General features: G+C 45.7%; 2 protein-coding genes and 2 long non-coding RNA genes across 4 annotated transcripts; all 4 read right to left on the bottom strand.

The window, feature by feature from the left end:
* Window positions 1–2642: 2642 nt before the first annotated feature.
* Window positions 2643–3251, bottom strand: LOC146759216 (uncharacterized). The gene is made up of 3 exons (XR_014932279.1): window positions 3183–3251; window positions 2939–3016; window positions 2643–2733 (listed from the first exon to the last, which is right to left on the bottom strand). It is a non-coding gene; the product is annotated as an uncharacterized LOC146759216 (long non-coding RNA).
* Window positions 3252–32143: 28892 nt separating this feature from the next.
* Window positions 32144–33093, bottom strand: LOC146759215 (uncharacterized). The gene is made up of 3 exons (XR_014932278.1): window positions 32955–33093; window positions 32710–32777; window positions 32144–32231 (listed from the first exon to the last, which is right to left on the bottom strand). It is a non-coding gene; the product is annotated as an uncharacterized LOC146759215 (long non-coding RNA).
* An 18036-nt stretch (window positions 33094–51129) lies between these two features.
* On the bottom strand, window positions 51130–55164 carry LOC146759214 (kinesin-like protein KIF20B). Its single transcript, XM_085510170.1, has 2 exons — window positions 54975–55164; window positions 51130–52531 (listed from the first exon to the last, which is right to left on the bottom strand). The coding sequence occupies exon 2, from the start codon at window positions 52473–52475 to the stop codon at window positions 51777–51779; it is 699 nt and encodes a 232-aa protein (XP_085366296.1). The 5' UTR covers window positions 52476–52531; window positions 54975–55164; the 3' UTR covers window positions 51130–51776.
* A 4928-nt stretch (window positions 55165–60092) lies between these two features.
* Window positions 60093–61784, bottom strand: LOC146759213 (obscurin-like protein 1). Its single transcript, XM_085510169.1, has 2 exons — window positions 61485–61784; window positions 60093–60841 (listed from the first exon to the last, which is right to left on the bottom strand). The coding sequence occupies exons 1-2, from the start codon at window positions 61732–61734 to the stop codon at window positions 60696–60698; spliced, it is 396 nt and encodes a 131-aa protein (XP_085366295.1). The 5' UTR covers window positions 61735–61784; the 3' UTR covers window positions 60093–60695.
* Window positions 61785–71227: the final 9443 nt, after the last annotated feature.

Raw genomic sequence — 71227 nt, 5'->3', positions numbered from 1 at the left:
TCAATTAAGTGTGACCTCTGAACTCATTGCCACCATCAGAAATAGGCACTGAAATTGCTCACTTCACTGCAGCTGGTTACCTCCTGATTTTGGGTAAATGCGGACACTGTCTTGAGGGCTACCAGAAAAACGACATCAACTTCATTGTAGGTGGTTAAGCTTGGAAGCTGGACTTGAGCAAGAAAAGTTTCTCAGCTCAGAATCACAGAATTATCAAGGTTGGAGAAGACCTACAAAATCATCTGGTCCAACCATTACCAATACTTCCCGGATAAATCATACCTCTCAACACAACATCCAAACGTTTCTTGAGCACTCCCATGGTCGGTGACTCCACCACCTCCCTGGGCAGTGCTATCCAATGCCTGAATACCCTTTAGGGGAAGTAATATTTCCTAATGTCCAGCCTGAATCTTTCCTGGCACAGCTTAAAACCATTCCCTCTAGATCTATAACTGATCACACGAGAGAAGAGGCCAAACCCCAGCTCACTACAACCTCCCTTCAGGACGTTATAGAGAGTTATAAGGTCTCCCCTGAGCCTGCTCTTTTCCAAGCTGAACAATCCTAGTTCCCTCAGCAGCTCCTTGTAAGGTTTGTGCTCCAGACCCCTCACTACCTTCGTAGCTGAAGACGTTCCAGAACCGCAAGGTTTTCTTGCAGGGAGGGGCCCAAAACTGAATAGGTCAAACATCCTTCTCTCCATCATTGCTGTCACGTGGAAGGCTGTCCTTGGAACTGCAGTGACTCATGCATCCTAACTGCACTCCATTGATGGAAGCACAACGTGCATCATTGCAACTTGCTGGTGGGTTCCTGTATTGGCAAGGGATCGATTCACCTGGAAAGAGTAGATACACAGCATTTAGCGTCAAACTTTCACTGTCCGAGGAGGCAAAGGCTTGGTGCTGCCTGTCAAGCAGGTTTCAAGCAGCTTGTGAGACTCATCTGGGAAAGACAGGAGTCAACCAAAGATGTCAGGCACGGGCTTGAATGCCAGAAGGAGGTACAAGCCCACTGAAAGCATGAATTCTACCTGTGTTGCTGACAAGCAGTGTTTTGAAAGCTGGATTTGCACCCTTACCTGCCAGGACCACGACTTCTGCTTCAGAGGGCTCCCTGGCACTGCTCTGCAGTTGGTGTTTGGCCACAGGGGATGGTTTGCCCAGGCAGAAGCAGGAACGCCAACTGCCAGCTGCTGACTCTGCCCTCTTACTGGGAGAACTCAGTCTGCAGAGAAAACAGAGCATGCTGTCAGTCGTGGTGCAGGGTGAGGGAAGAGCTGCACCGAGCCCTTGCCAATAGTTGCCTGTTCCCGCCACTGCCTGCTTTCTGCTGAAACACAGCCTAGAAACACCCTCTGTTTCAAACAGCAGAGGACGCTTCCATTCCTACAGCTCAGCCCTCAAGTCCTGCTGGCTACATTCCTCTCAATGATTTCAAGCAAGATTCGGAGCATGTGAGCAAAGGCTCCACAGCCGGACAGGAAAGGAGCTGGCAGGCGTAACTGCTTTCTGAGGAACCGTACAGTTATAAGGGAAGTTCAAAAGCATCCCTGACTCTTACATTAACACCTCCTCGGCCTCAGCTCACTGCCACCTTTAATTTCTAGTGCCAGCAAGTCTGACCAACAGCTCTGCTTACAGGAGAAGCACAATTGGTTTCAGGCACATGGCCCTGAAATCTGGAAAACCCCAACATTTCCATGTACAGCCAGCACAGAACAGGATAGACGCCAGCGTGGCTTTCTGCATCTTGTGACTGCCTGCCCAACCAGGAAGGAAAGGCACCTTGTGTGGCTCCACTGAGGCCATAGGGCAACTGTGTGTTAGTTGAATCCTCAAAGATATAATGGACAAAAAATAAACCAATAAAAATCATCCGAACAATGATGGTAGGGGCTGGAAAGGGAATTCCTCTTTCTTTATCTTTCAGATGGAAAATCAATGATTGCGTTGAAGTTCCTCAGTACAGCTGCAGGCCCTTCCTCCACTTGTATCTTGCTGCTCCGTGTTGCAACAGGAGAGCTGCTCTGGCCTCTCCTCTCAGCCTGTGCCGCCTGCACGGTGAGCAGCTTTGTGGATGGAGAGACCCACACAGACTTGGGCCCAGGCAGAGAACTGTGCCCTGCAAGGGAAAACCACAGCTAAGACAGAAAAGGAAGCAGCAGCACAGCCATCCCAGTTCTGCATATCTCTCAGAATTGCTCATCCGAGCCACTGGAAGAAGAGGAGCTCAAAATAACTGTGTGCTCAGAGGTATGCTCGTGGCAAAGGACACAGCCACAATTAAGAGCAGCTCACTGTATCTTAAGAGGCAAACAAAAAGCCTAGAAAAACTAGGGGCCAGAGATCTCAGAAAGCATCACTGCCACACTTCAATCAAGTTTCACCTGCTTGCAAAACATCTTAAGAGCAGTGATGGTTTTCTCCATGTAAGGCTTGGACACTCTCAGGACCCATCAACAGGGCACCATATTCTAACCTAGGCCCAGAAGCCTGCTGTCTCCTCAACAGTAACAGAATTTTCAAAGGTCTTGGAGAAGCCCTGGATTGGATGAAGCTGTCAGATTTAGATCAAGCTAATGGAGGAAGATGCTCACCTACTCCCTCTCCCATGGCTGGTGTGGATTTGGAGCAGAAAAGGACGTCTGTGTAAATAGTACTGTTGAAATATCAACTGGTAGAGCAGTGTTGCACATTGTACAAATCACAGTTGGACATCCATGGACAGCTGATGATAAAAGTAATTGTAGGGGAAGAGCTGGATGAAATATTGTTAAAAACAAATAATCATTTTAGCTGCACGTTTGTAAGCATTTCTTTTCATCCTTCTCAAAACAGTTTCATGGCAGAATAAAGAGGACACGTACACACAGACATTTCCACAGCCAGACCAGGGAATAATCAAAGAATATCAACGAAAATGTGTTTCCTACCAGTTACATGAATCTTGAAGGTGAGTTTCTAGCCAGCAGCCTCGCAGCTGTACTCCCCTTTGTTGCAGTAATTCATTCCTGGATGTAAATCACATGTAGAAAAGTGTTGCTATGATACTAGATGACAGAGAAAGTCCTAGAGCCAAAATGTTTTGCACCAGAGAGGCTGTCAGTTGATCCTCCAAATGCAAGACACACAAAATGAAGCGTTCCTTTATCTCTGGGATTCCAAGCATTTTCTCACCTCTGACTTTCACTTGGAATGTTGCTTTGTCATCTTTTGTTTCACAGCTGTAGCTCCCTTGGTCTTTCAGGCTCACATTTTGACCACGAGGTTGCGGTGCGTCCCCTGGGAGATGATGGTTGTCTTCTGGTCCTGCTTCACCTCTGTTTGATCTTTCTTCCATACAACAGCTCCGCTTGCAGCTGACACCTCACACACCAGCTCCAGGTCTTCAGAAGGACTGACTGATATTTCTGGAGTCATTTTGGGCTTGTTGACAACATTAATGGCTTCATCTGAAGAAAAAAAGAGAAAGTGGTTTACATCCTGACTCAGGCTTATTCAGCACAGCATGAAGATACAGTTAGAACTGATTGTAATGTCTCTGCTCATTACATTTGGGTGATCGAGTTTCACCTCCGGAGGTACTCACATACAAACGTGTGCTTGATTCTCCTGTGTAAGGAAAGAGTAAGTTCTATGCAGACAGTTCTTATTTCTTTTAATCAATTCTGTATTCTGCACACGTTCTTCTGAAGCTAAAATGAAGGCAGATAAGTAACGTGTTTGCAATGCATGAACAAACCTATTCAACACCTTGTCTCTAAGCTAACAAGCAGCGTTTGATGAGCACATCAGTATTTCATGCCCTTCATTCCATCCAGACAGAACCTGCCTGAGGACCAAGCTGATGGCTGTCAGCTACAGGCAGACCAAGCTTAGTATTGCATTTCTTACAGCAACAACTGTTGCTTTCAGTCACTGAATATACCAAGGCCAATTGCTATGCCAGGCACATTTATGGCATCAGTGAACAAATAATGCGTTAAAAATTGTAATAGACAGGAGTCATCTATTCTTGTAAAACTAGGTGACCAAAGAAGAACAGTCCCTCTAGAGTCAAGCTGTTTAGAACTAATAGCATCAATCAATGTCACGTAGATAGATTACTTCCCTGCCCTAAGACCATCTTGTGACCATTTGGTGCTATTAATTAAGCCCTCTTGATGGCTTTTTTGTCTGAGCCATGTGACATTTTGTGATAGGAGTTACTGCTAGTGTTCCCTTCACCCTACACCAAAGTAGGAGGTATCCATTCTCAGGGAATCATGCAGGCTTCCTCTGGATTTGATGCTCAGAGACAGCCCCAGAACTTTTTAAATCTTAGCTTAACTCTCATCCAATAATGTTCATCAAACAGTGCAACTTGTCCTTTGGGGATGCCTTTGTTCTGCATCAACCAGTTCCAACGGAGTCTTCTTGGCTTGTTTTAGATCAGTTTTTCAACAGATAAAGAAAGGGGCTTTGAATTACAAAGTGAAATTGCAGAATGCATGATTCTCAACCAAACAGAACGGGAGGTAGGATGCAGGGTGAATACCTGAGCCAATACCACCTGCAAGCAACCCTTCAATATCTTAGGAATCTCTAGCCATCCCAAATCCAGTGTTGTGCTTGATCTATCATCTCTGCTGAGTTTTTAGCCTGCTGATGGTGAGCATCATGGTGGTGACGGGTGAGCAGTTGGACTAGAGGGTATTAATCAACCTTAAGGAGCCTGTGATCAGAGGAATGTGAATGTGCTGTTAAAGGTCACAAGCGCTGCACTGCAGCATGAGCATACACAGCAAAAGGCTTTCAGTAGAGCTTCAGTTCATAAATGAGGACTGGGTTATGGAAAAGAGGTTCAAGATAGAAACCAGAAACCAGATCTTAACGCCAGGTTCTGTGAATGCAGCCAGCTGAATTTCACAGATATTGAATTTCAATGACAATTTCTTGTGTTATATTACCCTCCAGCTCCACCCTGACATGTCAGTGACAAGCATTACTCCTCCAGGCTTGACCTGACAGTGCTTTACTTGTACTATGAGCTAATGCCAGGAAGAGCAGGAAAAGAGTTTCATCCACGTGCCTTCTCCTTCCTTAGTAAAACCAGTGTGAAACTGCAGCCACGTCAGGCTGAAGGAGACGTCTCAGATGTCCTGCCTGGATGCAGGAGCTCACGTGTCAGAGGATGTCTGGTACGTCAAGTCTCATGGCAGTGCAGTGCATGACAAACTGCAACAACACTTTCCTGTGGGCTCCTTTGGGCACGAGGCCCAGCGGGTGACACACCTCTGGCTGCAGCTCTTCAGAGCCTCCCAGCAGCCACGTGATGCCCATGGGAGAGACACAGCTGACCCGCACAGCAGATGATTTACCAGATCGCTCTGATTTACAGCAAGAGAAGATACAAGTGGTGATGCTGAATGGTGAAATACTGCGAGTGTGTGGCATAGGTATAAGATTTGTGAGCCTGAGGATGTTCAAAGTCAGGATGGACAGGGCTCAGAGCACCTGATGGAGCTGCGGTGCCCCTGTTCATTGCGGGGGGAGTCCAACTAGCTGACCCTTAAGGGTCTCTTCCCTATCTATGAGATACACAAAAGCTGATTCTGCAGTAACCAAGCTACCAACAGCAGTTGTTTGTCTTACAGCTTGCCAACACAGATTTTAAAATAACAGCATTGATTACTCATTTGATAGTCACATTACAGTGCAAAGCACATGGAAACGTCCATCAGCTAATTCATTTAATTCTTTGGGCAGACCTGCCAGTATGAAATATTATGCTAACATGACAGAGAGAAGAAAAGCAAAATTAAGACTAGCTGACAAGCCGTGGCAGGAAGTTCTGCTCTCCATCAATTTAGTCCCATTATTCAATTCTGTTTGGAGATGTCTCCATGACTCTCTGGAGTTTGTTCTTTGAGAAGAAGCAATTAAGTAAGCTCTCCAATGCCAAAGTGCATACACTGCTCTAGGCCTTTCTTGTTTCTCCATGGATCAACAAGGGTGACAAGCCAGCAGAAGATGATGAAGAGCCTCATCATGCAAACTCATGCATTTTATCCCCCTCACAGATGCACTGACAACTTACAGCATCATCCATTGAGACGTTGTGAATTTTCAGGGTGTGTTTCTTCCCCACAATGTGCAGTTCATATTTTTCACTGGCCTTGAGCTCCTTCCCATCCTTCATCCACTCCACAGTAGCGCCTGTGTCTGAAAGCTCAGCCTGCAGTTTGGCTTCCTCACGCAGCCGAGCGGAGATCTTTTCTACATCTTTGCTCTTCTTGGTAAATCTCACTGCAGCACCTGTCAGGAGCAAAGGCCTCGTTATTTCAATTGATATCAGGCTAACGTGGTCAATGTTTGCTGCAACATCTCTGAAAAAGTATCACCTTCTGTTCCTGCACTCATCATTGTGTCAGTGCTGAGCAATTCAAGATATTTCATTTGGTCTTCTTGCAGGATTTACTAAGTAAAAATCAACCAAACATCTCCTTCCACTGATTAAGAATGCTCTAAACATGCTTCTGCAGAGGTTTCCACCCAAACAGGTCCTCCCATCATGAATGTTTATTTGTTCTATTTGGTCATGCAAAGCTGATTGATAGAGATATTATTGGAATGATTGCTCCCCTACTTCTAAACTATTCCAGTGCAATCAGAAAGGCTGTCTGAACCTGGAGCTGAAAGTACTGCTCTATGGTGATGCAGTGGTAAACCTGGTGACTGAATGCACTGGCCAGTAGCTGTGAACTGCAGACATTCATCAGCTGGCATGAAGCAATCTGGTTCAGATACCAAGCAGCTGGGTAGACTGGCTTACCCTACACTCAGTGCTATCATGTTTAGGTCATTACCAGGACTCACATCAGTCCATGAGATGCAATTTCAGGTATTTGGTACAGGCAGTGAATGCCTGCAGCCCCAGTTCTAATCATCAGATCACAGCAACTATGCCTTGACTGTAAGAGGAAAGGAGAAGGATCAAAGCAAATACCTCTCACTCTCATCTTGGTGCTGACATCAACATTTTCGGCAACAAATTTCACTTCTGCTCCATCATCGTTCTTGGTGACGTTCTTTATGATTAGGCTGTGAGTAGTTTGGGTTCTCTTGATGATGCAGGTCTCGCTTTCCTGTAAGACTTTACCACTGAGGTACCAAGTGCTGCAACACATTGTTGTAAGATCAGTAGTAAACATGGCATCCCCTCCAGGTACAGCTTCACCAGCTGTTAGGGGGGATTTCACAGCCAGGACTGGGTCTGAGGAAGAACAACATGTATGTCTTAATGCTCTTTAGATGCAAGTCTGGTATCTCATTTAGAGATGGAAGATTAAATCATAGGGACATTTCTACTTCTCCCTTTGCATGAGTGCTGGAAGAAGCACTTCTATGCTTAAGATCTGTTACAGAAAGTTCTGCCTCTTGCACATGTGAGATATCAAAAGATAAGGATATTCATGTCTCTCTCACAGAAACAGAACTTGTATCACTTCAGTGGTAGCTGGAGGTTGATATGAGATAGGAGAACTAGGAATAAAGGAAAGCCTTTGGTGTGTTAATGCACTACTATCCTTAAAGTCAAAGGAAGCATCTTGAGGGAACCAACACAGCTGCTCATGGGGTTTTTGTGCTTACCAAGGTGCACGCTCCCTGGGAATTCCAGAGACGGGCTCTGTCCATGCGCATTGACTGCAGACACTTGGAACTGATCATCAGCCTCTGCAGACAGATTTACAGCCCCTGCACAGCTCTATATAACAGTCTTATAGAACTGCCTCTAGTTGAAGAATCTCCACACAGAGATCCTTTCCCAGCACACTCCAACACGGGGGGGGGCAAAACGGGGAGGGGGCCACATACACACACAGCACCGGGGGGGGCCCGTAACTGACCCTCACCCATTCTTTAAAGGGGTGGGGGGTCCGTTTTAATGGGGGGGGGGGCCGAGACCACCTTCACTCCCCCCCCATCCCTTAAAAGGGGGGTGTCCATTTTGGTGGGGGGGGGGCAGTGACAATCCCCCCCCCCCCCATCGTTTAAAGGAGGGGGGGTCCGAGACCACCCCCCCCCACCCCATCTTTTAAGGAGGGGGTCGGGGGCTCATGGGGGGCAGCACAACGTGCACAACTTTGGGGGGGGGGGGCTTTAAAAGGCGGGGGTTACAAAAAGCATAGCTCTCAACTATAGATGGGATTGGGGGGGGCTGTATCGATGGGGGGGGCCCTTCATGCAGGGGGGGCACAGCGTAAGGCAGCGGCTTTGAGGGGGGTGTTGGGGCTGTTTGGCCTTTGGGGGGGTTATTGTGTGCCCCACCCCCACCACCTCCACACACAATGGGGTGTTAATGTGTGGGGGGGGGGGCTTAGATTAGTTGCGTTGCGTTCCCTATAGCTGCCCCCCCCCCCCGTCATTAACCCCCCCGCTTTATCCTTATGGCTGAGCCCCCCCCCGACAGTTCCCCATTCATCTTGATGGGGGGGGGGGGTTGTCACACGACCCCGGCGCGGCTTACGGCACATCGTCGACCCCACCCCCACCCCCCATAACCCCACCCGGGGGGGGAGGGGGCGATGTGGTGAGTGGGGGGGGGTTTCCGGAGGTGGGGGTGAGCAAAGCGCAATATGGGGGGGGGGGTCCTATAACTGGAGGGCAGCGGCTGCACAAAGAGCCCGCGGGGGTCGGAGAGCAGCACTTTGGCTGGGGGGGGGGGGGTCCATGGGGTCCGGGGGTAATGCTGCCCCACCCCCTCCCCCACCCCCCACTGCCGACCCCCCCCCCGCGTTGCCCCCCCGCCCCAACGTCAGCTCCTGCGGCAGCTCCTCGTCGCTCTCCTCCTCCTCTTCCTCGTCTGGGGGGTCAATATGTGGGGGGGGGGGTCCCATCGGGCAGCGGCAGCTCCGCCGGCTCCGATTGGCTGAGCCGCAGTGCGCGGGAGCGGCTGTTGTGTGCCGGTCGGTGGAGGGGCGGCTCTTCATGGAGCTGCCCCGCAGCCAACAACAGCCTGAATGAGATCCTGGAGTCCCAGACGCTGGAGGATGAGCTGGGAAAGAGCAGAGGCTCCCCACAGAAGGGCAAATCACGTCTGATAACGTGAGTGTGGAGCACAGCCAGCCCCTTCCTCACATGTGTGGGGCTTCCATGTTCCTCTGTGCCCATTGCAGTGTGCCACCCCAATCCTGCTGCCCAGCCAGGAGTGGATGGGATGAGCAGGTTGGGATGCACAGAGCAGTGCTCAGACATTGCTGGGACATTTGTGCACTGCTGTTGAGCTTCCCTTTGTGCAGCAGGGGAGAGGATGGAGGTTTACAGGTGGATGGTTGTTCTTTCTATGGCATTGCACAGGTGGTAGAACCTTGTCCATTCCCAAACTTATTCCAGGGCATGCGGGAATTTGTGCAGTTGTAGTTCCTGAATTGTGCTATTTAAAACCCTCCTGTAAATGGGGATGTTTTGTAATGCCTGCTGGGGCTGCAGGCAGCATTGCCTTCCTCCTTAGGGGGCAGGTTTAATCACAAACCTCCCTATTTCCTATCACAAACGTCCTACAAACCATGTCTGGGCATTGCTGTCTCGGCCTGGATCTCAGCTCCTGAGACTGTCAGATGTGAAGCAGCAGCAGCTGGGACAGGGCTGGCTCTGTGTGCCCTCTGTGGGTCTGTGGGCACAGAGTGGGGCAGAGAGATGACTGTGAGAGGGAGGAATTGCCCAGCCACTAGAAAGAGGAAATCAGCTGAAAAGGGGAGATTTGAGAAGCACTGAGGCTGTGGCTGCTTTGACAGTAAGAAGAAACCAAGCTGTCACTGTGCAGATGGGAACTCCAGTAGGAGAGCTGTGGTGGCTTTACAGATGGCAGACAGCAGCTGGAGTGTAGAGCCAAGGGTAGGGGGGGGATCTTCCTCTTAGCAATGCCATGCAAAGAATGATGCAGACTCCTGCAGGGTCGGCTTTGCTGTGTGACCCTGGGTGGAAGCAGCTGGAAGGTCTCAGCCCTTCTGCATTATCCCAGGAGCTGGGGCAGTGCTCGGTCTCATCCCACCTCTGCTAATAGCAAATGCAGAATCCCTTATCTGAGTGCCCTTTTCTCTCATGTAGAGTCACCGACCCTGGGAAGTTCACAAAAAGTTTGGGTGTTGTGTTGAGGGATGTGATTTAACTGGGAAGTATTGGTGATGGTTGGACTGGATGATCATAAGATCATCCAGATCATAAGATCTGAGATCATAAGATCATAAGATCATCCAGGTCTTTTCCAACCTTGAAAATTCTATGGAGTTGTAGCAGATTGTGGGGGTGTAGGTGTGGTATATATATGTACACAGATGGGAATATCCGTATGGAAAAGATAGATCCATGTGTGTTCTGGGCTGCACTGAAAAAGGGGTGGCCAGCAGGAGAGGGAGGTGATTGTCCCCTCCTGCTCAGCTCTTGTGAGGCCATATTTGCAGCACTGTGTCCAGGCCTGGGAAGGATGTGGAGCTGTTGGGGTGGGTCCAGAGGAGGGCCACTGTGATGATCAGAGGGCTGGAGCAGCTCTCCTATGAGGAAAGGTGGAGGGATCTGGGCTTGTTTAGCCTGGAGAATGGAAGGCTGTGGGGAGACCTCATTGTGGCCTTTGAGTACTTGATTGGAGCGTATAAACAGGAGGGGGAATGGCTGTTTATGAGGGTGGACAGTGATAGAACAAGGGGGAATGGTTTTAAACTGAGACAGGGGAGGTTTAGGTTGGATCTTAGGAAGATGTTTTTCGCTCAGAGGGTGGTGACGCACTGGAACAGGTTGCCCAAGGAGGTTGTGGATGCCCAATCCCTGCAGGCATTCAAGGCCAGGCTGGATGTGGCTCTGGGCAGCCTGGTCTGGTGGATGGCGTCCCTGCACATAGCAGGGGGTTGGAACTGGATGATCTTTGGGATCCTTTTCAACCCAGGCCATTCTATGACTGTACAGTTCCATAGTGGAACAAATATAAAATGCTAACTATGTAAAACATGGAGTCAGACCTGTGTGATTTGTCCACACCAGGAGGTGATTAGAAAACAATTTGTAAGCTACAAAGCTGCTTGCTGGAAAGGAAAAGAAAATAAAACTACAAGAATAAGGGAAAACATTTCTTCCTGAAAATAGGAAGAATAATGGACCTGACATGAAATTTGGGTGAAGCTGCCTGATTTTATGAAGCTATTCCCATTGTTTTCTTGGTTCTGTGTTTCCCAGATGAGTGGTTTCTGGCTGTGCTGCAGCACCAGTCTGCATGTGAACATCAACTCTGTTCACCATCTGGGAAGATTAGGACTTCCCTTCTCCCACCAGCACCACTGAATTACAGTTACTCAGTGGTTAAACAAAGGAATCCTTAAAGAAGGGTTTACAGCTGTCCTGTTGTCTGAAGTGCTTGGGGCATTCTGATGCTATTAAGCTCTATGTATTAAAAAGTTCAAAAAGAAAAGGTAGGCATCTGATTGTTGTGCCAGTTTCTAAGTTATTTGGAAAGCTGTACCACCCAACCACTCCTTCTATTTGATGGAGGTGACAAAGCTCAGTTTAATTTCTGACTGCTGTTTAAATTCTGAAGCTGGAGCTGGTTCCTGGAGCAGAAAAAGCTCGGAAGCTGTCCCTCCTACAAGCAGGCACCTCTGAGCAAAATATGACATCTCGATTTCTGATGGTAAGGTCAGGAGATCTGATTCCAGCGTCTAGCTTTCGGCTTCATGCTATGTTAGTGGGACCTTTGGCATCTAGCACTGACCAACAGCAACTGACAGGCTGGTAACAGTGCACCCCAAAGCAGTTATGTGTCTGTTTATGTTATGAGGGAAAATGGTATCGCATTGAGATTTCATGTTTTTACACTTTGCAGATCTAACTAGCTGCTGGAAGAATCCTGTACGCCATGTTCACACCATTTTCAATGAGCTGGATGAGTCTGTTGTTGGCATTTTAATGCCATTTACCAGGCAGGCACTATGTATGGAGTATTTGGCTCTCTCTACAGTCATGAATATTTGAGTATCTTCAACATGTGGCTCATTGCTTCCATTTCAGGCTGCCCAGAGAAGCTGTGGGTGCCTGTCCTTGGTGTTGAAGGCGAGGTTGGATGGGTGATGGGCAGCCTGAGCTGGTTAGTGGGCAGCCAGCCCATGGCAGGGTGTTTAGAACTGAATGATCTTGATGTTTTCTTCCAACCCAAGCCCTCCTGTGATCCTATGATTCTATGATTTCATTCAGGTTTATTGAGATGAGTTCTCCTAAATGCGCTGTTCTCCATATGATTATAATTGGAGTCTAGATGAATGACTTAAACCAGACACCAAACTTTCTGATGGCCAAAATGAAATGAAATCAATCCTTGACTGTGTCAGTAGTCTGTAACTAGAGCCCATCAGGTAATTCCCAGCCTCCTGCCTGTATCAGTGGCTGCACACAGTGAAAAAGTCTGATGGGATTTTAACCTATAAAATATTCCAAAGCAACCAGAGGGTGAATATATTCACTATGCAAATACCTGCAGGAATAAGCTTGTCATGTATGTCCTCAGGTAGCACAGTAGTTAATGGTGGGACTCAGTAGGTCATGCTGCAAGTTGAGTCTGCTGATCTTGAAGGTCTTTTCCAGCCTAAATGACCTTATGCTAATATTTCTGTATTTATTTCTGTTCAGCTCCCAGAAAACCTCCCACCCAGCCCCCAACTGACCCCGTGATGAAAAATAAAACAGAAAGCTCAGTGACGCTGGCATGGTCCCCTCCGAAGATGCACCTCCCCATTCCAATCCATGGCTACATTGTGGAATGCAAGAAACTAACTGGCTTCACCTGGGTGAGGTGCCACAAGTCTCATGTCCCCGTCCCAGAGTTCACGGTGAGCAATCTGTCTGAAGAGGCTGATGATCAGTTCCGAGTGTCTGCAGTCAATGCGCATGGACAGAGCCCGTCTCTGGAATTCCCAGGGAGCGTGCACCTTGGTAAGCACAAAAACCCCAATGGAAATGGGTCAGTGTGTGCTGAGCAGCTGTGTTGGTTCCCTAAAGATGCTTCCTTTGACTTTAAGGACAGTAGTGCATTAACACACCAAAGGATTTCCTTTATTCCCAGTTCTCCTATCTCTTATCAACCTCCAGCTACCACTAAAGTGATACGAGTTATGTTTCTGTGACAGAGAGATGAATATCCTTATCTTTTGATATGTCACATGTGCAAGAGGCAGAACTTTCTGTAGCAGATCTTAAGCATAGAAGTGCTTCTTCCAGCACTCATGCAAAGGGAGAAGTAGAAATGTACCTATGATTTAATCTTCCATCTCTAAATGAGATACCAGACTTGCATCTAAAGAGCATTAAGACAAACGTTGTTCTTCCTCAGAACCAGTCCTGGCTGTGAAATCCCCCCTAACAACTGGTGAAGCTGTACCTGGAGGGGATGCCATGTTTACTATTGACCTTACAACAACGTGTTGCGGCACTTGATGCCTCAATGGTAAAGTCTTACAGGAAAGCGAGACCTGCATCATCAAGAGAACCCAAACTACTCACAGCCTAATCATAAAGAACGTCACCAAGAACGATGATGGAGCAGAAGTGAAATTTGTTGCCAAAAATGTTGATGTCAGCACCAAGATGAGAGTGAGAGGTATTTGCTTTGATCCTTCTCCTTTCCTCTTACAGTCAAGGCATAGTTGCTGTGATCTGATGATTAGAACTGGGGCTGCAGGCATTCACTGACTGTACCAAATACCTGAAATTGCATCCCATGGACTGACGTGAGTCCTGGTAATGACCTAAACATGATAGCACTGAGTGTAGGGTAAGCCAATCTACCCAGCTGCTTGGTATCTGAACCAGATTGCTTCATGCCAGCTGATGAATGTCTGCAGTTCACAGCTACTGGCCAGTGCATTCAGTCACCATGTTTACCACTGCATCACCATAGAGCAGTATTTTCAGCTCCAGGTTCAGACAGCCTTTCTGATTGCACTGGAATAGTTTAGAAGTAGGGGAGCAATCATTCCAATAATATCTTTATCAATCAGCTTTGCATGACAAAGTAGAACAAATAAACATTCATTATGGGAGGACTTGTTTGTCATTGCGTGGAAACCTCTGCAGAAGCATGTTTAGAGCATTCTTAATCAGTAGAAGGAGATGTTTGGTTGATCTTTACTTAGTAAATCCTGCAAGAAGACCAAATGAAATATCTTGAATTGCTCAGCAGTGACACAATGATGAGTGCAGGAACAGAAGGTGATACTTTTTCAGAGATGTTGCAGCAAACATTGACCACGTTAGCCTGATATCAATTGAAATAACGCGGCCTTTGCTCCTGACAGGTGCTGCAGTGAGATTTACCAAGAAGAGCAAAGATGTAGAAAAGATCTGCGCTCGGCTGCGTGAGGAAGCCAAACTGCAGGCTGAGCTTTCAGACACAGGTGCTACTGTGGAGTGGATGAAGGATGGGAAGGAGCTCAAGGCCAGTGAAAAATATGAGCTGCACATTGTGGGGAAGAAACACACCCTGAAAATTCACAGCGTCTCAATGGATGCTGCTGGAAGTTGTCAGTGCATCTGTGAGGGGGATAAAATGCTCTATCAGCTTTCACTGAAAGGTATGTGACAGTCTGGGCTGTGCTCTTCCGGCCCAGGGCCAGCAGACTGCATTCACCTGACTCCCCGACAGTCCAGCTGTTGTCAGACAGCATCTGGGGTGTTTTCAGTGGCTGTTTTGACTTGAACTGGCCAATCTGCTTTGTAGAGCCATTTGATTTCTGTGTTCTGTCCTGTGATTCGTCCCTAAGATATAGAGGAAGTCAAGGGAAAGATAGGAAAAAGAGCATCCCAGCCTTCCTGCTCTTCTCTCAGGGTGGCCACGAGAGATGATGTCAACAGCTCTTTTTGTAGCAGTGATCCCAAATGTAGAAGAGACCTGTGAAGTGTATACACTTTGGCATTGGAGAGCTTACTTAATTGCCTCTTCTCAAAGAACAAACTCCAGAGAGGCATGGAGACAGCTCCCAACAGAATTGAATAATGGGACTAAATTGATGGAGAGCAGAACTTCCTGCCAAGGCTTCTCAGCTAGTCTTAATTTTGCTTTTCTTCTCTCTCTTTGTCATGTTAGCATAATATTTCATACTGGCTGGTCTGCCCACAGAATTAACTGGCACAGGCTGCCCAGGGAGGTGGTGGGATCCCTGGAGGTGTTCAGGAGCTGTCGAGATGTGGCCCTGATGGATGTTATCAGGGGACATGGTGGGGTGGGTTGGGGTTGGAATCAAAGGAGGACCCCCATGTATTTCATCAGGAAGCACTACTGGTAATAAGACCTTTGGATCAAATCCTGGTAGGGCCACGCTCAGCTGGTCCAGTCCGGAGGCTGTTCCTCCTTACTGCAGTATCTGCAGTGAAAACCAGCAGCTGCTTTTGTGTGGCTGGGCTCACATCCAGCAGTGGTGAGGGGACTACAATGATAAGAGACAATTCCTGAAAAAATGAATGAAATTTGACTGTATGATAGGATGGAGTTAAATGTATTGACAGGATCTCAGTCATCCCAGTGTCCATCAGCTGGCTCTCGAGCTCCTAAATACAGGCATTCTGTAGAGCGTTGTTGAATTTGTATTATACATGCGTGTTCTTGGAACTGCAGAACAAATGCATGCATAATCCAGACTTTGATTTTAGCAGTTCTGACTGCGCTGTTTCAACAGAACCAACTCAGTTGTGTGCGCTGTTTTGAAATGATATGTTAACAAGAAGTTGGAAAACAAGCTCAATTACCCTCAGTAAAATAGGACCGTGGCCTTAGGCTTAAACTTTTGGCTAAGACAGTGGTGAGATTTTGAATCTTTGAAGTCAATTATTCCACTGTGTGTTAATAGGGGCCAGTTTTATCATCTAACTTTTGCACTCCAATTAATTTCCATAAAGGAATTCTGTTTTTCTTTTCAGTCCTAAGTGATATCTCCATCTTTTAGGCTCGATTTGTTTGCCAGGGGGTTACAGTGCAGTAATAGATACCCCCTCCATTGATTTCCTTCTAGTTTGCTTGTTCCAATTCTTTCCTCAGTTTTCCTATTTTAGACATTTTCTTGAAGCCTTGGGCTTCTTCCTTTGGCTCTGTCCCCTGTACAGTGTACGTCCTTCAACTTGTGGAGATAAGGTAATCTGGTACGTGGTTTATAAAAGCTGCCAATTTGCCAGCTTCTGAATTAGAGTCTAGCAATTAGAACTAGGAATAAACGTGTATCTTTGGTCTTATGATAAATGAATGCCTCATGGTCACCAATGTCCCTGCAGTTCTTTACCATCATACATATTTTGTGTGTCCATATTTTGTTTCAGCACTGGCAAACTTTGTAATCAAAGAGACAACTGGAGGAGTAATCAGGGCCGTTGCTGGAAAACAAGCTGAATTTGTTTCTGAGACCTCTGAAGCCAATATCATGGTGAAGTGGTACAAAAATGGCAAAGAAATAACGACCAGTAAGAAATTCACAATGGAAGATAAAGGGAAACTGCATAAGCTTGTGGCTTCAGCTGTAACGAAAGAAGACGAGGGAACATACATCTGCAAAATTGGAGATGACACTCTGATTTTTGATTGGAAAGTCTCAGGTAAGTTTGTGAGGCAAACATAGGATCACAATCCATGTAAAGCACTTCAGACTTAATTCATTTGATTTGTCCAACCCTGTGGGTTTCCACTATTTAGGACAAAGATTGCATATCTCTATTGAAGTAATTCTGACCTTACTGTTGTCCCTGTGCAAATCCACAGTACGAGCAAATAATGTAACTGTGTTGTGATGAATTCAGGACAGCCTTAGCTCTAGCTGGGGCTGGAGTCATGGCTTGAGCCCTGACATCTGGGCTTCATTCTTCTAGTTCATGAATTGCCTCAGCACTTACATCATCTTTAAACCTATGACTGAAATGTTCCTAAGTTCTTAGCATGGGAATCCTGTCTCCTCTTTTGACAAATTTAACTCCACATTTGGAGAGCTGAGTGTCTCCTGCTGTACGCGAAGGACGTTGTGATCTCTGAGGTGTCTCCCTGAGGTGCTGTAAGCACAGCCATTAGCTCATAGTACAAGTAAAACACTGTCAGGTCAAGCCTGGAGGAGTAATGCTTGTCACTGACATGTTCCTGTTCAGGGTGGAGCTGGAGGGTAAAATAACACAAGAAATTGTCATTGAAATTCAATATCTGTGAAATTCAGCTGGCTGCATTCACAGAACCTGGTGTTAAGATCTGTTTTCTGGTTTCTATCTTGAGCATATTTTCCATAACCCAGTTTTCATTTATGAACTGAAGCTCTACTGAAAGCCTTTCGCTGTAATCTATCTATGTGATATTGATTGATGCTATTAGTTCTTAACAGCTTGACTCTAGAGGGACTGTTCTTCTTTGGTCACCTAGTTTTAAAAGAGTAGATGGCTCCTGTCTATTACAATTTTTAACGCATTATTTGTTCACTGATGCCATAAATGTGCCTGGCATAGTAATTGGCCTTGGTATATTCAGTGACTGAAAGCAACAGTTGTTGCTCTAAGAAATGCAATGCTAAGCTAGGTCTGCCTGTAGCTGGCAGCCTTGAGCTTGCTCCTCAGGCAGGTTCTGTGTGGATGGAATGAAGGGCATGAAATACTGATGTGCTCATCAAACGCTGCTTGTTAGCTTAGAGACAAGGTGTTGAATGGGTTTGTTCATGTATTGAAAACACGTTACTTAGCTGCCTTCATTTTAGCTTCAGAAGAACATGTGCAGAATACAGAATTGATTAAAAGAAATAAGAACTGTCTGCATAGAACTTACTCTTTCCTTACACAGGAGAATCAAGCACACATTTGTATGTGAGTACCTCCAGAGGTGAAACTCGATCCCCCAAATGTAATGAGCAGAGACATTACAATCAGCTCTAACTGTATCTTAATGCTATGCTCAGTAAGCCTGAGTCAGGATGTAAACCACTTTCTCTTTTTTTCTTCAGATGAAGCCATTAATTCTGTCAACAAGCCCAAAACGACTCCAGAAATATCAGTCAGTCCTTCTGAAGACCTGGAGCTGGTGTGTGAGGTGTCAGCTGCAAGCGGAGCTGTCGTATGGAAGAAAGATCAAACAGAGGTGAAGCAGGACCAGAGGACAACCATCATCTCCCAGGGGACGCACCGCAAGCTCATGGTCAAAAATGTGACCCTGAAAGACCAAGGGAGCTACAGCTGTGAAACAAAAGATGACAAAGCAACATTCCAAGTGAAAGTCAGAGGTGAGAAAATACTTGAAATCCCGGAGATAAAGGAATGCTTCATTTTGTGTGTCTTGCATTTGGAGGATCAACTTACAGCCTCTCTGGTGCAAAACATTTTGGCTATAGGACTTTCTTTGTCATCTAGTGTCATAGCAACACTTTTCTACATGTGCTTTTCCATCCAGGAATGAATTACTGCAACAAACAATAGGCAAGGAGGGTAACTTGTGCAGCTCTTGTAGTCATCTGGTGTCTGCAGGGTTACAGTGCAAGAGCACACGAAGCATGCAAGGAGTGAGAAAAGGGGAGGTGTTTGAAGAGATCTGGTTACAAAATTTGAATGACACAATTAGGTGGAAAATGCCACTAATCAGACTCATAAATGGCCTGGGTTGCAAAGCCCCACAGTGCTCATCCAGTTCCAACCCCCTTCTTCCTATGTGCAGGGTTGCCAAGCAGCAGCCCAGGCTGCCCAGAAACCACATCCAGCCTGGCCTTGAATGCCTGCAGGGATGGAGCATCCACAGTCTCCTTGGGCAACCTGTTCTAGAGGGCCATTCCCTTCTGATTTACTGGAAATGTAGAGAGACATGAGAAGAAAAAAAGATAAGGGAGGAGGTTCAGTTGTGCATGCAGGTGTTCTAAATCACATGTCCAAATCTGCTATCAGACTGCAAAATGTTTAGCTTTGTGATATGATGTGATATGATGTGATATGATGTGATATGATAAGATATGATATGATATGCCTATCATTTCCCAAGGCAAAATAGAGGGGAAAGTGTTTTCCTGTCTTAATGAGGCATCACGATGCTCCCTGTGAAGGGCAAGTATAGTGAAAACGGGGAACTGGAGTAAGGTCTGCAGCAGACTACAGCAAAACGGTGTGACTGTTGTGATGTCCCTGCAGAGAAAGAAGACCTGTTTACAAACAAGGACAAGGTACAAAAGGAGGTGAAGGCTGTACTGACTCAAAATGCCACGCTGAGCTGCGAGGTGGCCCAGGAGAAGACGGAGGTGAAGTGGTACAAGGAGGGGAAACTGATCACCTGGAGCAAGAAGTTCAAGGTGGAGTCAGAGGGCAAACAGCGTCGGCTGGTGGTGAGCCAGGTGGAGAAGAAAGATGCAGGGGAGTACAGCTGCGAGGCTGCTGGCCAGAAACTCACCTTCATGATTCATGTCACAGGTGAGAGAAATTGTTTTGACTGTATTGAACCCCCCAACAAAGAAGGAGGGGAAATTTAAGTGGTTTGACACATTCAACCCCAGCATTCAGTGATGTAGACGGTGCTTAAATTCTGTTTTATTCGTGTGCTTTTCTGTTTGCCTTCTGAAGCTATGAACACAGAGGACTTGGGTAGCCTCAGCTTAAGACAGGCTGGAAATAATTTGGGAATTTCCCTGGGGATCTCATGTAGATGCAATGATAGCAAAATGAGAAGTCAATAATTTCAGGGGAAATTAAAGAATATTAAAGATATCTTCAGGGCACAAGCACACCCCTGCAAATGCTTCTTCCTAAATAGTCTCAGAGACAGCATTTGGTCACAATGCTGGACGGCAGCATTGGTGGTTTCTATTAAATTAAAGAAACCTGCAACTAAAAAGGTTTTCCCATATTGTCTTTTGTTTTCTTCTCTATAGCAGGTACAAAAGAAATGCTTTAAAATAGAAAGCCTTCAAGCTGGTGCTTTTCATTCCAAAATGGAGGAAGACAGGTGTTCTATTTATGAAGAGAGTCTGATAAGAAAGTGGAAAAAGGCTTTTTACCAGGGTCTATAGCAACATAAGAAGGGGCAATGGTTTCAAAAGTGAAGAGGGTAGACTCAGTTTGGACATGAGAAAAGTTCTTTATGATGAGGGTGGTGATACACTGGAACAGATTGTCCAGTGAGGGTTGTGGGTGACTCATCATTGGAGTGTCCAAGGCCAGGCTGGATGGGGACCCTGGGCAGCCTCATTTAGTGAATGATGTCCCTGACCACGGCAAGAGGTTGGACTGGATGATCTTTAAAGCTTCCTTCTATACCCAAACCATTCTATGATTCCATTGGGGTAACCATTTTATTACTGCAGCAAACAGCATGGGCTGTTGGTGAGCCAGGTGGAGAAGAAAGATGCAGGGGAGTACAGCTGCGAGGCTGCTGGCCAGAAACTCACCTTCAAGATTCATGTCACAGGTAAGACAGGTGTTGTATGAAATACAGCAGAGAACAGTAAAGTAAAATCTAGTTTCTATTATACTGCTCCTGGATCACTGTAGTCTGTGCTGAGGTTTTTTCCTTAGACTTGATTGCCTGGGTTTGTAGAAAGTATTTGGTTTTAGTATGACACAAAGACCTGTTTCAGTCTGTCTGTAGAATAATAATTACTGATATATGTACAGTGGAAGCAATATTTAAGATATTATTCAAATCTCTCCTGTGCCTGAGATCCCAAACTGTAATTCTTGTTCACCGAAACATTTGACTAAGATAAGTATGTGCAGTGAGGCTGGAGTGCATGTTGTACGTGCAGCCTTTCATGGCAGGAGAAGCAGGAACTTCTAGTAGTACACTGACTTTTTACTATGCCTTTATGTTGGAGGCTGCATCTGGATAGGTGAGTCTGCTACTCACAGTAAGAGACCTGGTAGAGCTGACTATTCCCAGAGCTCAAAGTAAGATAGATATCTGCAAATCACACACAAAGAACAAAGGACTGCGTTGGTGAGCATATTTCCTTTGTGCCTTTGACAGTCACAGTTGTGGCAATGGTAGAGGCCATGAGGAGTCTGTTCAGGAAGCCAGGAGTATTGTTCTGGGTCATGAAAAGGCAGCCAGTGGTTTGACTATCACACGTTTATGTGTTTTGGTATTTCACAGTGGGTCTTAAGTAAAAGAAACTCAGGTTTTGGTTGCCTGCAGGACAGATGTTCTTTTAGGTTAAATATGTTTGCATAGTGACTTGCAACCATGGGACTGGTGTTCAAGGACCCTCTTGGTTCCTTCAGTTCCTAGGTTCTTTCTTGCCTAGATTTGACACTTTGTTTCAACAGAAGAGCTGATATTCTCTAGTGAAGGCTATTAGTTTGGGCACAAGTGGTAACCTAAACCTGTTCCAATTTGTACATACAAACCAGCAAGATGGTCTCATTTCAGTCCCTCAGTCAATACTTTTTCTTTTCTTCCCTCAGAGCCAAAACCTGTGTTTATAAACCAGGAGAAGGTGCAGAAAGAGGTGAGTGATTTTGTTCATCTTCGCACGCCTAATCACCTGATCTGTTTCAGTGACCAGTAGCTGAAAGCAGGCATGGGACGTTCTAAAGAGCAGAGAAAGAGATAGGGAGGAAGGTGATTAAGACAATCCCCTCTGCTGCTGTGTGTCCCAGAACTGCCCAGTTCTGTGGCAAAGCGTTGTACAAGATGAGGAGACCAAGAGAACGGGATTAGAATGAATAGAAAATATGCCTTAGTTAGGCCATGCTCAGCATATTAATACATCTTATCTCTTCCTAAAGCATTTGGTAGGATGTGTTCAGAGCCTCAGCTCTTCCTGGCTCTGCTAAGACATTGGAAGGTAGTCTTTCAGCCTCTTTAAGGCACTGTTCTTACATTGCAGAAATATGATAATATAATTCCATGCTGATAATATCTCCAGATTTCTGTCTTTTGGGTTTCTTTCAGCCTGCCCTGATCCCTGAGTCTGTCTGTTCATGGGGTTTTTTATTTGGTTTTGTAGAACATGTTTCTTAGCTTCTGCATTCTCATAGTTCCTTTCTTTTTTCTGCGTCTTTAGAAATCGCAGTAAAGTTCACTAAGAAGCTCGAAGCTGTTAATGCTGAGATTGGAGGCACAGTCACTTTAACCTGTTAAGTGAGCCATGCCAAAGGGAAGGTGGTGTGGAGCAAGAATGCAGTTGAGGGGGGTTGGACTTGATGATCTCTAGATGTCCCTTCCAACCCCTACAATTCTGTGATTCTGTGAGATCAAACCAATCAAAGGTTTCCAGGTTGATGAGGAAGGGCTCAGAAGAACCCTGACAATAACAGGGATCCGGGCTGAGGATGAGGGAGAGTACTTGTGTGAGTCCAGAGATGACAAGTGCAGCATTACCATCACCCCCAAAGGTATGTCTCTGGAAATGAAGGCTGACAGTGTGGAAGGATCCTTGGCTTCCCTCATCAGCCATTACAACACTGCAAAGCTGAGTTCATTTGTGTGTTTATGCTGTTCTTTGTGTTAACAACCAAGTACAAAACTTGTCTTTCTCTCTAAATAACTGTGGAACAACTGCTTCTGAAGAGCACAGCTGTTAAGTGGGCAAATCAGCCTTCAAGGCTGGAATTAAGCATCCCAAATGTAAGATGGGATTTATTTTACCCCTTCTTTGCCTCTTTTCTTCTTGCATCTTTGTAGATGCAAGGAGGATCTCCTCTACACGCAGGAGATGTGAGTGTGAGTTATGGTGATCACTTCCTGCGAGTCATAAAATCTGATGCTTCCAATGAAATCATTGACTCTGTTGGCTCTTTGAAGGTGCTCATATATATAATATGATAGCAGGCTTTGAGTATATAAAAGGCTCTTAGAAAGTGGAAGCAAACAATCTGTTCTCTGTGCAGAAATAAGGGACTTCAATTGCAATGACAAAGATGCAAGTTCTACAACAGAAAAGCTTTTTAATGGCTGGATGACTGGATAAGTCATTTGGAGGGGCTTTGAAGCCTTCACTGTGGGTTTCAGAAAAGGTTAGTGAAATATCTGGGGCACAAAGAGCTGAGCATGTCCTGGAGCAATGGAGAAGGGCTGGATGATTTTTGCGGGTATTTTCAGCCATAGAATTTTGTGTTCTGGTGGTGTCAGTACATTCTTTTGTACAACATGGACGGGTTGGTTTGTTGCATTGGTTCAGACTTTTGTACTAGGAGCTCAGCAGTGGTTAAAGCTCACACTTCTGCAAAGTAAACAAGCTCCTGCAATTCGTCTCTACTCTGTTTTAGCTGTGGATTAGCTTGACAGTTCCCTTCCATAAGCTTTATGGTTCCCTTCTGTAAGTCTACTTACATAGAGTGAGTTGCTTAACTTTAAGTCTTGCTCCAGAACTTTAAGCATATTATTAGCAAAAAATATCACAAATAATTTCACCAACAATTCTCCCCACCCATCTGTAGCTTTCTTTTTTTTCACTGGAAGGTTTTACACTGGCAGATAGGGTGGGCATGTAGAAACAACCCCATTAATTCTGACGAAGCTCTGATTTCTCTGACTGGCCTTTGTTTTGTGATTCTGCATGCATGCCCTGTAGCTAAAGCCTGGATGTCTTCCCCAACACCTTCAGTCTCCCATCCTTACTTAAGTTACTCCATTGTAAATCTCTCTGCTAGTCCAAGGGAGTTTTTATTTTACCCCTTCTGTGAGGCAGCAGCTGGATGGGAAGGATGAGATGAGGACTAGGTTGTTTGGGTGGCTTTTTTTTTTTTGCCTAAGAGCCAACTGGGAATCAAAGATACCAAAAATTGAAGACAAACTGTCATACCGAGCAGGGTTTGTCAAATCACTGGCATGCACTGTTAGGACAACTTCATCATCAACATATTCTGGGCTGACAGTTGTCACAAAATTCTGGTTCTGTGTCCCAAAATGTGCACTTATCACTTCTATTGGCAGTTGCTCATCTTTTCTCCAAACTGAATGGTTGTAGGAAATAAAACAGACAAGCAAACAAACCAAACAACCCGCAGATATTAACTTGCATCTGATTGTCAGTGCTGATCGTTGGGCCATGTCCATCACTTCACATACTTCTGCGGCCAACAGAGATTGGAAAATACATAGACCTTCAGAGACTACTTTAATTTCTAGATGCACTGAATTACCCTCTAGAGTGTATTTCTGAATATATAAGGAACCACGGGTGACTATGATCCTGATTTATATCTAGGTTCAGGCTTACTGTTTCAGTTAGGTTAGATGAATAATAGTTCCAGAGAAGATAGGGAAATACAGCACTTCATTGATACCACATGTCGGAAGAATGCAGCTCAGTGCTGGGCAGTTTGCTGCTTCATTCCCTCTTACAAGTTGCACCCAAGGCTGGAAAAGACCACTGAGATAGCTGAGCCCAACCCAGCCCACCCTCACTGGACTTACTAACCACGTCCCCAGTGCCACATACCCGTGGCTCTTGAGCACCTCCAGTGACTGCGGTATATCAGTGTGGTTGCTTCAGCTGTGTGAGTTTTCACCACTGGATGTTGTTCTAGTGAGGCAAAAAACCCAAACTGATGGAAAAGTGTCTATACAGGAAGCAACTGGCTGTCCTGATGGCTGCCAACAGTTTTGCACAAGGTGTGTCATGCAAGCTTGCATGAGTCTGGTTTAAAAACTTGCTGTTCTGATGGAAGGAGAGGATGTTGGTGCACGATTACTGCGGGATTTGTGCTCTCCCGACATCCAGTTGCAATCACAGCTTATTGTTGCTATAGAAAACAGCTTCTCTGTAGACAAACTGAGTTAGTACCATTAAGTGGCTGAATCCCTAAGTGATCCAAGGTGAAGCATGATCCAAACTGGAATTTAGCTAATTGTAGTAGGGAATCCAAGCCTTAATGAGCTGAGTTATTTAAAGTATGAGTCTTCCATCTAAAACAGCATTGAACTGTTACCCTGGTTGATGATAGAAGTGAGAGTTGAACAGCAGAAGTCTGAAGTTATGCTCCATATTTCTCATCACTCAAGAGAATATTTGAATATGTGAATTCCTTTGGCTATGTTAGAGCTCGTAATGAGGTCAGCTGATGTTCTTTAAATGCTCGGAGTCTAGCAATGTGGGGAAGTGGACTGCTATTTGCTGTTGAGCTTTAGGCCAAGAAGCCTGATTTTAGAGGACAGTGGAATTCCCCTTTCCCTTCCCCTCTCCTCCCCTTCTCCCTGGACTGATCCCGCATGGTTTGTGAATGATTTCAGAGCAAGGTAAATGAGGAATAGCCATGTGAAAACCTGTTGTTTTACTGCACTGTAAAAGACACTTAGTCAAAAGACAAGTGTGTGTTCCAAGCTTGAGATTGCAGGAGATCCTAGAAACAACCCAGCTGCTCAAACCTGTAGTCTGGCTGAATATTTTATTGTCAGTTTTGGTCAGGAGGAGATGCTTGAGTAAGACAAATAAAAGGTCATGGGTAAGTTGGTCCTTCTTGTGATATACTTCTAGGCTTTCATCAGGGAAAAGCTTAATTAGTCCAAATAATTATAGCAGAAACATCACACCAAGAACATGTGAGTGATATTTCAAATTTCTTGACGTGACGGTAAATTTTACCCCATTCTGCCATTCCCCAAATGTTTGTTTCCTTATGACAAGAAGAACTTTGCAAAAGTAATTTCTTTTCAGTCTTGTGTGCAACACAAAAAGGGGTAAAATCTAGGAGGCCACCTGAAATGTTTTTTCCATCTGGAAGAATCCATTTAAGAGCACCCATGGACCTGGTTATGAACAAGTTTTCTTCTTTGCAAAGGCTGTTGCTTAATTAGCAGATACTGTACCTGGGAGAGGAAGAGGGAAGTAACTTGTTTTGGAAGTCCTGATGCTATTCAAGCATTCAAGGCCGGGCTGGATGGGGCTTTGTGCAATCTGGTGTAGAGGGAAGCATCCCTGCCTACAGCAGGGGGGGGTTGGATCTGGATGATCTCAAAGGTCCCTTCCAACCTACACCTTTCTCTGATTCCTTTGATGATTCTATTTCTCAGCTGCTGGTGTGAGATCTCCAACCTGTCCCCATTGTCTTTCAGTGTGGCAGATGAAGCTGGTGAAAGGTCTGCAGCCCCTGGAATTCCCTGAGAAGGGAACTGTCACCTTTTCGGTGGAGGTGTCCCATGAGGATGTGGAAGGGACTTGGCAGAAGGACGGCGTGCGGCTGAAGCCTGCACCAAATATCACGATGGGTGTCCAGGGGAAGAAACATTCCTTGACACTTTCTTCTGTGACCCTTGAAGATGCAGGACTCATTTCCTTTAAAGCAGAAGGCATTAATTCATCGGGGAGGCTCACTGTGACTGGTATTGGTTGGTGCAAGGTGTCATTATCTGCTCCTGTCCCAGATTACTTGAACAGCAGAACCAGCTTTCCTTCCAGGTGCAAAGAATGTTATGCACTGGGCCATTGCCACCAGAATATCCCTCCAATATGAAGAGGATTGTTGTAACATGATTGTCCCTAGCACAAGTAATGATAATGGGCTCAAAACTGCAGGTTTTATTGTTGTTAATTTCAAGCTCTAATAAGCATGGAGAGTAGGCCCCTCCTTTCATTATTCTTTATGCCAGATGCTCCTAGAGACCTCATTCCCAACTAAATACACATCCTTCTTTCTACTTCTCAGAATTGCCTTTGTAAATCAGCAAACCATTGGCAGACATTAGCATCACTCAGAAGGACAAGGTCACATTTGAGTGTGAGCTGTCCAGGCCTAAGGTGGACATCAAGTGGTTCAAGGTATGGCATGTAATGGAATTTTCCTTTCTGACTTCTCTGGAAATGAATGAGAGCCTTTAATTTCACTTCCAAGGGATGCGAGTCTGAGCTTTTGCCTGATAGCTTTTGCACTGCTCTCTTTTCTCTATGGTCTTTTACTTGCCCAGATCAGCACTCTTTGTTATTATGTCCTGAGTTCATTTATCAAGTTTAAATTGAAGTTTGTTTTTGGTTTCTTGTGAACTCCCGAGGTCTTGCTGTACAAAATATTGTTGGTTGGAGTAGAGTCTTGAGCTTCAACTCTAACACAGAAATTGTCAGCCAGGATTTTGTAGCCTTGTTGTGAACTGGGTTTTAGGGTGAAATCTCAGTTTTCTTTGCACCTGACAGTGTGAGAATTTGCTCTGGCACTTTGTGTACCTCCCTGGTGCTCAGTTGTTCCTTCCCTTACTTGGGGATAACGTCATTTATTCAAGATGATGTCCAAACAAGTTTGTTAACAGTCCTCCGCAGTGCTTTAAGCTGTCATAGGTCAGCCAGAATTTCTGAATTTTCTATAGCCATTCCTACATGTTGAAAACACTGCACTGTGCTTAAGCTTCAGCATATGTGCCAGTAAGCACAGTTCCATTAATTCTAGGGGAGTGGGTGAATTAAGCATAGATCTGAAGGCTGCCTTTGCTCAGTGCAGAGATGGAAGGACTCATGGAGATTTGACTTGATATTTTTCCTTCTAGGATTGGAAGGAGCTCCGTCAAAGTAAAAGAAGTGGGCATTACTTCCCAGGGAAATAAGAGAAGTCTCATTATTCACAAGTGGTGAACTCTCATTTTCTCTCTCAGTCTGTAACCAGGTTGGGTTGCTGTTTCAGTACTGGCTGTTTTATGCAGGAACTCTTCTCCTGAGGTTAATCCAAGTTGTATCCGAGCCCTTCAGAATGAAAGGGAAATAGCAGTACAGAAATATGGTCTGATTCTGACATAAATAAGTGCAGACCTGGAGATTTAAAATGGATTGTGTGATGTTCAAGGGATTTTGAAGCAAAGATGTCTCCTAGGTAAGATTTGTGGCTGACATTCCCCATACATTGTGGGCACACAAGCTAAGGAGAGACTAATGATGAGCATGCAGAGAAGCCAATGGTTCAGACAGGTTTGTAGTGACACAACACTGTAGAGTTCTGTCTAGTTCTCCTTGGCATAGTTTGGAAAATAAAGATGAGGTAATTGGTGGTAGCCAATATGGCTTCATCGAGGTCAAGCCATGCCTGACAAACTTGGTGGCCTTTCATGATGGAGTAACAGCATCAGTGGATAATGGGAGAGCAACTGACATCATCTACTTGGACTTGTGCAGAGCATTTGATCCCGTCCTGCATGACATCCTGGTCACCAAAGTGGAGAAAAATGGTTTTGATGGATGGACCAGTTGCAGGATAGGGAACTGTCTGGATGGTCACACTCAGAGAGCAGCAGTCAATAGCTCAGTGTCCAGGTGGAGGGTGGTGTTGGGACCAGTGTTATTTAACATTTTTGTAGGCAACATGGAGAGTGGAATCAAATGCAGCCTCAGCAAGTTTGCAGATGACACCAAGCTGAGCGGTGCTGTTGATGTGCTAGAGGGAAGGGATGCTACCCAGAGGGACCTGGACAGGCTGGAGAGGTGGGCCCTTGGCAGCCTCATGAACTTGAGTGTGGCCAAGTACAAGGCCCTGCACCTGGGTCAGGGCAATCCCAAGCACAGGCACAGGCTTAGAGGAGAATGATTTGAGAGAAGCCTTGACCCTGAGGAGAAGAGTTGGTCTGGAGGGAGGTGTCCCTGCCTATAGCAGGGGCATTGGAACTAAATGACCTTAAAGATTCATTCCATCCTATTGTTTTTCTACCCTTAATTTTGCTTGAAGAGTTTTAGAATAAATGAGATTCTGGTTTCCGTGAAAAGTGTTTGCAGGGAGCTCCATTGTAGCTAGTAAGTCTATCTTTAAGTTCAAAGGCAATAATGCATTTACCGTGTTGAAGAGAGAAATGAATCAGGAATGGATGATGGTTTAGAATAAAACATAATCCTACTTATTTTCCAAGCAAATATGTGTAAGGAAAAGATGCTGCACTCAGTTCTGGAAATACCCTGACAAATATATCTCTAGTGTTTCACAGCTGGAGATATCAAGATTGTTAAACCACTGGAAGATGTGGAAGTGAATGAATATGGGAGTGAATCTTTTGTCTGTGAGATTTCACACGATGAGGTTCAGAGCCAGTGGTACAAAGATGACGACAAGCTGAAGGCTGATGACAACATTAGAATGCGGCAAGATGGTAGGGTGTAAGAGGGAGATCTTTCTCCTGAGCGGGTTGTGGGTTGGAGATCAAGCAGAAAGGACATCTGAAATGAAGTGAAGAAAGTTCAGAAGGGAGTTCCCCTTCTTTTGTTTTGGGACTGAGGTTATGGTGGAACAAGTGACATGGTGGGAAGCTTAGTGTGGGAAGTGTGATGCTATCCCACCATCCCACACTGCCAGGAGCAGGTAGGAAATGAGTGCAGTTCTTTCCAAAGTGGGGGTGACCAGGGCAGTCAGTTCACCTCTCCAAAGAGGTTTTGTCTGACAGTGAGTGTGATCCTTCTGTCTCAGGTACTTTAATGGTGACGATGGCCGCATTCGGTCAGTCCTTGTAGAAGCCATGTTTAGATTCCACTTTGGTGGGGATGTGGATGTGGGGGAATGGGTAACTCTCATTCCAACATGAGAGACCAACAATGGTCTCTCATTGACATGAGAGAACAGGCAGTGATGCTGTGAAACCAGATGGGTGATGCTCAGCCTGGCCATGTGCCTCAGAGCTCTTTGCTCAAGGAAGCCAAGTATAGTTGTGGGTTTGCTCTCAAGAGCACAGTTTGGTAGGGATGAGTTGGAGGTTGGACTAGATGACCTTAGTGGTCTTTTCCAGCCTTAGTGACTCTGTGGTTCTCTGCTTCAGTAAAGACCTACTTGCTGACTTACACACGTGTCCAAGTCAATGATGCAGCAGAAATCGAATTTGTAGCATAAAGGGCAGAATCTCGTGCCCATCTTACATTTAAAGGTAACTATGCTTCTGATGATGATTTCGCTTAAATTATGTTATAAACCAGCTAACATCCTTTGCTTTAATGTCAAGGAAGTTAAACACCACCAGGACCTTTCACAGAAATAAAAACTCCTACCTACCTAACTTTGTGCCCACAAAATCTCCAGCTTGTCTTTTGGGATTTACTTTTGCTAAGTAAAACAGATTATTTTCTTAGGAGGTTGATTTTCTACGTTTAGACTTCAGATTTGTGTTTGAATGTTGAGGGATAAAAAACATAGCTTGACTTTTTCTTCATTTTCTCTGTCTGTTTCAGAAGAGCACAGGTTTTGGGTTTTTTTTAATATATACAATGTTAGGGTATATATATGATGTTAAGTGTGATAAAGAAAATGGAGACATTTGAGTTAGCACACTACTCAAGAGTTCAGTCCCCAGCTTTGCCACTGTTAGAATGATAAGGGCAAGAACATCCTGGAAAAGGAATTTCTCCTAAGTTGAGTCATTACATTTGAGCTACAGAGACCTTTACTAGGAGAAAACTTGTTGTTCAGAGCTAAGTTGCTGTATTTAACCAAAGTAATTATCAATGTCCGTGTTTCAATGAACCTCTTTTCCATTTTGTAATGCGAGGAGTTTGATATCGGGATGGGAAGGTCATGGTTTGATTTGGATGTTGAACTGGGAATCAGAAGATCTGGGCTCTCTTCAGGTTGTCAGTCTTATTGTCTGACTTCTTAACAACATTCCTTTCTTTCTATTATTTTTTAATGATTTTTTAAGGCATTTTGAGGTGATAGGTGTAGTGTTCATGTGCAGTAATGCTGATGTGAGTAAGTAGGGTGATAATGTAAGAGTTTTTTACATTCTTTCTAAATATCTGCTTTCTCTTGTTCCATCCTTCTTAAAGAGCAATCCATTAATCTAGTAAAGGAGCTGTGTGATGAGGATGTGACTGAGCCTGAAGAAGCCAAATTTGAATGCGAGATATCCATTCCTTCTGTGAAACCTCCCAAGTGGTATCTACGTGGGGAAGTCTTACAGGCTGGCAGAAACTTGATTATGCAGCAAGAAGGACAGCCCTCCCGCCCACGTGACCGCTACTATCCAATCACCGTCTCCGCCGCCCCCGCCCCTCGTGGTGCCGTGCTGTCCCGTGGTGCATTGCGCGGTGTCAGTAAGATGGCGGCCGTGAGTCTGAGGCTCGGAGACCTGGTGTGGTGAGTTCAGTGCGCTGCGCTGCGGGCGGAGCGCGGTCCGGTCCGATCCGATCCGATGGAGTAGAAGGACGCTAAAGCCAAACATGGGGCAAAGCAATGGCAATGGCACCTGCAGCACGGACACCCCGCAGCCCTGCCCGGCCCCGCACCTTCATAGATGATCCCGCATCCTCCCCGCTGGGTGGGCGGGGAGGAACGAAAAGGGACGGGATGGGGATGGGATGGGATGGGATGGGATGGGATGGGATGGGATGGGATGGGATGGGATGGGATGGGATGGGATGGATGGGGTGGGATGGGATGGGATGGATGGGGTGGGATGGGATGGGGATGGGATGGGATGGGATAGAGATGGGATGGGGATGGGATGGGGTGGGATGGGATGGGATGGGATGGGGAACGGGAGGGAATGGAAAGGAACGTAAGGGCTGTGCCAGCAATGCCGCCGCCAGAGGCCGCCCAGGCCCCGACCACCGGGGTACCACGAAGCCACGGCGGCTGCTGGGGCCGCTCCCTGCACAGCGGCTTTGCCCCCAGCTCCTGAATCCCCCGTCGTTGTGTTCCCCCATGAGCCCCTGCCCTGAGTGCTGTGCTTCAGCCTCAGTTATTGAGCCCACTGTTACTGCCTTCTCAAAGGGTTGCCCAAGGAATCAGAACAGCAGAGCTCCCATTGGGCCCAAGGCAGAGTTTTGCTGAGGGTGAAGGAAGGAGGAAGTTTCAGCCCTGGATGGACGCCGTTCTGTGCCCACAGAGGAGCTTTGTGCCCTCGATGCTGAAGCAGCACCCAGAGCTGGCGGCGGGTGCAGGACCTGAACTCAGAGCCACAAGGAAATCAGAACAGGATGCAGTCAGTGCTGATTGTCACTGCTTTGACTCGGCTTTAAGACTCTGTGCAGAGTCTCAGAAATACCCACAGAGTAACAACAAAAAGGAGCAGGGCTGGAAAGGAACAGGGCTGGTTTTAATTGTTGTTGTTTTAAACTGTCCAATCAGGCGATGGTGTTAAGCCGTCATGTCGGACAGGTCCAGAAGGAGCTCATCCACATCCTCAACGTCACATCAGTTTCTCCTTCCAGTTCTTCTGTGAGCTCCATCAGAAGCTCCTCAAGGTTGTTGTCTTCAGTGATGGCTGCTTCCCCCGCCCCTGTGCAGCTCAGCTGCTAATTTTCTGCCCCTTGTGAGGAACATGATGTAGTGTTGGATTCCTCTGGCTGTGCCATGGGGTCTGCGTGGCTTCCTGGGAGCAGCTCCAGACTTGTGGGAAGGAAAAGAACAATCTACGTGACATTTCTGAGATGTGCTTTCAGCTCTGAGGTCTGTAGTTGACCCTCCCGCCCCTCACACCCACATAGGGATGGTGATTCGATTAACCTGCGGCTGCCTTTGGAGTTAAGGAAACCAGCAGGTGCCTTTTTCATCTGTTCAAGTAGAGCAGTTTGAGTCTGGCAATCAGGGGCTGGGCTTTGTAGCAGAAACACATTGCCACCCTCAATGCTTTGTCTGTAAACATGTCAAGAAATCTTCCTCTGCAAAATCCTGCTTGCTGGCTGAGGTACTTTTCCCCATGAACTCAGCAGAGGTTTTGACAAAGCAGTTTCAATGATCTCAGATGACCTCTTCCTTTGTTGCATTATGCCATGACACATCTCAAACACCCCATTTTCCCCCAGTGTGAAAGAACTTCTGTCTGATGGGAAAAGGGCATTAAGGAAGAACAAGTTGTGGTCATCACCTGCTTGGAAGCTTTATGACTTCGGTGCTGAGCACGGTGTATTCGGGCGGGACTGAAGCAAGAGTCTCCTAGGAAGAAACAAGACAGAGTATGAAGCACAGGTCAGAGTTTCCACAAGTACCTTGTGAGACATCTGCTGCCTTCAAGAGAAACAGAAGAGCTGTAGAACACTTGGAATTTCTTCCTTTTCTTCAAGGGCAATGTAAACCTTTCATATCCACTACTGCTTTTGCCACTGCTCTTACCATTGGTAGTTTTTTAGCTGGGGGCTCATCCGCGTCCTCAGCAGCAGATGGATGAATTTCTGCTGCTTTTCGTTTCTGTCTCCGCGTTGGGGGGAAGGTGTTTTTCCAATCAATGGGCCTCACAGAGACCCTGCGCCCATCTAAAGTAAAAGGAAGAGAGAGCTGGTACTGTCTTGCTGCGCCTCAAGAGAGATCAAGTTCTCTTATCAGTCCCACCACCCTTCCACAAAGTTAAATATATTTGGCCAGTGGAATTGCATTGCCCTGTCCGGGATTCTCAGCCATGTTTTGCACACGGTCATCTCTGTGTACCAGCAACGCATACAAAGGAACAAAGAAACCCAATAGCTGCACTCAGTAATAATCCAGGGCAAGGAAAAGTCTGACAGAGAGCAATGCAAAATGACAGCACTGCTTTTCTGAGGCACCGTAACGAGCTCCTCGTGCTCACCTTTAACTCTTTTCTTGCAGGGTGATTCCCCTGCTTTTCCCTTCTCCTCCTCCGACCGTTTGCGTTTTAGTCCAGCTGGGCCATGGGAGGAAACTGGGATGTCAACTGCAAAGAGTCCCGGGAAAGAACAGTCAGATCTCAGTAGAAAAACAGTGCATCAAACCCAGGAGCCTGTTGAGTATCTGTACCTCTCTCTGGTGCCTTGTCAACCTCTGTCTGGTTCCCCAGACTTTTTGCAAGGCCGCTCTTTGGAGGAAGGCCACTGGTGTCAACTTCTGGCAGAAAAGAAACAAGGAATGATTGATGAGCGTCTCTTTGGGGGCAGGTTTGAGCACAGTCAACCACAAGCTTCACATTTTCAAGCACTGTTTGTTACATTTGCCTTCCGCTGCCCAAATGCTGTGCAGTCAGCACAGACCTGCAGTGCATCTTCCTCACTCCAGAAAAAGCCCAGCGCTGCTCTGACAGCCAAAGCACAGACGGATATTTCACTATCACGACTCTCCCCTGCCTCCCCAATGAATGGTGACATGCATCCTGCACCCGCTCAGAACTGACATTCAGAATTGAGCCTTTCATGCTTCACGCCATCGGACACTCACTGTGGCTCAGCAGCGCAGTCGGTCTGTTCCCACCGCGTTCCTTCAGGTGGCGAAAGGCGCAGTGTGGTTTCTGGCAGCCTCCGGGCTGGTTCTCCCAGAAGCAGGGAATCAAACTGCGCTGCTTCTGCAGAGAGAAGGAAAGGAAGGGCCATGGAAACAGGCACATCAGGTCTGCAGGGAGATGCCGCGCTCCAACAGCCATCAGAAACCATTGTGTGGAGCCTTAGCTCTGTACCCTCATTTCCTGCCCCTCCTTTCACTACTCCAAGCAGCCAGAATGAACTGCTCTGGAGAAATCCAGGATGGAGAAGGCCCGATAGGGCACAACCGAGCCCTGCTGGCAGGAGGGCAGTGCCACTCTCTCCTACCACCCAGCTCCAGCAGCTTTAGGAGGCTGAGCAATGCGAGCTTTTTGCATCTGGGGAGAAAATGCTTTTGGCTCCTAATGCAAACATCTCCCGCTGTGATATACCTAAGGCACTGAATTCTCTGCCTTCTTTACCTCCTCCCAGTCCCCTCTAGAAACAGAAACCAGTAAGATTTTCACAGCAAACATATCCAGCCTGCAGAAGTGCATTCAGCCCAACCACAGCCATGAAAAGTGGTGTTGTAGACTAAGCTGGAAAGCACATCTTTAGGCAAACACTCACATCAATCCTCATGTGACGGAACTTGCAGTTTCTATTTGAGCAGCCGCCCTCCATCCACAGTCTGCAGACTCGTTCGCTCCCCAGAGCCGCTTCACAGTGGCGGAAGGGGCAGCTGTCTCCCTGCAAGCACAAGGAAACCACAGGAAAATAAGAGCACAGCCTGAAACGTGTCCATGCCATTAGCCCAGGCTGTTAGCAGCGCTATGAGGGTAACATCACCAGCAGGTCTCCCCTGCTCCACCCCTTTCTCTTCAACATGAGGAAATGGAAGAAAACCCAGGCAGAAGAAAGTCAACCGTACCTTAGTGCAGGTGGAGTAGAAGTAGAAGTAGCAGTCGCCTCTTTGCTGAGACATGGTGAAATTCTTAGAGCCCGTCTGGGTTATCTCCAGAGGAATTCCCTGCTCTTGCAAAGAGACGGTTGTGCTCAAACTGCTTGGATCCCCAAAGAGTCCTCTCGGACCGGAACCCTACAGGAAGTGCCTACAAGGGAAGAATCATGAGGAATAAGCATTTTCCCAGCTTTCTTTTGATGCAGTTTGGGCTCTCGAGGAGGGCAATGCCTTGGAAGCAGCTGGTTGCAAGAACTGTGCCAGCTCTGGAACCAATGTGTGTCTAAGTGCCATGACTTCCCCAGCAAGTGCTGTTCTCCATCCCACCAGCAGTTATATACCTTGCAGCACACATTTTGTGTTCCTGCCATGAGAAGGACTCCATCATCTACCCTTGCTGCAGCTGCAGTGGATGCAGTGCTACCACTCACACGTTTGAGAAACCTCCAGTTCTGGCTTACCCGGGCACAGCTGCAGTTCTCCTCCCTTCCAGCTAACACACCAGTGCAATGGCTGGGCAACACCGTCAGTGAGAGCAGGTAGCACCAGCAGCCACCACCACCGTCACTGCCAGCTGGGACGAGGGCTGACACAGCGTGTCCACACTCTGCGCAGCACTCACGGCTCTGGCACTCACTGGTGGCAGCCGCGGCCCCAGGCAGCGCTTGTGAGCTCACTGTGCTTGTGATGTCACTGCACAGCCCACGGCCCAGCTCAGCACCTGGATCTCACCAGGACTTCAGGGGGTTCTGTTAAAAATGTGCTGGATCCGGGGGTCAATAAAGCACAAGTTGCACTCCATGAAGTCTGTGCTCTCCTTCCCTTCTAATGTCTAAAACAAAGGCTGGGGACCAGCAGCAGTTCTGCAGGGCTGTAGCAGCGATGCTCAGTCACGGCTTGAAGCAGAGATTGAGCACCTGGTGGGATGGCAGGGCCAACCCAGGGCAGCTCAGGCACATGCAAACCCCTCCCAGACATCACTGAAAGGTTGGCAGTGCAGGTGAGGGTGTCTGACTGGAGATCACTGCCTGCCTGAGCCCTTCCAATGGTCAGCAGTTTTTTCCTTCCTTTCTGTGCCCACAGCTGCTGCACTCAGGCTTATCCTCACCTGCTGCAGCCCAGGACTTTGATACCCCATTATCACTGCTGTGCTTTCCATTGCACTGCAGCATCACACAGGGCAGTAATGGCAGTTCATCATCCTCACCAAAACGTGTGACAGAATCTCACAAGGAATCAATTTCCCCTGCAAACAGCCACTCGGAAGGGCCTCCATTGAGCTGGGAGCTCCTCCCCAGCCCAGCTGTTCTGCTCAGACTCCTTCCAGCAGCCACCCAGCACCAAACCCAGCACACCTTATTGGCCTGGTCAGTCCGGGCTGTGCCCAGCTCACACACACGCCACAGCGGTGCCTGCAGTGGGCTCCCAAAGGATGATCTCCAACAAGGAACGCTCACAGCTCAGTGTCTGTGTGCAGCACGCTCACCAGAGCACCAGCTCTGCTCGACAGCTGGGGGCCAAACCCTCCCAACCCAGCAATGACTGTGACCTCACACAGACCCACATCACTGCTGCTCTTTCATCATAAACACAGGCAGCCAGCTCCTCCTAGATCCAATTGTAAGAGACCAACACAAGGGTCACCCAGTGGGGTTATCTGAAGTAAAGTAACAGAGAACTGAGGTGACTCTTGTCACAACACTGGGAATGGGGACCAAACCTTCAGGCCAGGTTTCTTGCAGTTAAGATTCCTCAGAGGGAGGTTTGCAGTCCCAGAGAAGCCCATGAGCTCCTCTGCACGATGCTCGGAGCAGAGCTGCCTCGTGATTCATCAGTGCTCCATTCCATAACTAAGTACATCTCAGATGAAATAATAATATTTCATGGTCACTTCTTCCTTTCTGTGAGACAAGCCTTAAATGTGTCTTTTTAAAGTCGTCGTGCACCGAATCTACAGCATGCTAGCAATATAGCTAGGTATAATGACATCACATAGAATGGAGTGTTTGCAGGGCTTAAGGCCGTGAATCACGGGTGAGATGTGATATTCCCACTGCAATGATGCTTTTAGGGCAGGTTTAAGTGCCTTCCGCTTTGTGTAACGTGGAGTCTGTAGGATGACAATAATGATTGTGGAATCACACTCATCTTTGAGCTCTAACTCACATCCACGTCAGGAGCCTTCCCAAAGATCAGGGCCTGGTTTGCCTGCCCTGCTGGGCCCAGCTCAGTGCAGGACAGGAGATGGATTTCTGCTGTCCCTGTGCTCAGACTCCACAGCCCAAGATAAGCTGCAGCTGAGATCTCACAGAGCACTCTGAGGTTTCTCTGCAGCTGTTTTCTGCTGCTGTTACACAGCACGGAATAGCTGGGACCCCACAGGCACTGCCCTCGCACCAATAACTCCATTGTGCTCAGGATGTGCCACTGTGCTGAAGTCAAACTGTGCCATGTGGGTTTCACACAGATCAAACGCAGGCTGCAGATCTGCTGGCAGCCCTCAGGAGTTCCCCTGCCCTAATCCCACTCTTGCACTCCTTCCCTTCGTGCTCTTGTGGCCTTTAATAACACCGTGACACCTGACAGCCTCCTCCTTTCTGTAAGCTGTCATTTTATGCAGCCGTTTCTCTTCCGTTTACCCCCCAAACTGAAGATGTTTCCCTGCAGTGAATAAGCGATGAGGTTCTTTTCACCTCTCCTTGGACAACTTCCTTTATTGTTTTTTCGGAGCATTAGGGACTCTGAGACCCTGGAGTGTGTCCAGAGAGGAGCAATGGAGCTGAGAAGGGCCTGGAGCTCAGTGGGGTCCTATGGGGGTGACCAAGGGGACGGCAGGCAGCCAGTTTTCCCTGTTTTTCTCTCTGGATCCATCCCCGCCTCAATGGGGCCATCAAACCCTTTTGCTGCAGAACCCGCAGGCACTTCACCTTGAAGGATCATTGCCTACGTTGAAACTACTGTTACATGCAGGCGCACAGGAGTGCCCTGGTTTTCACAGGCTCTGGGCAGAGACGTTCAGGTCTGGAGGCGTTCGGGGCATCACTAATTGAGCTGCAAAATGAGCTTATAGCTCCTGATTTCTCCCATCCAGAAATATCGCTCCTATATCGGCCCGCGCTGCCGGAGCTCACGGGACTCGGCTCCCCGCCGCCGGGATCGGGTGGTGCGTGCGGGGCTGGGGGTCGGGCTGTATTGTGCTGTTGTGTTGTGTTGTTGTGTTGTGTTATGTTGTGTGTTCCCGGTGTTCCCCTGCCGCTCTCCAGCTCGGCTCGTTCCGGCCCCGCATCGTTCTGTGACTCCCCCCCCCCCGCCCCTTGGCGGCTCCATACATGCACACGGCGGCAGCGCGGCCCACGGGGCGCACATGGGGATGCCGCAGCTCCGCCCCACCCCGCCTGGCTGCAGCTCCGTCCGCTCAGCGCCGCGTCTCGGTGTCGGGGCGGCGCTGCGCGGCTCATTGGGTCCCGTTGGCGGGCGGAGCGCGGTGGGTCTCGGCAGCGGCGGATTGGAACGGAGCGGATCGGAACGGAATGGAGCGGATCGACGCGGGGCGCAGCGCATCGCTGTGGGGCTGGCACGATGCTGGAGATCCAGCTGGATGATGGCGGCGTGGGGGGGTACCCGGGCAACGACTATTGCTCGGGGTCGGTGATGTCGGAGCGGGTGTCGGGCCTGGCCAACAGCATCTACCGCGAGTTCGAGCGGCTCATCCACTGCTACAACGAGGAGGTGGTGAAGGAGCTGATGCCGCTGGTGGTGACGGTGCTGGAGAACCTGGACTCGGTGCTGACCGATAACCAGGAGCACGAGGTGGAGCTGGAGCTGCTGCAGGAGGACAATGAGCAGCTGCTCACACAGTACGAGTGGGAGAAGGTGCTGCGCAAACAGGCCAAGGAGGTGAGTGAGAGCGGCCCAGCGCCAACGGGGCCCGGCATCCATCTTGTGCGCGGCGCCAAGGGCCGGGGATGTGATGCAATGTGATGCGATGATATAATGCGATGCGATGTGATGATGTGATACGATGTGATGTGATGTGCTGCAGCGGTACCCGCATCGCAGGCTGCGCTCCCGGCCCCGCTCCATCCGCTCCGCGCAGCCCGTGCGGAGGGGAAGGGGAATGGCTGGGAATGGCTGGGAATAGCTGGGAATGGCTGGGAATGGCTGGGAATATCTGGGAATGGCTCCGCGTTGCTGCGCTGCCCCGAGCTCGAACACCGGCTACACGGGGATGACTGGAGGATTCCTGCCGGTTTCGGGTTTAAACGCGGCCCTCAGATGGTTGATGTCTTCCCTGTACTTCCCCTGCCCTGGAGATGGTTCCCTGTCTGATCTCAGCGGCCTTTCCCCGGGCGCTGCGGGTCCCGGATCCCATGGGCTGCGGCAGGTGCTGGGAGCGGGCGGCATCGGGGCACAGCGCCTCATGCGGGGACAAAGGAGCCGAGCTGAGCGCGCTGCTCCGCACTGAGCGCTCGAGTCCGCCGACACCACCGGCATCTTTCTGGCCATAGGCGCGGCCGGGCGGCTCCGGCCTCCAGCAGGGCCGGTCTGCGACGTGCCGGACACATTGGTACCGCTAGAAATGTAATGCTGCCGTGTCATCAGCATGTCTTTGCAAAGCTGCTGGGAAAGGAATGTATGCGTCTGTATTGGCTGTGTTTTAACACTGGGAGAGTAGAGGGTTTTTTCCGTCCCAGGAGTCTTGCTCAGAGTCGGGTTTTGATTTGCTTAGATGTGGTAAATGAAATCCCTTCATGACTCCAGAGTAAAGCGCCGTGCAGTATTTCAATGGAGGTGCTCTGGGTGCTGGATGGTGAGGACGTGAGCCCAGGACATTTATCGCCCTGTACTAATGCTGGTCAATTTGGGTTGTAGCCTTAAGTTTTAAGTATGTGTTAATAAAACTTACAGCTGATCTTTTCAAATTCATATGAAGGCAGGGAGGGATTGAAAAGCAATTCCAAGTGTGGGACTTCATTCCACAAGCCGGTATTTTGTAGCTTCTGAGAATTAAATACTTGGAAATGTGCTGCTGCTGGGGAGGAGTGGGGCTCGGGGCGTGGGGTGGAACAGCCCCATGGATGGATCCTGCATCTTTGGACTCGTATCTTTCTGCTCTCAGTTTACCAGGTACAGGGGGTGCTGCTTCCTGCTGTGCCTGCTCCTGGAAGCAGATGTGGTGACAACATTTACGTCCTGCAGGGACGCTCGGACCCACAGCACGGTGCTGTTGGCAGATGTAAAAGCACTCTGTCATCCTCAGGCGCATCTGAGCTGAATGGGCAAAAAAGTATCTGCATAGGGCCTTGTTAGCAGAAAGGAATAGATAATGTGCTTCTATGAGAACAAATGGGTTTTGCCCCCTGTGTAGCCTCTGCTATCAGCTCACGTGTGTGAGATACAGCTGTCATTCCCTTTGTGTGTGACCAAAGCACACCATTACCTGCAGCAGTTTCCTGTGTGCCTCTTCCTGTGCAGTGGATTACGTGTTATGGAAGTGAAAATCTCTTATGCTACAGAGAATTCTGCTGTTCATCAGCTCATTGTAAGCAGAGAAATGCACCCCCCACCAGAGCACGCCTTGCACTTCTGTAGCAGGGGAAGCCCATCTCCGTCCCTGAGCAGCACTCGGCGCTGTGTGCTTTGCCTGTCCTGGGTCTGCAGCTTCCAGCCCCACCTTCAGTGGGGGTTCCACCTCCAGGAGCGATGTTCAATCCCTTGCTGTTGAGTTCTTTGCATGTATCAATGATCATTTCAACAGCTGCAGCAATGCTGGGGAGCTGGGAGTCGGTGATCACAAAGTAATTTGTTCCTGTATTGCAATATCATGTCATGGGCGTCTGATTACATCGTTAGTTTATTGATGTTAAGTGAACTGAAACCAGCAGTGGATGTTATTCTCTGGCATAAAAGTTGTGTCGTATCCTCCTGTTCCCGCTACTGCAGAACCACCAGATCTTGTTTTACATAAGCGTGCACCCAGCCATGTCCTGCTCCATTGGGGCAGCTTGCACAGCCTTCATTTCCCTTCCTCTGAAGCAGAGGTTTCTGTCTCCATGTTCTGCCACTCATTTCCCCAGGCTGGTTGCATTCAGTATCTTTCAAAATACTCTCAGCCAAAAGCGAAGCTTTTCTGGACACTTTGACTGCAGAGTGACTCAATATTTTCCACTTGCTCTAAAATAGGGCAGCAGAAGCACCCGGACAAGAGCACTGAAGTCAGAAGTCCCTTGAAATGAAGCAGTGCAGTCAGTCTGTGATTGCAGGGCTCAGAATGCCACATTTCTTTTCCTTGACCTCCAAAACACTGAAGCTGTGGAACAGCGTCAGCTTTTCAGTATTGCCGTGTTCTTCCACCTGCTTTGCATTGTGTGAGCGCAGGGTAATGGCTGCACCTCTCCTAGAGCCCATTTAGGGGCTGACTGCTGCTGGCAAGGGTCTCTTTCTGGAGATCCCCCCTTGGTGCAGCTTTCCCATGTGAATCCGAGATCTTCTGCTCCAGGTGAGCGATCTTCTTCCCTTCCTTTATAGCACCTCTGTTGTGCCGCTCCTGTCATTGCACAGAGCTGGGGCTGCCCTGTCCCAGTGCAGAGTACAGCACTTCCCTTGTTAATCCTCATGTGGAGCCTAATGCACATCCCACTAACTCGTCAAGCTCTCACTGCAAGGCCTCCCTACACTCCAGGGAGCCAGCAGCTCCCACTATTTAGTGACATCTGCAGCTTATGCATAGGACCTTGCATAGGAATTTTCTTCCTGCTCTGTAGCGGGTGTTAGGATGGCACCCACTTGTAGGAGCACAGAACTGGGAGGGACCTGCTGACTCAGCAGCCCATTCCTCAGCACTGCAGGCAGTTGCATTACAGAAGCTGCTTCATAAATGTATCAGGCTTTGTCTTAAAGCCATTACTTAAACCTCTTGCGTCTGCTCTTCTAAAAGTGACCTCCTCCTGAATTCCACTTTCTTTTTTTTTTTAACTTGCAGCCTGTTTTTACTGGTTTGTTCTTGTGCCAGCATTGACTTTTACTCCAAGTAACTTCTGCCTCCATGAGATATCTGTGCCTTTGAAGTATTAATAGAAACCAGTCCTGCCTTTGGTCTCCATTGTGTTGGTGGCATGAGCCGAGCTCTGCTCGCTGCCTGCTGGAGGAGGGTCAGGTTGGAGTGCCCCATGGAGGGATCTGTGTGCAGCTGGTTTGGGTGACACTTGGCTGTGCCTGGTTTGATCCCTGGGCGTGTGGGGCTGCAATAGCAGGTGGCTTTCCTGGAAGGCTTCAGCATGAATTGGAGTGTTGCACTGTTCAAAATGACAATGGTAGGATTTATCTGGTGTGATCACCCTGCGTGTTCACCTGTGTGACATCCTGTTGGCTGGAGATGGCAGCACGTCTGTCTGTCTCCTCACACTGTGTTGCAGCTGACCTGGGGCTCATCTTTGCTTTGTGCTCAGCTCCCTTCTCTCAAGTCTTCTCATTGCAGTCACGATGTTTGCATGCCCTTGCCCAGTCCCAGCTCCTCTCTGACCATCAGCATCGCTTCGTTCCTCCTGTGTGATGTTTTGATTCTCTTCATGAGTGGCATCTCCCAGTCCGGTCTCATCTGCTGCACTCGAGTAGCACCTCCTGCCCTGTCAGCCCCACTTACCACAAGGCTGCCTTGAAGAGCTCTGTTAGCTGCCCGTGCTCCCTTTGTGCTCCTCTACAGTGATCCATGGTGTGCGGGTGCAGAGCTGTGTCAGGGCTGGGAAGAGCCCATCTGCCTGCCCTGGCTCTGCCATAGCACCAGGCCTGCTTCATGGAGAGCATTTAAAGGGCAGAGCATCTCATTCTTCAAAAAAAGGCTCAGATCCCCTGGAATAGGAATCCAGGAGATGGTTTTATTGATATATGCCAAAATAACAGCATTTGATTTCACAGAAGCATTTGAAGACCAATCTACAACTATAAAGTAGCTAACACATAAAAGATGTGCTTGTGAATCCTTGAAATTAGCAAGAGAAGCAAAAGCCCTTAAGGGCTGCAGTTGTCAAGGGGATGTTATTTCACTGAGGCTGTGTGCTCCTGTGCAGGTGGAAGTGTTCCTTCAGAGGAGTGTTTCTCTTTGGGGAGGATAGCAAAGATTGGAGCGTGGGGTGTAGCTCAAAGCATCTGCCCACCAGGCAGTACTGCGTCCTGCCACCAGTGGGTTCTGCCCTATTTCTTTGTCTTGGCCTCCTAAGACAGAATACTGTCAACGTAACTTCCCGAATTGCCAGTTAATTACTGCCCCAAATTGTGAGTTGGAGGCTGCACAGCCTGCATTGGCTCCCTGGCTGACAGCCTTCCTGCAGGTGGGGAGTGGAATGCGGTGTGAGTCCTTCCTGCCCTGCAGACAGCCCCCTCCTCACAGGCAGCTGTGCGTCCAGCTGTGCGTCCAGCTGTGCATCCAGCTGTGCGTCCAGCTGTGCATCCAGCTGTGCATCCAGGTGTGCATCCAGGTGTGCATCCAGCTGTGCGTCCAGCTGTGCATCCAGCTGTGCATCCTCCCTGTTCTCCCGGGCAGTGCATCCCAGCGCTGCTCTCTGCCCAGCCGCAGGGTAAGGTGACGGCTGAGCTGCTGCTGTTCCCGTCAGCATGTAATACGTGCTGCCAGCCAGCCCAGATTAAGACCTTATAATAAGATTTCTGCATATATGCACATCTAGCTCACTCTGCCTGATTTATTGTTAATATGATATGATGGTTTCTGACCGCATGCTACTATTTTTAGTCATTTTCTTCCTCTGAAAGCCAGTAATGCAGGAAGCTCAGCCATCTCCAGTGTACCGCTGCTTTGCAGAGGAATACTCGTTCTTTCACTTAAGATGATTTTGTGCTCGTTGTTTTCCATTTAACGATGAGCGTGTGAACCATGGTGCTGGTTGTAACCTTATCCTGAGATGTTAGAGACCAGCGATCCTGCTTGAAATCCAGGGAGAGGCTCCAGCAAGACTAATTTGTATGTGTACAGCAGCGTCATGTTCCATCATTACTAACTGTTTAAAATATATCTGGCTCCTATAACTGCTGGAAAATTATCCTTTGAAAGCAAGTATGAAGGGATTGGAAAAAATAGTAATGCTGTGCTCGGCTTTGCTCTCCCAGGACAAGTGGGAGTGGGCTCTTTGTTCTTCCAGTTCACCCATTGATTTCATTGTAGTGGGGTAGAAAAGAAAGGAAGATTTTCCCTTCAACATCATTTGAATTACCTGTTCCTGAGGCCTCACTTCTTGAGCCTGTCCAGGCTCCATGGCATCCCTTCCTTCTGTTCTGGTGCAATTTGTAAACATATGTGTGGAAAATAGATAGCTGTGTGTTACTGTCAGTTAACATCTGCAATGTTGAAGTCACCCATAAGGACCAGGGCAGCTGGATTTCAGGTCTCTCTCAGTTCCTTAGAGAACAGTGCCTCCATGTCCCCATGCTTGCTGGGTGGCCCCTCCCACGGCACCCACTTTATTTGCTTGTCTTGACTTTCTGATGCAGGGGGAGACACTGGCTGGGAGATTCTGATGGAGGAACAGCCAAGAAGCGTTTTGGAGCCAGACAGAGTGAGGAGCCGTTGGGTCCCTGTGCCCAGAGCTGGTGTTCGATCTCCGTAGGAGATGGAGCAGGATATTGCTGCAATGCACTCACCTGAGATGCTCTTCTTCCCTGAGAACACTTAGAGTGGCATTAATTTTTAATGCTGCTGTCTCTGTTTCTTCTCCACGTGGTCGGCTCATTGCTAGTTTGCAGTTTGTTTGAGTACTTTGAGGCTGCAAGACAGACAGGACTAAGAAGAGCCTTAGTGTGGAATGTTTAATCTTCCAATCGGTTTCACTAAACTAAACCAAAGCAACGGTAGCAAATCCAGGAATCCTATTAAAGTTGACCTACATAGTGGGAATAAATTTGGTCTCCTGCTTTCTTTTGCTTCCTGTTTTACTGTTGAGAGTTCTGTGAATGTTTTCCTTAGAGTCAGTTAAAGTTTATTGCTACTCCAAGCACAATTCCTGCCTGGCTGGGTGGCACACGCCTGGGTGGGGAGCTGGGAAGAGATGGGCACCTTGTGCCAGGAGAGCTGCACAAGAGTGAAAGCCAAGCAAGTGAGAAGGGAGAGGGATTTAGCGCTGGGCTGTAATTGGAAGTTTGTCAACAGAGCATTAGCATGGAGTGCTTCCAGCAAACCCTGAGAGGGGGCAGAGGGAAATACTGCTTTTCTTAGCATAGCTTCAACCAGTCCAAACCAAGTGAAATGGCTTCTTTAGGCCTGTTGCTCAGTGTGGCTGTCTTGGTTAGAACTTTTTCTTTTTTACTGATGCCCGGAGAAGACTGGCCGGGATTTTCTTGCTGTGAGGTCTCATCACTCACTGCTTCCATTCTGCACCAATTGAGGCATAACTCAACTTTCAGAACTGAAAAAGTAAGACTCAAGTTTTTCTTAGCAGCTCTGGAGCTGAATGTGCCATCCTTATAGAATCACCTGTCAAAGTTGCTCTGGTTTTTACCGTGTAACTCTCTACCCCTTCTCTGATGTGTGCCTGAGAAAACCTCTGGTCTGAGATCTGGGAAGTGGATTGCAAAGGAGACTGTGAGGTGTGACGGTTGTGGGTTGGTTTTCCACAGGGCTTGTATGTTTCCTGCAAAATTTAGATGCAACATCATTAATAGTGGGAACTTTCTGATGTCTGAAGGAGATTTCTGACGTAGGCACTTCTAAATGCGTGACCGTAGACACAGAATTTGGCTTTTCTGACATAAAACTAACAGGAATCCAAATTCAGCCTAGCATGATAAAGGTGTTGTTGAAGATGATGGAACCGTGTTGGTTTACATAACTTGCATTGGCCAGCAGATTATATCTTAATGATACACAAAGTACATCTTTTACTTTATTTTAGAAGATAAGTATTTCTAGCTTGAGTAAATGCTGTTTTAACTTAAAGCACATAGAAATTCTTATCTCTTGCTTTTTTTGTGTGTGTACATATATATATGTATATATACGCACACATAGTATAGGAGAAGAGGAAAAGTCAAATACGTTTAGGTCTGTTCCTCATCCTTGCTTCCTTCTCTGGTTTTTCCCTGTACAGAAGTTCATAGAGTTTGAAGATGCACTGGAACAGCAGAAGAAAGAGCTACAAATCCAAGTGGAACACCTTGAATTTCAGACTCGACAGTTGGAGCTGAAGACCAAAAACTATACAGATCAGAGTAAGCAAAGCTGTGCACCAGATACGATTATGTAGTTTGCTTTCCATGAGCATATACTTGCAGATATTCTTCATGTGCTGTTTTTTCTTGTTTGTTTTAATGTAGTTTGTGGAAAGCCTGAAATCTGTGGCTGTCCCTTTCTTTGGTATAAAAATCAGAGCAATCTACAGGGTGCGACATATCCACACTAGTGTAGTGCAGGTTTCATTGCTTCTCTTGCATGGAGCATGTCTAGATCTGTATGTTAGCTGATGGGTGGAATCTTTTCTTGGCAGTTTCACGGCTGGAGGAGCGTGAATCAGAAATGAAGAAAGAGTATAATGCTTTACATCAGCGTCACACAGAGGTAAGCTGTTGCCTGATTCCTTCCAAATAAACAAACTCTTAGCTTACCCATAAAACCACATCAGAGAATTGGGTTTTTCATCCTGACAGTGACTAGAGCTTCAGAAACTTGAGAGCATCAACATTATCTGAAGGGAGGGTGCAAGGAGGATGAAGCCATGCTCTTTTCAGTGGTGCCCAGTGCACGAACAAGAATCAGAGGGTGCAAACCGGAACACGGGAGGTTCTGTCTGAACATCAGATAGCACTTTTTTAAAGAAATTTTAAGGAATTGGAAGTAAATGCTGGAAAACAATATTCAAAAAACAGAAATCACAGAATATCCCAAGTTGGAAAGGACCCATAATGATCATGGAGTCCAATGGAGTCTTTTGTTTTATTCTGTTTGCCTCACGTATTTTTTCCTCTTCTCAGATGATCCAGACCTATGTGGAACACATCGAACGATCCAAGATGCAGCAGGTTGTGGGAAATAATCAAACTGAGGGCAGTGTACCTGGGAGAAGGTAGGGCCATAACCTCTCCATATAATGTTTGCCATCCAGGAACTTATCAAATGAGTGCATATTTGCAAGAGAAAGAAACCAAAGGATCTTTCCCTGTGGGCATGGATTGTACCTGAAGCTTTTTGTAATGGGTTGAGGGTGAGTTGTGGATAAGTTCTCTAAGGTTTGACAGAGAGGAGTTTTTTGTGTTCTGTTACAAAGCTTAGACTTCATTGTGCTGCTGCAGATGGACGTCTTCTGGAAAGCAACGTTTGTGTTCTCAGGTATCATGTAAAAGACTGATCCATAAAATGGATGGGGATGGAAGAGAGTGTTCATTTGTGTGTGTCTGTGTGCATGTGTGATAGCCAGCGAAACTGGAGTAGTTAAACGCATTAGCCTTTATGTAACTTCTTCCCCAGTTTCTTAAGGGAAGATTTATCTGAGTCAGTCACTCAATAGATCTAGTTATGCCCATGAAAGTGCTTTGTTTTTTTCCCCTCTGTTTTCATAGCACCAAAGTGATCAGAGCCAGCCTCTGTTTAAAGGAATGGCAGTAGCAGGAAATGAAGTGCAGTATATAAAACCACTCTATTAAAACCACATATAAAAAGATAATTTCAAATGAAGAAAAGAAGAAATATTCTTCCTATTTTCTAAACATAAGGTTATTTTAGTACCTTCTGTTTTTAATTTAAATTTAATGCTGTGAGGGGAAGGTTTGGGGGTCAGCCTCTGGTTCTGTGCTGGTGCCTTACTGGTGTGCACACAGGGCTGCTGGGGGGAACGGGAGTTTTGTTCACAGCTGTTGGTAACGTAACATTGTGTTAGAAGGAAGGGAGGATGCTGAAGGAGAATGGGCTCTGTAACTGCAGAACATCCATGTTTGAGACTTCTGCTGGGCTGTGTGCCTCTGCTGTCAGATGTCTCTGTACAAGCTCTTAGGCACACCCATGGTGAAGGAGAAACAGGGTGGATTAGGTCTTTGTTCAGTCCAACTCACCTCTCCCACCTACCTGAAAGGTATGAATGTTTGTAGGAAGAACAGCTGTGCTGATGTGTGCGTTTCTGTCTTGTTGCCATCTCCATGTCTCAGCTGGGAACAGGGGGAGCTGGGAATTGCTGAGCTGGCAGGGTGCAGCATTGCAGGAAGCCAAGTGTCAGTGTGTGGTCCTGTTTCTTTTGTTCTGCAGAGAGCAGCTCAGCTCTCCTGCCATGGAGAATATCCAGCAGTGTTTCAGGGGCAGCAATATAGCAGTTTGAAGCAGTTATACCCTAAACTCCAGAGGCAGAGAGACTTATCTAGGCTTTCTCCTGCACAAACTCTGAAGGACAGCACAAATCTGTAGCGGATCTAAAAGGAACTGGAATAGGAACATTCTGATCTGGCTGAGTTCTTTCCATGTAGTAAGTTCTCAGTGCTGTGTTTTCTGCAGAGCAGTAAATTGGTGTCATGTCAGAGAGTGGCTTAGAAAAATAAAACTGATTACAGAATACAGTGTAACCCTTTCCCATCTGAAGGTAATGCTTTTCTAGCAGACCAGTGGAAAAATATAGAAATCTATACAAGGAAAGAAGAGCAGAAGCTGGATGGTGGCCTCTGTAGGTGAATGGAGGCAGGCATGATGGGTATGGAAAGAGAAGATATGGGGTGAAAAGAACCAGTAGGTTGTTAGGATTGTGAGAGTGTGTGTTCCTGACAGCTCCCTCAATAGGTTGTTTCTGTTTTCCTCTGCCCCAAACCAATCCTGATCACAGCTGTAATGGTTGGAGTGTGTTAGGCTGGTTGCCCCCCCACACCCCGTTCTCTGGTATGAAGGACAAACCTTGCACTGAGGATTGTCTCTATGTTGGAGGGATGCTATTCCATGTAACGTGTTGCTAGTTCCTGGAAGAATGGGAAGAAAGAGCAGCTCGCTGTGTCTGTCACAGCCCTTGCCAGGCCTCCATCTGAATCTGTAGGAACAGCAGCTGGGAAGTGGGTCGTTTTCCTTCATTTCAAGCTTTGGGCTGTTCATGTGTGCTGTATTTGTGTATGTTTGTGCCTTTGAGGGTTGTGTGGTCCTGTGTCTGCACAGCTGCGTGTGGGTGAACACCAGCACCTGTGAGTTGGTACACTGATGTGTTTTGGGGGGGATATGGGTGTAATCTCTCAATGTCTTCCTACATGTTTGTGAGTGCATTTGGTTACCTTCACCTGTGGATGTGCTTGGGTGTGTTTTATATGGTAGACTGTGTAAATACATATTTGCATAAGGCTGTAAATGCACCAAGGGTGCTTCCTTGTCACTTGAGAGAAGATGGTGCAAGAACTGCTGAGGGGTGTGTGTGTCTGCTGCCATCTGAGGAGGGGAATGGGTACAGTGCACACCTCCAAGTAGTATGAATAAAAGTGCATGCATTCGCTGTCTCTGATAGGGCTGCATGTTTGCATGACCTTCATTCTCTAATAGTTGTTGTTGTGTTTTTTTGTTGTTTTTTTTTTGTCTTGCTTTTTGTGCAATTGCTGCTCTGTTTTGGCTGTTACGTTTGTCGCTGCAGTCATCGCCAGTCATGGAGGAAAAGGTAAATCCTACTGCTATTTGTTAATCATAGTTCTGGAGGTTGCTGTTGGGTGGTCGTGGTGTGATGCTGAAAGGTTCTGTGCTGGCCTATTTGCCCTCTTTGTGTACTGACATCTGCATTAGATTCACTCACATGGCACACTTCCCTTGGCTGGTGCAGAGGGAGCCAGCAAGCTGCTACATCAGGAAGGAGCTCATGCACCCAAAGCAGAAGGGGCAGAGGCTGGATTCCAAACTGGGATCATCCCTGTGTGATTGGACATTTGCACTTCACCTTCCAGATTACTTTAAAAAGTTGTCTTTTCTCCTTTAAATTAGAATCATCAAATCACCAAGGTTGGAAAAGATCCCCAATGATCCAAGTGTCCACCTACCACCAATATTTCCCTTCTAAACCATGCCCTGCCTACCGCATCTACACGTTTCTTGAGCACTTCCTATATGAGCACAAAATACACCTCTTTTCTAAGCAGGGCAGGAAATGCGTGTCACCAGTAACTGTCAGAATGCACATCTGACTTTGGCTGAGGCAGTGAGTTCTGCACCCTCAGCCTACAAAGAGGGCTGTTGCCACCTTGCAATGATGGCAAACCTAGTAGTTCTGTTACATTTTCTAAGCTTTAAGGTCTTACAGGAGGAGCATTCTGATCCAGGTTTTGGCTACTGCAAGCCCTTATAGAGGCTTTTGCTGTTTTCCTCACAACATGAGGTGGAACTAACCAAGTGCTCAGAGTCCCCCTGGACCAGAAGGACGTGGGTGTATGAAAGTCACTCCAAAGGGCTGTAGTCAGCACTGAAAATTTATAGCAACCCTGAGGATATTCTGAACTACTCTGGGGACTGGTAACACCAACGTCAGGACTGTGAAACTGAAGTTATCTTTCCTGCAGTTTTTCCTTGATGGGGCACAGAAAGCAGCCATTCCAAGCAGGAGCCATGCTGGCACAGCGGTGCAGTGCGCCGTGTCAGCTGGACAGTGCTCAGAATGGAAAGGCTGAGCATTGGTCTCTTCCGTTAGACATTTTGCTTTCACTTTGTAAATGAACTCTTTTCTGCCCCTGCCATGTCAGTGTGTTTGAGTCAGTCCTGGGGCAGCCTCAGATGCAGCTGCAGTTGTTTTTCATCCGTGGTCACAGATCACAGGATCACAGAACAGGTTGGGTTGAAGGGACTGCTGGAGGCTGCCGGTCCCACTGTGTGATGGTGGTAGCTGAGCTGAGTCTTGGTGAAATGATTGCTGTGTCCAGGAGCAGTGCTGTACTGGGCTGGCATGGAGCCTGATGGAGCAGGGAAGCAGATCGGTGTCTTGCAAGGAGGTGTTGACTGCTGCCCTGTTTCTGGAGTGTTCATGCTGACAAGCTACTTTCTTTTTTGAGTTTCCACCTCCACTGCTTGCTCTACATTTTCTCCCACTGGAACTTGGTCCCCAAATCTGTGCCAGCTTCCATATTGAGAATCAAATCCACAGCTTGCTGGTCACCTGCACTTGCCAGAAAGGAGAGTGATAAAGAAAAAGTAATACAGACATCTGGCTTTATGAGTGATGCATTTATTTATAAGTTTGTATAAATTCTGAATTTTGAGAAGACTGTAGTTGGATATGGAGGAGGAATCACAGAATGCAAGTATTACTTCTCTTGCTTAGTATTAGAAGTGATCCAAAACCCACTGATTTCTGCTGTTGGTGCAAACCAGGTTTGGGGTGGAATGTGCAGAAGTGGCGTGTAGGTGACTCACTTCAGCCTCTTTCTTCGTTCAATGATGCCCATTTTGTTGTGGGATTGTCTGCTGTGGCGTTTTCCCACGGTGCACCCATTTCTCAAAGGACACATTGGTTTGAATTTGCTCGGTTTCTTTGCACTTTTGCTTTTCCTTCAAACACTGCATGGGGGTGCTGATGTCAGTTGTGCCTGTCCTGGTCACTTGACCCCCTTTGACTTTCTAGGCAGATGGTTGGCTCTACCTGTAGACACTCTGGGTCTGAACAAACAGCACCATGGAGCTGTGGGTTTGGGAATCCACACAACTGCTAAGCTGGGGCAAGGAGTGCTGTTCAGTTTCTAATGACTAACATTTTGCATGAGCTAGTGTGCTGTTTCTTTTGTGTATGAAGCTCGTAAACAGCTAACAGATTGGCTTTCCCTCTCTCTCTGTTTCTCTGTTTAGCAGGAAGGAGCGTCCTAACTCTCTGAATGACGATTATGATTTTCAGCATTATTCAGTCCCGCCTTTAGGTTTTCATTGTCTTGAAGCAGTGCTTTGATGTGCTGACTTTTTTGTGAGGAAACATCAAAAATACTTCTGCATACCTCCCAAATCCTTTCAAGACTATAGTTAAAGGAGAGGTCCTGCACAAGATCTGAGATGGAAGAAGTCTGTGACTGAATGCATGCAGAACTAATTTGAGATGTCCCTGTCTCATCTTTTTCACAGTCTGAGGAATCCTTTACACTGACAAAGTCAGTACCGATGGCGTGAAACTCTAAGTGACTTTTGTATAATTCATCTAATTTGGTCCGCATTTCTTTTACTTGTGACACTTTATCAATTATATATTCTTTGGCAACTTCTATGTTGTTAGTTAGTTGGGCATTTTTGTTTTCAAGTGTCATATTTATAGATTTCTGTTCATCCAGTTCAGAAGCAATTTCCCGATAGTCAGCTTGACCCTGCAGAATTTGTTCACGGAGGGCATCAGCTGTTTCTTCAGAAAAAGAAAGCTCAATACGCAGGCTTGTTACCTGCTTACTGAAATCTTCTTTTTTATTTTTTTCTCTTCTGCATTGTTCTTCAAGCACAGTTAAATGACGTTCCAAGATTTCAGTTCTTTCCCTCAGTGCTAGTACTTCCTTTCGGTACGTGGAGCACTTTTGCTTCATGTGTTCAATTTTCTTTTGCTCTACAGTGTTCTTTTTCTTTCTCTCATTTACAACTACTGTAAAACAAACAAACAAACAAACAAAAAAAAGGGAAAAGGAATGTAGCTCAGATTGATTAAAATCGTTATTACATAGCAGTTCACAACACCAAGTAGCAACTTCTAAGTGAAACACTGTCATAATATGCAAGCCATGCCCTCACATCACATAGTATTTGATACTAGTGAAGGAATTCAAGTCCTCTGAACACGTAATCAGGTGCCTCAGATTTCTATACAGAATTAACAGCAAAAGGTTTTCAGTCTGGAAGAACACTTTTACCATGGCACTACTCAAACCTTCCACTCCACACCAGTAGAAAATCTAATTAGATTTAAGAAACATGGGAACGAGATAGATAATTCACAGCTATATTCTTTCTATCTTCCGTGCTTCAGCAATCCCTATAAGGCAGCCAGGAATCACTCCATCTACATCTAAATGGTAGATAAACAGTTCTCTAAGAAATTTCATTCCAACTCACAGTCCTCTTACTTTCAAAAGAAAGATAAAACCCTGGACAAGTTGATCACTTAAGTGTTGATATCTGTCTCTCTTATTCAGTTGATCTCTAAACAAAATATGAGGATTCCTACTTCTGTCCACACTTACTCTTTTGCATATAAAGTTCACTCATAAAGTTGTACAAATTTGCAGATTCAAGTTTCCATAAATATTCCATTAGCTTGGGGCTGTTTTTTTTTTAACTGGTGAGCAATTAGCTAAAATCACATGCATTTTCTTTCTATCAAAAGTGACTTCTGCTGTATTTCATCATTGCTTTAGAATCCAGTTATGTCCATTCCATAATATGCATACTTTAAGTATTAGAAAAATAAATATAAGTCAAGACTTACTAGGGATTGTGTCACCACAACAATATATTCCATGGTGATTCTTGTACAGTCCTTTTATTACTACAACTACAGAAATGCAGAATTTTATAGCGCCCACGTGCAGCCTGCATTACATACAGATTCACATGTACTGCATGGAAACAGCCTCTTAACTCATCTAAGGAGTTTTATATACAGCCCTCAACTGATTTAAAAGTCATACTGAAGAAACAGCAGTGGCATATTCCACCCCAAACCAGGTTTCGGGTTTTGACTGCTGCTCCCAGCAACACTAGTGAGGGGAATATGATTTATAAGTAATCTAAACGCTTTATGCTGAAAACAACAAGCAAGCACTAAAGCAAGATAAATAAGACTAGGGAGAAGATGTGTAATGTTCAGTCTAGAAGCTCCTTACACAGGAAGTAGGGAAAAAGCATTATTACAGAGCATAGGAAACAAGACCTAAAAGCTCAGAGAATGGTGTAAATACCCTGAACTTGAAGCTGAGATAACCTAGCATCTCCTAAAACACTTTTGCTCGTGCTACTTATATAACTAATTCTACAAAAGAACCAGCACAACATACCTGTGCTCATTGTTCTACTGTGTATATTTAACATAGCTAAAGAATATATATTAAGCGGTTTTTGAAATTGGACGCTATTAATACTCACAAATAGAAGAAAATTTTAACATGATTGAATACTCAGTACTTCTTAACAGAAAACTTCATGCTGACACTGTGACTATCAGCTACCCATTTTAATTCCTATGTGGAGCATTGCTGTCATTAATTTTTAAATGAGAGCTTTGGTCATATGATTAGAACAAACCCACTACTATTTGGAGTATGGAGGAGTCCACATCCCTCCCTCAGTCTCTGGTAAGATGCTTATATGTGATGCCATTCAGTGGTCACATTAGGATTCAATATTGATGCCAAATAAAGGCAGCAGGGACAAATCATCCAAGAACAGCATCTCATCCAAAGAAGGCCTTGACTTTCTCCCTTGCACATATTTTGCAAGAGGAATACAAGAAAGGAAGGGACTACAGCTAAGTTTTAGATTTTCCCGTCTACATTGTATATGCCTTCCGTAATTCTAGGAACACTGATACTCAGCTGTGCCCAGAAGTGAAGTTAAATGCATCAGAGCTTATCCAAACCATTTTGCTCAAATATTGCCCATGAGCGAGCAATTAGCAGGTCGTCAACAATTTTGATAGTTGCTTCAGGAAAAACAAAACAAACAAACAAAAAAAAGCACTTGAGCAGCTGATGCTACTCAGAAGATCAGCAACAGCAGTTGAAACAATCCTAAAGAAACTGCTTTAAAACTATTACCAAATCTGCAAGTGCATCAACAGATGAGGAAAAAGCAGCAAAAAGGAAAAAAATAGTGCAAAAAACTTTTATTCTTAAGCATTCAAAAATGAACAGCATAGGACCTTCTGAAAAAGGGATATTTACATAACAGTTACTTCTATTTACAGTTTAACACAGTGGCTTTTCTCCTTATACCATAAGGTACGCGCTTCACAGCCTTTTGCTTCCTATCCGGAATAGGAAGCAATTTATTGTTTTGGAAGACACCCTGTTCAAGGATGGAAGAAACTGTACCTTTCTTTGGAGGTGGCTCTTCCACAGTAGGCTTATCTTCATCACTACTGCGCTTTCTTCCCACTTCCAACTCAGTTTTCTCTTGTTTCAGTGCTTTAACTGAAAGCACTGAAAATTGGCTGCTTTCAGTTCCTTTATTAGTGTTCTCTTCTGCCGGTTCTGCTTTAATGGTAGTTAAATGGTAGGTAGTCTTTTCCTGTATTGATATAAGATCAGTTACATTGAAGCTTAACAAAAGGAGCACTTAAGTCTCAGTAATCTTCTGTAGGCAAATATTTACACAAAACCATACAGCTAAAATATTTACCCGGTGACTCTATAGACATCAGTTACAAATCTCAATAGCAGACAGAACAAGTACACCTTCAGATAATGACAAGTGCAATACTCGGTAGAGTATACAAGGGAAAGCAAGAGCCTAGCAGGTTACAAAGTAAAAGACTTGCACACAATCAAGAGTTTACCAGTTTATCAAAGAATTTCCTGTTTCCAAGAAGTCAACAAAATTACAAACATGGTCAAAGAGCAAATGGTCAGCTCTCATACAAGTTCATCACATCACACTTCTGCTAAGCTGCTAAAATCACTTTCATCGTGACAGATATAATCCAACCTTAAAGCTTAGTCAGCTCTGTCACGCATAGTTTAGATTGTGTCCTTGACCACAAGTGAAGCTTCCTTACTTACAAGATGACGATTGTTAAGCCATGCTGGCACTGCCAAGGACTGATTATTCATCTTTAGTAACTTATGAAAAGAAAAGCCTCAGAAGTGTTCAGGCCACACAATCTCACAGATAGAGTTGGAGCCTTGTTCTTGGAAGAAGTAATAGGTGAGGACATGACTACTCATCACAGTCAGCTTTAATACCATGGAAATACTAAGTTGCAGTGATGCAGACAGTCAAAGACTAAGAAGGGTCAAGTTGCTAAGCTTACAAGGTTAGAGATCTGAGTGACAGAATTAACTATAAATGTTTTCAGAGCTACTTCAGGCTACAAAGCATCAAAAAATGAACAAAAACCACCAGAAGTGGTATGCACACATACTTAATCAAGCTAGTCTTCACATATTCAGTAGCTCGCAGTACATTAGTCAGGATAAAGTTTTATGGACTGCATAGAACGTGTAGATATCCTGAGCATTCATAGCATTTTAAGCTACCACAAGTTGGTATTAAAACAATTTTACACAACATCTTCTTGATAAAGTTACCTCAGTTGCTTCTTTAAGTTGCTCAACAGACTCATCCAATTTAATCACCTGCATTTCAAAGTCTGTAACACACAGAAAAGGTTGTATTACATAAGTAGCCAATAGATAGTTTATTAAGTAATCAATTTTTCCAGATATTCTAATGTTTAGGTAGCTTTTGAACAGATTAATTAATTTGCATGTGGTCTTCACTTATTGGGAGGGATTCAAAAGTTTTCTATATTTCTTGGAACGAAAACATTGCATCAACAAGACATAAAGAAGAGTAGAGATTACAATATAAAAGTAAAAATCAAGATATAGACATTTAACCCCATACTTACGAAAGCGTAAAGCTGCTCGTTGCAGTTTAAAGGAGAGGGGGAAAAAAAGAAAAGAAATAACCAAAAACCGTGGAATTGCTGAACCTGAATATACACAAGGAACAAACTATCACTTATCTACAGGCTATGGTTCCAAAGGTAGAACATCTCCTCTAATTCCTACTCAAACTGGTTATTTCTATTTTAGATTAATGAACTATTTCTTCTACCTTTCACATCGCATAACTCACCTTTGTTCTTCTGCATCAGCTCTTCTTCAGTTTTAAGTAGTTTGGTGTTTTTCTCTGTTAGCTCTTCTTTGGTCTCCATCAGTTCAAAGTTAGTTTTCTCCAGCTGCTTTTCAAACCAGCCAGTATCTTCCTTCGGGTCCCCCAGGGATACAATGGAACTATGTGCTGCCTCAGCTTGCTCTTTAATATCCATGACATCATAATGCACAGAATCAAGAATGCCCTCAGGATCAACACAGGTGTCAGGCACTATGCTATGTTCTCCACCCTGAAATGTAATTTATAATCAGTTAAAACTGGTGAATAGCTGACTACATAATAGCTGTTATTTCTACAGATAGTCTGGATAGCCACTATGAAGACAGCCATACAAGAAGCTTTTAATTTCAGCTTCAAAACCCACCTCACAAATTCACATACAACATGACAGTGATTCATATGGGGGGAAGATAAGTGGCATTCTAGTAACAGCTAATATATTTTATAGTATTTGATGACCACACTCCCCTTTTTTTTTTTTTTTTTTTTTTTTTAAATATTACCCCAGATTGATCTCCTTCAAATTTAACGTACAAGTTTGGACTCCCCTTTTCTTTGTATACAGCATAAATTTTCATTTTGTGTTGCAGAAACAAGGAAAATGCCCAAATTCCCAAAGCTTTCTGAAACTGTTCTTAAGGCTCAGCAACTATTCCTGCTAGATGAAGAATAGATGTATCTTGCTCATCATACAGCAACACAGCATGCACTTCTTTGTAAACAGCCTTGTGTTTCTATAAGATAAATAAGCCCATAACATTTAAATAGTAAAAAGGAAAATATTTAAGAAAAAAAAAAAGGAAAATATTTAAGAAAAAAAAAAGAAAAATACCAGGGTGTCATGGTTTAATAATTTTGTAATTTTGCTATCAGTATTCCACATCATAACATCATATAAAGCATGAATAATTTTACTGCTCCCGAACACTTGCAGTATATTGATGATATTGTCGTGTGGGGCCATACAGCAGCAGAGATTTTCAAGAAAAGAAAACAGATAATCCTAATTCTTTTGCAAGCTGGTTTTGCCCTTAAGCGCAGCAAGGTGAAGGGGTCTGCCCAGGAAATCCAGTTCTTAGGTGTAAAATGGCAAGATATGCATCGACACATCCCAGCAGATGTGATTGAAAAAATCACTGCTATGTCTCCTCCCACCAACAAGACAGAGACCCAATCTTTTCTGGGAGTAGTGGGCTTTTGGAGAATGCATGTCCCAAACTACAGCCACATAGTGAGCCCCCTCTATCAGGTAACACAGAAGAATAATTTCTCATGGGGTCCTGAGCAGCAGCAGGCTTTTGAGCAGAGAAAACAAGAGATAGCCCGTGCCGTGGCCTTGGGGCCAGTACGGACGGGACAGGATGTAAAGAACATCCTCTACACTGCTGCTGGAGAGAAAGGTCCCACTTGGAGTTTGTGGCAAAGAGCTTTAGGAGAAACCCAAGGCCAACCCCCGGGACTTTGGAGTCGAGCATATAAAGGGTCTGAGGAGTGCTACACTCCAACTGAGAAGGAGATCTTAGCCATGTACGAGGGGGTTTGGGCTGCTTCTGAAGTAGTTGGGACAGAGGTTCAGCTCCTTCTAGCACCTTGCTTGCCTGTGGCCCCCCTGTCACGGACACAGGTAGATTTTTGTTTAAACCGTGACAACTACCCAGAATGCAGCATAAGGGAATTTTTGCCTAGAACTCTGGAGGACTATTTTTAACTCAGAAAGGTCAGAGATAGAAAGTTCACACTGATTTCTGGGTCACCAGCCTCACCGTACATCAGCATTTTTGGTTTTTAAATGATACATAAAGTTCTCAATGGCACTGCTCTAGTCGGTAGTTCTTTCCCTTTCCGTGCAGCTTGCTCTGTGCATGGCTTGTGAACCGCTATTCAGGCCAGACAGCTGCAGCCCCAAAGACCTGCCATAAATGTACAAATTCTACCAGGATAATGTCTTGGTAGTGGAGAAACAGGATGCGCAGTCATATGGCTCTCACACATACCTTGTACAACCAGCTTGGCTCTGGACTGGGCATCACCAATGTCACAGGTGTACACGTCACTGTCACTTTTCTCCAGATTTTTTATGCACAGCTGCAGGTCTCGTCCTTTCTGTGCCCTCTTGTATTTCCTGCCAGGCCTGAGCACAGCAATGCCTTTCCTCCATATGACGAAGGATGCGGCTTTCTCGCTCTGACATGTAAAAAGTGCACTTCCACTTTCTTCAATTTTCACATCTGAAAGTTCCTTGATAAAGTAATTAGGTTTTTCTGGAAGGAAAAAAAAAAGGATGAGGGTGTAGGACAAAGGGATTTGTTACCCCAACAAGTCCCAAGCATACAGAGGTGTCCTGAATCTCCTTTGCCCTCATTTCAGAATATCACATAGAGATGCAAAGAGTCTAAGAAGACCACAGAATCCACCCATTTACATAGGTTTGATAATTCCAGTAGATATCTGCAAAGTTCAATACCATTATACATGCGCTGGTAGGATCTCATCTGATAAACTGCATATAGTTTTGATTACACATATTCAATATAGACTAATTCAGATTGCCATCTTTTCGTGGCTCACTAACAACCAAGATCATAGAATCATAGAATGATCACAGAATCATAGAGTGGCCTGAGTAGAAAAGGACCTCAAAGATCATCTAGTTTCAAACCCCCTGCCAAGGGGTCACCAACCACCAGACCAGGCTGCCCAGATCCACATCACACTGGAGAATCATTCAGTTTCCAGATTATTTTAAGGAAAAGATTTTAATCCATCATATTTTCTGAAAACTAAGAATTGATCCTGCTCTAGGAAACAGAAGAGAAAAACATCACCCACAGGCTGCAGATATTTACCTCGACTTCTCTACATGCCATCCCCAGTGTGCTTTTCAACTCACCTTGCACAGTGACCCTGGCTTTTGTTATGGAGTCCTCTGTCTCACAGGTGTACTCCCTGCTGTCCTTGGCAGTAGAATCATGGATGATCAGAATGGCCCCAGTTCCCTCCTGCTGCAAGTCGTACTTCTGGCTTTTTCTGATTGCTTTGCCATCCTTGTACCACCTGATGTTCAAATCCGGTTTTGACAGCTCACAGCTCAGGCTGATGTCCTGCCCTGCTGCTGCTGTCTTATCCTCCAGCTGTTTTGAAACCTCAGTAGGTTTTCCTGGAAGAAAACATTGCTTTTTGAGTAACATACACTTAGGGTAGGATGCCTCTCTCAAAATACATGCATCTACATGCTGGAGATAAGTTAGAGAGGCACTTGCAACAGACGCCATCCTACAGCCAGCAGTAATCTGCAAAGTACAGACAATAGAATTCCAGGCACCATTAATTCTCTCTTAAATCTACCCCATTGAGGATGATGAACCATGTCTGAAAACTGCCTCTTTCTTCTCTCCACTCATCACACTGGGAGCCTCGGATGATGCTCTCAGATGCACATGCTCTAGATAGGAATTTGTTGTACAGCTAGATGGTGTGAAGGCCATCCCTTCAGCTTATACTTAGAGGATATTTGCTCCCACAGTTCCCTCAACAGAGCATTCCTGATTTACTGGTAATGGAACAAGCTGTAGTGAGATGCCCATTTCCAACACTACCCCAGTGCTTTGGGTAGTTCTCACATTTGTGTAAAATGTTTCCTCCTTTTACTTATTTTTAAGAGAAATTCTCAGTGCTTCAAGGTTCAAGTAGAAGGTTGCTATTCACTTTAACCATATTATGAGTTAGCTCTCACGACAATCTTATCAGAAGACAGTTGAAGGAATCAGACCCCAGAATCTCTCCCATCTCATTGCCTTTCACAGAGAGGCTTTGGAGGTTAGACCACGGGCAGTAAAAACGACTTCCCCAGCGTCAGTAGGAGTCACACTTTTGATAAGGAGAGCCTATTTCTGACTCACGTTAGAAGCTTTAAATCACCCACCACTTTCCACTCTGCTTCCATTCAGTGTCCAGTTGAACTCATCAATGCTTTCATGGGACAGAATGCATTCAAAAGTACAATCTTCTCCCTCCTGGATTTCAGTGTTTTTCAGCCGTTTGGTAATGCCACTATTCAGCTCTGGAAGGTAAGAGATAGGTTAGTATGAGGTTTATATGGAGAAAAGGCATTTGTGACTGACATGAGTAGCAGCACTGGTGTTTTAACTCAGGATTTGCAGAACATGGCTGCATTCCTTACTGATGTATTCTCTAAGACATTCTCCACTCAGAATTACCAGAAAGCTATTAAAAAAAAGAGACGTGAATCTCTTGTCTTTGCTCTGGAAGAACTACAATTAGAGCAGCTCAGTCCATGGAGCAGAATGAAGATTCAATGAGCTACAGAGGGAAAAACCTAACAGAGAGGACAACTCTAGGATGCTGTGTGAGAAAAAGGGTTTTGCCTATGACAAGAAATCAAATGTTTCTATTAGCTAATTTGTTACCATCCTACCCTACTGGTGTTCAAACCATTTCTCCATTTTAGGGAAATTTAGAAAGGAAATATTTCCAGGACATTCTTGACGTGTTTGGTGATTTTCATGGCAAAATGAGATACATTTACATCAAAAGCAATGGGAATTTTCCAGACATCACTGCACTAAATTGCAGTAATACACTTCTATTGTAGAAACTATTAAGGCTCATGGGGGAATAGGTGTAAGACATAGTGACCACACTGAATGTGCTTTCAGCACTCCTTTACTTTCCACAGTACTTACCCTGAATGCCGACCTTCGATTTGGCAACATCAGTGCCAATATCACAGGTATAGAAACCTGCATCTGACTTCTCGAGGTCATGGATAAGGGGACATAGGGTCTTCCCAGACTGTACCAGCTCATACTTGTTGCCAGAAGAGAGCACAACACCGTCCTTCTTCCACACTGGTTTGACCTTCTCTTTAGAGACTTCGCATTCCAATTTAATCACACCCCGCTCCTCAACAAAAACATCATCCAAGGACTTCATGAAGACAGCAGGCTTCTCTGCAATTAAACAGGCAAAACAGAACAACGTGATACAGAAGTTGAGACATTTCCAGTTGTGTTCAGATTTTTAAATAGGGATCAATAAATCTTTACCAGCACTGACGACACCAGTATAGAACCTAAAGCGATTTCATGTCCGTTGACTGAATGCACTTTATGGTATTCTGAACTAATCAGGAGGAGAATACAGGGAACAGGAGGGACAGCCTGCATTGCCGGTGGGTGGGACTGATATCATATGAAGTAATTGGGATGCAGCTCTTCTAAAGCTGGAGAGCTGGCATTGCCCTCACGTACAGCAGAGCTCATACAGCAGGCCTCAGGATTAAGAGGATAAGCTGCTGAACAATTTTGATTTTCCTGTTTTATTGACTCCTTTTATCTATCTTCTATTTCACACATCAGATGTTTATAATGGGGAAAAAACACCCACCAAATGCAAAAGGAAGGAGAAAGAGGAAATCCTTCAAACTCTGGAGTGCATAGAGTAAAAGAGCTTAATTGCTGGGGAGATCAGATTAGAATCACAGTATCCTTAGAATTGGAAGAGACCCTTAAAGGCCATCTAGCCCAGCTCCCCTGCAATAAACAGGGACATTCACAGCTAGATCAGGTTACTCACAGCCTGGTCATTAGTCATTCCAGAGGCAAAACACACACTGAATGAGCTCTCCCTGCAGTCATAAATACTTGGAGACAACAGCATTGACACGGCATGTTACTGAAGCAGTAAAAGAAATTGCTCTTGTAACTCTTCTTGTGTTAAGTAAAATGATGATAAAAAGCAATGGAATGCTTTGGCAGGACACCAAAACCATCCTCCTTCGTTGATATCTGCTGCAATGGAACCTTCCACTGGAAGAAAGCCCCTGATGTCTTGTCACCCCAGAGAGGTGAGCTTTAGAAGCAGGACTACTGCACAATAGAATGAACTGGAGCTCCTTAGCATCTCTTACATCCAGGAGGGGTGTGATCAGACCCACCTATCACCTTCAGGTGCGCTTTCTGACACCTTGTCTGACTTCACTGTCACTGTGCCAGCATCCTCAGGCTTAACCTGCTTCATTGTCAGTTTGCAGCAATTGCCAACGTTCTTGATGTCCTTGTAATTGTTGGTGTAAATGAGGTTGCCATTCAGGAACCATTCCACGTCCTCGTCATCATGGGACAGCTCGCAGGAGAAGACAGCAGAGCTCTCTTCTTCAATTTCTACATCCTGCAAGTGCTTCGTTACTTCTACATTGCGGGCTGTGGGGAAACAAGGTGAACTGTTACCACTGTTACTATAAATCATACTGGGATGTGGTAGAATGGTTGGACTAGATAATCTTTGTGTAATCTTCTCAGTGAAGATTATACATTTATAAAGTTAGCAGGAGAGAACGGCAGAAATCAACCAAGAGAAGAGAAATCTGAGGTGAAATAGGACATGTAAGAGACCACCCCCCCTGCTCTTACCTTCAGCTGTCAGCGTGGTTTCAGTCTCTGCAATTCCTGCCTTGCACTTGTACACACCAGCATCATCGGGCTTCAGCTTCAGAATCTTGAGCTCTGCTGAATGCTTATCCCTCTTGATCTTGTACTTCTCAGAGGGCACGATGGGTGTGTGGCCCTTGAACCATTTCACAAGCTTTGGAGAAGGCCTGAAGTCACAGGACAGGATGACAGAATGACGTTCCAAAGCTCTCTTGTCCTCCAGCTTCCTGGTGATTTGTATATGGTAATCTGCAAAGCAGGGGTGGAAGAGAAGAAAGCATGAGGACAATTGGAAGAAGAGGAAAGTCTCTTGCGTCTGCTCCATTTCAATTAATCTCATGTTCACAATGGTTTTTTGAACCACTCTAAAGATAAAAAAAACGATTGTCTATAGGGAATGCCATTGACTACATTTCTATAAAGTAATACTGTATAATATCTACCAAATGCAAGGTCCAGCTCTTGTTCTGTGCTTATTAAATTGCTCCCAAATGTTGAGGCTTTTATTCAAATAAGAGTGAGTTAAAAATATAACAAGTACTTTAGGATGTGAATGGATAATCTTACGCTGGGGACAACAGCGGACAAAAAGCCTGGAAGTTTCTTTCAGATGAAATCAATGAGAAATGGCATCAAACTTATGTGCTACCAAACTTCAACTTGTCTAGTTCTGAAATACAATTAATTTCACCTGATTTGACCTCTTTGCTATAGCCAAGGACAAAACGTCAGCTCTGTAGATCTGAATAGTAAGCACATCAAAACTATTCAAACAGATCTTTTACTGAGATGCAGCTGTCTCATTTAGTGTCCAACGACTTTTAAATGGAAATGGAGCAGACCCTCCAGACACACACACAATATTTCAAAGACCCCAGTGAAGGAAGACTGTACGTTAATTAATTCTTCATCTTCATGATGTAAACCAAGCCGGGATATGTTACCTCTGACGAGCAGATTGGCTGTGGATTTTGATTTGCCAATTGAGAACTGAATGGTGCCTGTCATATCAGTGGTGGTTTTCGGTATGGTCAGCTGGTGGATGGTGCCTTCTTGCTGCATAATCAAGTTTCTGCCAGCCTGTAAGACTTCCCCACGTAGGAATACCACTTTGGAGTTTTCACAGAAGGAATGGATATCTCGCATTCAAATTTGGCTTCTTCAGGCTCAGTCACATAGTCATCACACAGCTCCTTTACTAGATTAATGGATTGCTCTTTAAGAAGGATGGAACAAGAGAAAGCAGAGATTTAGAAGGAATGTAAAAAACCCTTACATTATCACCCCACTTACTCACACCAGCATTACTGCACATGAACACTACACCTATCAGCTCAGAATGCCTTGAAACATCATTAAAAAATAACAGAAAGAAAAGAATGTTGTTAAGAAGTCAGACAATAAGACTGACAATCTGAAAAGTGCCCAGATCTTCTGATTCCCAGTCCAACATCTAAATCAAACCATGACCTTCCCATCCCAATATCAAACTCCTCGCATTACGAAATGGAAAAGAGGTTCAATGAAACACGGACATTGATAATTACTTTGGTTAAATACAGCAACTTAGCTCTGAACAACAAGTTTTCACCTAGTAAAGGTCTCTGTAGCTCAAATGTAATGACTCTACTTAGGAGAAATTCATTTTCCAGGAAGTTCTTGCCCTTATAATTGTAACAGTGGCAAAGCTGGGGACTGAACTCTTGAGTAGTGTGCTAACTCAAATGTCTCCCTTTTCTTTATCACACTTAACATCATATATATACCCTAACATTGTATATATTAAAAAAAAAACCAAAACCCTGTGTTCTTTTCAAACAGCAAGAGAAAATGAAGAAAAGGTCAAGCTATGTTTTTTATCCCTCAACGTTCAAACACAAAGCTGAAGTCTAAACGTAGAAAATCAACCTCCTAAGAAAATAATCTGTTTTACTTAGCAAAAGTAAATTCCAAAAGAGAAGCTGGATATTTTGTGGGCAGAAAGGTAGGTAGGTAGGAGTTTTTATTTCTGTGAAAGGTCCTGGTGGTGTTTAACTTCCTTGACATTAAATCAAAGGATGTTAGCTCGTTTATAACATAAGATAATTTAATCAAAATCGTCATCAGAAGCATAATTACCTTTAACTGTAAGATGGGCACAAGATTCACGAGATTCTGCCTTTTCTGCTACAGATTTTATTTCTGCTGCATCCTTGACTTGGACACGTGTGTAAGTCAGCGAGTAGCTCTTTCCTGAAGCAGAGAACCACAGAGTCACTAAGGCTGGAAAAGACCACTAAGGTCATCTAGTCCAACCGCCAGCTCATCCCTACCAAACTGGGCTCTTGAGAGCAACCCCACAACTACACTTGGCTTCCTTGAGCAAAAAGCTCTGAGGCACATGGCCAGGCTGAGCATCATCCATCTGGTTTCACAGCATCACTGCCTGTTCTCTCATGTCAATGAAACCACCCATTCCCCCACGTCCACATCCCCACCAAAGTGTAATCTAAACATGGCTTCTACAAGGACTGACCAAATGTGGCTGTCGTCACCTTCAAAGTACCTGATACAGAAGGATCACACTCACTGTCAGACAAAACCTCTTTGGAGAGGTGAACTGACTGCCCTGTTCACCCCCACGTTGGAAATAACTGCACTCATTTCCTACCTGCTCCCAGCAGTGTGGGATGGTGGGATAGCATCACACTTCCCACACTAAGCATCCCACCATGTCACTTGTTCCACCCTAACCTCAGTCCCAAAACAAAAGGGGAACTCCCTTCTGAACCCTCTTCACTTCATTTCAGATGTCTTACATGCTTGATCTCCAACCCACCCCCCACTCAGGAGAAAGATCCCCCTCTTACACCCTACCATCATGCCGCATTCTGATGTTGTCATCAGCCTTCAGCTTGTTGTCCTCTTTGTACCACTGGCTCTGAACCTCATCGTGTGAAATCTCAGACAAAAGATGCACTCCCATATTCATTCACTTCCACATCTTCCAGTGCTTTAACAATCTTGATATCTCCAGCTGTGAAGCACTAGAGATATATTTGTCAGCATATTTCCAGAACTGAGTGCAGCATCTTTTCCTTACACATATTTGCATAGAAAATGAGTAGGATTATGTTTTATTCTAAACCATCATCCATTCCTGATTCATTTCTCTCTTCAACACAGTCAATGCATTATTGCCCTTGAACTTAAAGATAGACTTACTAGCTACAATGGAGCTCCCTGCAAACAGTTTTCATGGAAACCAGAATCTCATTTATTCTAAAACCTTTCAAGCAAAATTAAGGGTAGAAAAACAATAGAACTGACTGAATCTTTAAGGTCATTTAGTTCCAATGCCCCTGCTATAGGCAGGGACACCTCCCTCCACACCAACTCTTCTCAGGGTCAAGGCTTCTCTCAAATCATTCTCCTCTAAGCCTGTGCCTGTGCTTGGGATTGCCCTGACCCAGGTGCAGGGCCTTGTACTTGGCCACACTCAAGTTCATGAGGCTGCCAAGGGCCCACCTCTCCAGCCTGTCCAGGTCCCTCTGGGTAGCATCCCTTCCCTCTAGCACATCAACAGCACCGCTCAGCTTGGAGTCATCTGTAGACTTGCTGAGGGTTCATTTGATTCCACTGTCCATGTTGCCTACAAAAATGTTAAATAACACTGGTCCCAACACCACCCTCCACCTGGACACTGAGCTATTGACTGCTGCTCTCTGAGTGTGACCATCCAGACAGTTCCCTATCCTGCAACTGGTCCATCCATCAAAACCATTTTTCTCCAGTTTGGTGACCAGGATGTCATGCAGGACGGGATCAAATGCTCTGCACAAGTCCAAGTAGATGATGTCAGTTGCTCTCCCATTATCCACTGATGCTGTTACTCCATCATGAAAGGCCACCAAGTTTGTCAGGCATGGCTTGAATTTTAGGAAGCCATACTGGTTACCACCAATTACCTCATCTTTATTTTCCAAACTATGCCAAGGAGAACTAGACAGAACTCTACAATGTCGTGTCACTACAAACCTGTCTGAACCATTGGCTTCTCTGCATGCTCATCACTAGTCTCTCCTTAGCTTGTGTGCCCACAATGTATGGGGAATGTCAGCCACAAATCTTACCTAGGGGACATCTTTGCTTCAAAGTCCCTTGAACATCACACAATCCCTTTTAACTCTCTAGGTCTGCACTTATTTATGTCAGAATCAGACCATATTTCTGTGCTGCTATTTCCCTTTCCTTCTGAAGGGCCTGGATACAACTTGGATTAACCTCAGGAGCAGAGTTCCTGCATAAAACAGCCAGTACTGAAACAGCAACCCAACCTGGTTGCAGACTGAGAGAGAAAATGAGAGTTCACCGCCTGTGAATAATGAGACTTCTCTTATTTCCCTGGGAAGTAATGCCCACTTTTTTACTTTGACAGAGCTCCTTCTCATCCTAGAAGGGAAAATATCAAGTCAAATCTACATTAGTCCTTCCATCTCTGCACTGGGCAAAGGCAGCCTTCAGATCTATGCTTAATTCACCCAATTCCCTAGAATTAATGGAACTGTACTTACTGGCACATATGCTGAAGCTTAAGCACAGTGCAGTGTTTTCAACATGTAGGAATGGCTATAGAACATGCATAAATTCTGGCTGACATATGACAGCTTAAAGCACTGCAGAGGACTGTTAACAAGCCCGTTTGGACATCACCTTGAATAAATGACGTTATCCTCAAGTAAGGAAAGGAACAGCTGAGCACTGGGGAGGTACACAAAGGGCCAGAGCAAATTCTCACACTGTCAGGTGCAAAGAAAACTGAGATTTCACCCTAAAACCCAGTTCACAACAAGGCTACAAAATCCTGGCTGACAATTTCTGAATGCTCACCAGTTGTTTCCAGCTCGAAGGTCATCTTCTGGCCAGCAGCCTCGCAGATGTATTCTCCAGCATCTTTCTTCTCCAGCTGCTCCACAACCAGACGCCGTGTTTTGCCCACAGATTCCATTCTGAACTTTCTGGAGGAAGCAAGCAGTCTTCCATCCTTGTACCATTTTACTCCAGTTGGATCCTGTGCTACTTCACAGCTGAGGGAGGCACTTGCTGCCAGGGCAGCACTCACCTCTTTCTGCACCTGCTCCTGGTTTATAAACACAGGTTTTGGCTCTGAGGGAAGAAAAGAAAAACAGAAGGACTGAAATGAGACCATCTTGCAGGTTTTTATGTACAGGTTGGAACAGGTTTAGGTTACCACTTGTGCCCAAACTAATAGCCTTCATAGAGAATATCAGCTCTTCTGTTGAAACAAAGTGTCAAATCTAGGCAAGAAAGAACCTAGGAACTGAAGGAACCAAGAGGGTCCTTGAACACCAGTCCCATGGTTGCATGTCACTATGCAAACATATTGAACCCAAAAGAACATCTGACCTGCAGGCAACCAAAACCTGAGTTCCTTTTGCTTAAGACCCACTGTGAAACATCAAAACACATAAACATGTGATAGTCAAACCACTGGCTGCCTTTTCATGACCCAGAACAGTACTCCTGGCTTCCTGAACAGACTCCTCATGGCCTCTACCATTGCCACAACTGTGACTGTCAAAGGCACAAAGGAAATATGCTCACCAACGCAGTCCTTTGTTCTTTGTGTGTGATTTGCAGATATCTATCTTACTTTGAGCTCTGGCAATAGTCAGCTCTACCAGGTCTCTTACTGTGAGTAGCAGACTCACCTATCCAGATGCAGCCTCCAACATAAAGGCATAGTAAAAAGGCAGTGTACTACTAGGAAAAGTTCCTGCTTCTCCTGCCACGAAAGGCTGCACGTACAACATGCACTCCAGCCTCACTGCACATACTTATCTTAGTCAAATGTTTAGGTGAACAAGAATTACAGTTTGGGATCTCAGGCACAGGAGAGATTTGAATAATATCTTGAATATTGCTTCCATTGTACATATATCAGTAATTATTATTCTACAGACAGACTGAAACAGGTCTTTGTGCCATACTAAATCCAAATACTTGCTACAAACCCAGGCAATCAAGTATAGGGGAAAAACCTCAGCACAGACTACTGCAACTGGATCACTGTATAATAGAAACTAGATTTTACTTGACTGTTCTCTGCTGTATTTCATACAACACCTGTCTTACCTGTGACACGAATCTTGAAGGTGAGTTTCTGGCCAGCAGCCTCGCAGCTGTACTCCCCTGCATCTTTCTTCTCCATCTGGCTCACCACCAGCCGACGCTGTTTGCCCTCTGACTCAGCCTTGAACTTCTTGCTCGAGGTGATCAGTTTCCCCTCCTTGTACCACTTCACCTCCGTCTTCTCCTGGGCCACCTCGCAGCTCAGCGTGGCATTTTCTGTTGGTGCAGCCTTCACCTCCTTCTGCACCTCTCCTTGTTGATAAAAGCATCTTCTGCTTCTGGAATTGAAGGCAAATGGGCACATTTAAGACATGAATCTTTTCTACACAGCCTTCCCCAAATGCCCAAATTAGTCTTTGGACTGTACCGTTGAGGACAGCTTTCCCACTCACATTTCCTGACAGTGCTATGAACTGAATGCCAACATCTGAACTATATCAATTGCCAGTGAAGAACTTCCTCCCTGCCAGACCAAAACAGCTTAGATAGCCCTAAACTTGTTTTCATTTCCACCAGTATCATGTTCCAAAACCTTCAAAAATGAAAAAACACCCCTTTCCCCACTGTCCAGCAGCACACCAGCATACGCAGTCATTGAAAAGTCTGTTTCATACAAGGGGACAGGCATTAAATTGTCCAAACAAGCTGACAGTTGTAAGTTGCTTTGCCAGCAAAAGCCAGGTGAGGGGTCAAGGTTAAATTCTGTTTGTGATTAAGTCATAGTGAGGAAATGTATTTTTCTCACCTACTTATTTCTGAAAACAATTCTAATATCTCCTGAGTTTTCAGAGGCAGTAATAAAATGGTTTCCCCTATGGAATCATAGAACGGTTTGGGTATAGAAGGAAGCTTTAAAGATCATCCAGTCCAACCTCTTGCCGTGGTCAGGGACATCATTCACTAAATGAGGCTGCCCAGGGTCCCCATCCAGCCTGCCCTTGGACACTACAATGATGAGTCACCCACAACCTGCACTGGACAATCTGTTCCAGTGTATCACCACCCTCATCATAAAGAACTTTTCTCATGTCTAAACTGAGTCTACCCTCTTCACTTTTGAAACCATTGCCCCTTCTTATGTTGCTACAGACCCTGGTAAAAAGCCTTTTTCCACTTTCTTATCAGACTCTCCTAATAAATAGAACGCCTGTCTTCCTACATTTTGGAAAGAAAAGCACCAGCTTGAAGCCTTTCTATTTTTAAGCATTTCTTTTGTACCTGCTATAGAGAAGAAAACAAAAGACAATATGGGAAAACCTTTTTAGTTGCAGGTTTCTTTAATTTAATAGAAACCACCAATGCCGCCGTCTAGCATTGTGACCAAATGCTGTCTCTGAGACTATTTAGGAAGAAGCATTTGCAGGGGTGTGCTTGTGCCCTGAAGATATCTTTAATAACCTTTAATTTCCCCTGTAATTATTGACTTCTCATTTTGCTATCGTTGCATCTACTTGAGATCCCCAGGGAAATTCCCAAATTATTTCCAGCCTGTCTTAAGCTGAGGCTACCCAAGTCCTCTGTGTTCATAGCTTCAGAAGGCAAACAGGAATGTACACAAATTAAACAGAATTTAAGCACCGTCTACATCACTGAATGCTGGGGTTAAATGTGTCAAACCACTTAACTTTCCCCTCCTTCTTTGTTGGGGGGTTCAATACAGTCGAAACAATTTCTCTCACCTGTAACATCAATCTTGAAGGTGAGTTTCTGGCCAGCAGCCTCGCAGCTGTACTCCCCTGCACCTTTCTTCTCCACCTGGCTCACCACCAGCCGACGCTGTTTGCCCTCTGACTCCACCTTGAACTTCTTGCTCGAGGTGATCAGTTTCCCCTCCTTGTACCACTTCACCTCCGTCTTCTCCTGGG

This window comes from Coturnix japonica, chromosome 10, assembly GCF_054131305.1.
Source record: "Coturnix japonica strain WE chromosome 10, WE-NBRP24, whole genome shotgun sequence".
In the NCBI taxonomy this organism is placed as follows: domain Eukaryota; kingdom Metazoa; phylum Chordata; class Aves; order Galliformes; family Phasianidae; genus Coturnix; species Coturnix japonica.
Note: the sequence above shows the minus strand (reverse complement) of the source record. Positions and strands in the feature narration are given on the sequence as shown.

Coding starts and splice junctions, on each gene's coding strand:
- LOC146759214 (XM_085510170.1), bottom strand. CDS start 52,475: ATGAAGCAAAAGTGCTCCACGTACCGAAAGGAAGTACTAGCACTGAGG.
- LOC146759213 (XM_085510169.1), bottom strand. CDS start 61,734: ATGAAGTCCTTGGATGATGTTTTTGTTGAGGAGCGGGGTGTGATTAAA. Junction 60,842..61,484: donor ATCGAAGGTCGGCATTCAGG/GTAAGTACTGTG, acceptor CTTACCTTCCAG/AGCTGAATAGTGGCATTACC.